This window comes from Amphiura filiformis, chromosome 6 (genome assembly GCF_039555335.1).
Source record: "Amphiura filiformis chromosome 6, Afil_fr2py, whole genome shotgun sequence".
NCBI lineage: Eukaryota > Metazoa > Echinodermata > Ophiuroidea > Amphilepidida > Amphiuridae > Amphiura > Amphiura filiformis.
The window spans coordinates 7,325,687-7,397,775 of NC_092633.1; the positions used below are offsets into that span (position 1 = coordinate 7,325,687).

At 39.0% G+C, this 72,089-nt stretch overlaps 5 protein-coding genes and 1 non-coding gene across 7 annotated transcripts in view; 2 read left to right on the top strand and 4 right to left on the bottom strand.

The window, feature by feature from the left end:
- Positions 1-8,254: 8,254 nt before the first annotated feature.
- Positions 8,255-17,126, top strand: LOC140154906 (ferroptosis suppressor protein 1-like). Its single transcript, XM_072177567.1, has 7 exons — positions 8,255-8,439; positions 9,445-9,653; positions 11,605-11,846; positions 12,716-12,923; positions 13,735-13,884; positions 14,508-14,711; positions 15,240-17,126. Exons 1-7 carry the CDS (start codon positions 8,408-8,410, stop codon positions 15,392-15,394), a joined length of 1,200 nt encoding a protein of 399 aa, XP_072033668.1. The 5' UTR covers positions 8,255-8,407; the 3' UTR covers positions 15,395-17,126.
- Positions 17,127-17,256: 130 nt separating this feature from the next.
- Positions 17,257-37,028, bottom strand: LOC140154903 (uncharacterized). Of its 2 annotated transcripts, none has more exons than XM_072177564.1 (5): positions 34,901-37,028; positions 33,834-33,945; positions 32,845-33,129; positions 19,209-19,487; positions 17,257-18,910 (listed from the first exon to the last, which is right to left on the bottom strand). In XM_072177564.1, the coding sequence occupies exons 1-5, from the start codon at positions 35,804-35,806 to the stop codon at positions 18,432-18,434; spliced, it is 2,061 nt and encodes a 686-aa protein (XP_072033665.1). In that variant the 5' UTR covers positions 35,807-37,028; the 3' UTR covers positions 17,257-18,431. The 2 variants fall into 2 exon arrangements, with proteins under 2 accessions (XP_072033665.1, XP_072033664.1); XM_072177563.1 differs by lacking the exons at positions 32,845-33,129; positions 33,834-33,945; positions 34,901-37,028 and adding exons at positions 19,970-20,245; positions 20,948-21,059; positions 21,518-24,420.
- Positions 37,029-43,772: 6,744 nt separating this feature from the next.
- Positions 43,773-43,846, top strand: Trnat-ggu (transfer RNA threonine (anticodon GGU)). Its single transcript has one exon. It is a non-coding gene; the product is annotated as a tRNA-Thr (tRNA).
- Positions 43,847-46,553: 2,707 nt separating this feature from the next.
- On the bottom strand, positions 46,554-50,971 carry LOC140154905 (uncharacterized). The gene is made up of 5 exons (XM_072177566.1): positions 50,294-50,971; positions 49,421-49,532; positions 48,381-48,665; positions 47,616-47,894; positions 46,554-47,322 (listed from the first exon to the last, which is right to left on the bottom strand). Exons 1-5 carry the CDS (start codon positions 50,897-50,899, stop codon positions 46,847-46,849), a joined length of 1,758 nt encoding a protein of 585 aa, XP_072033667.1. The 5' UTR covers positions 50,900-50,971; the 3' UTR covers positions 46,554-46,846.
- Positions 50,971-53,099, bottom strand: LOC140154904 (uncharacterized). The gene has a single exon (XM_072177565.1). The coding sequence runs from the start codon at positions 52,978-52,980 to the stop codon at positions 50,986-50,988; it is 1,995 nt and encodes a 664-aa protein (XP_072033666.1). The 5' UTR covers positions 52,981-53,099; the 3' UTR covers positions 50,971-50,985.
- A 10,494-nt stretch (positions 53,100-63,593) lies between these two features.
- LOC140154907 (uncharacterized) overlaps positions 63,594-72,089 on the bottom strand; it is an 8,980-nt gene continuing 484 nt past the window's right edge. The window contains 6 exon segments of the mRNA XM_072177568.1: positions 63,594-65,326; positions 67,300-67,578; positions 68,069-68,353; positions 69,638-69,749; positions 70,310-71,172; positions 71,175-72,089. The exon segment at positions 71,175-72,089 is cut by the window's right edge and continues 484 nt beyond it. Of these exon segments, the coding sequence (XP_072033669.1) occupies positions 64,851-65,326; positions 67,300-67,578; positions 68,069-68,353; positions 69,638-69,749; positions 70,310-71,172; positions 71,175-72,089 (2,930 nt within the window). The 3' untranslated portion in view covers positions 63,594-64,850.

Sequence of the window (72,089 nt, forward strand, 5' to 3'; positions counted from 1 at the left end):
AAAGTGCACATTACTGGATTTGTAATAGAAGTGCACTCAAGAAGTGGAAAGTGCACGTTGCTGGATTTGTAATAGAAGTGCGCCCAAGAAGTGGAAAGTGCACGTTGCTGGATTTGTAATAGAAGTGCACCCAAAAAGTGGAAAGTGCACGTTGCTGGATTTGTAATAGAAGTGCACCCAAGAAGTGGAAAGTGCACGTTGCTGGATTTGTAATAGACGTGCACCCAAGAAGTGGAAAGTGCACTAAATGTTTGCATTTAATATGTTATTGTTATGCAATGTTGGAACCTTTTTTTGTGATTAGGGTGAACTTACCCCACCATATGGGCGAACCTGCCCCAATATGGGGTAAGTTCGCCACTTTGCAAAACTGTTTTGTTTGCTCTATCCTGTTGCTATAGTTCTGGGATTGTGGCCGTATATAGCTAAGACATGGAGCTTTCACATGGGCTAATCAGGTCATCCCTAACCTTAAAATTGACATCGCTAGGTTGGTCAGAAAAATATAGGGCGAACACTCCCCGCTCTCCCCTACACGAGTGATAATATGAACTGGTACCTTAATTATTTTGCTGTCTGTATAAGAGATTTAAGTGTACCTCACAAGATGAAGCACGTATTTGTAATAGAAGAGCACCAACGGTGTAGAAAATGTACATTGCTAGTCTTGTAAGGGATGGAATCAAAATTCGACCCCTGGTTGACCGGCGGTTGAACAGCGTTCCATTGTTTAGAAAAATAGAAACCGACTCCAATCGGACGGTACGCCCGAAACCGGCGGTCGCGTCGACCGCCGGTTGAGTTTTGATTTCATCCCAAATATAAGAGCATCCAAGAAACGGGAACTGCACATTGACAGATTTATGCCTACAACAGAAGAGCACACAAGAAATAGAAATTGCACATTGCTAGATTTGTAGGCCTAATAGCAGAGCACACAAGAAGTGGACACTGCACGTTACTGGATATATAGAACTTCTATAGAAGTGCATCCAAGAAGTGGACACTGCACGTTTCAAGATTTTAATAGAAAGTGCACGTTGCTGAATTTGTAAAAGAAGTGCACCCAAGAAGTGGAAAGTGCGCGTTGCTGGATTTGTAATAGAAGTGCACCCAAGAAGTGGAAAGTGCACGTTGCTGGATTTGTAATAGAAGTGTACACAAGAAGTGGAAAGTGCGCGTTGCTGGATTTGTAATAGACGTGCACCCAAGGAGTGGAAACTGCACGTTGCTGAATTTGTAATAGAAGTGCACCCAAGAAGTGGAAAGTGCGCGTTGCTGGATTTGTAATAGAAGTGCACCCAAAGAAGTGGAAAGTGCACGTTGCTTGATTTGTAATAGAAGTGCACCCAAGAAGTGGAAAGTGCACGTTGCTTGATTTGTAATAGAAGTGCACCCAAGAAGTGGAAAGTGCACGTTGCTGGATTTGTAATAGAAGTGTACACAAGAAGTGGAAAGTGCGAGTTGCTTGATTAGTAATAGAAGTGCACCCAAGAAGTGGAAAGTGCACGTTGCTTGATTTGTAATAGAAGTGCACCCAAGGAGTGGAAAGTGCACGTTGCTGAATTTGTAATAGAAGTGCACCCAAGAAGTGGAAAGTGCGCGTTGCTGGATTTGTAATAGAAGTGCACCCAAGAAATGGAAAGTGCACGTTGCTTGATTTGTAATAGAAGTGCCTACAAGAAGTGGAAAGTGCGCATTGCTGGATTTGTAGGCCTAATAGCAGAGCACACAAGAAGTGGACACTGCACGTTACTGGATATATAGAACTTCTATAGAAGTGCATCCAAGAAGTGGACACTGCACGTTTCAAGATTTTAATAGAAAGTGCACGTTGCTGAATTTGTAAAAGAAGTGCACCCAAGAAGTGGAAAGTGCGCGTTGCTGGATTTGTAATAGAAGTGCACCCAAGAAGTGGAAAGTGCACGTTGCTGGATTTGTAATAGAAGTGTACACAAGAAGTGGAAAGTGCGCGTTGCTGGATTTGTAATAGACGTGCACCCAAGGAGTGGAAACTGCACGTTGCTGAATTTGTAATAGAAGTGCACCCAAGAAGTGGAAAGTGCGCGTTGCTGGATTTGTAATAGAAGTGCACCCAAGAAGTGGAAAGTGCACGTTGCTTGATTTGTAATAGAAGTGCACCCAAGAAGTGGAAAGTGCACGTTGCTTGATTTGTAATAGAAGTGCACCCAAGAAGTGGAAAGTGCACGTTGCTGGATTTGTAATAGAAGTGTACACAAGAAGTGGAAAGTGCGCGTTGCTGGATTTGTAACAGACGTGCACCCAAGAAGTGGAAAGTGCACGTTGCTTGATTTGTAATAGAAGTGCACCCAAGAAGTGGAAAGTGCACGTTGCTGGATTTGTAATAGAAGTGTACCCAAGAAGTGGAAAGTGCACGTTGCTGAATTTGTGAAGTGCACCCAAGAAGTGGAAACTGCACGTTGCTGAATTTGTAATAGAAGTGCACCCAAGAAGTGGAAAGTGCGCGTTGCTGGATTTGTAATAGAAGTGCACCCAAGAAGTGGAAAGTGCACGTTGCTTGATTTGTAACAGAAGTGCACCCAAGAAGTGGAAAGTGCACGTTGCTAAATTTGTAATAGAAGTGCACCCAAGAAGTGGAAAGTGCGCGTTGCTAGATTTGTAATAGAAGTGCACACAAGAAATGGAAAGTGCACGTTGCTTGATTTGTAATAGAAGTCCACCCAAGAAGTGGAAAGTGCACGTTGCTGGATTTGAAATAGAAGTGCACCCAAGAAGTGGAAAGTGCACGTTGCTTGATTTGTAATAGAAGTGTACCCAAGAAGTGGAAAGTGCACGTTGCTTGATTAGTAATAGAAGTGCACCCAAGAAGTGGAAAGTGCACGTTGCTTGATTTGTAATAGAAGTGCACCCAAGGAGTGGAAAGTGCACGTTGCTGAATTTGTAATAGAAGTGCACCCAAGAAGTGGAAAGTGCGCGTTGCTGGATTTGTAATAGAAGTGCACCCAAGAAATGGAAAGTGCACGTTGCTTGATTTGTAATAGAAGTGCCTACAAGAAGTGGAAAGTGCGCATTGCTGGATTTGTAATAGAAGTGCACCCAAAAAGTGGAAAGTGTGCGTTGCTGGATTTGTAATAGTAATTTTGTGCACCTAAGTAGTGGAAAGTGCACGTTGCTGGATTTGTAATAGAAGTGCACACAAGAAGTGGAAAGTGCACGTTGCTGGATTTGTAATAGAAGCGCACCCAAGAAATGGAAAGTCACGTTGCTTGATTTGTAATAGAAGTGCCCACAAGAAGTGGAAAGTGCGCATTGCTGGATTTGAAATAGAAGTGCACCCAAGAAGTGGAAAGTGCATGTTGCTTGATTTGTAATAGAAGTGTACCCAAGAAGTGGAAAGTGCACGATACTTGATTTGTAATAGAAGTGCACCCAAGAAGTGGAAAGTGCACGATACTGGATTTGTAATAGAAGTGCACTCAAGAAGTGGAAAGTGCACGTTGCTGGATTTGTAATAGAAGTGCACCCAAGGAGCGGAAAGTGCACGTTGCTGAATTTGTAATAGAAGTGCACCCAAGAAGTGGAAAGTGCGCGTTGCTGGATTTGTAATAGAAATTATGTGCACCCAAGAAGTGGAAAGTGCACGTTGCTGGATTTGTAATAGAAGTGCACACAAGAAGTGGAAAGTGCACGTTGCTGGATTTGTAATAGAAGTACATCCAAGAAGTGGAAAGTGCACGTTGCTGGATTTGTAATAGAAGTGCACCCAAGAAGTGGAAGGTGCACGTTGCTGGATTTGTAATAGAAGTGCACACAAGAAGTGGAAAGTGCACGTTGCTGGATTTGTAATAGAAGTACATCCAAGAAGTGGAAAGTGCACGTTGCTGGATTTGTAATAGACGTGCACCCAAGAAGTGGAAAGTGCACGTTGCTAGACTTGTATTAGACGTGCACCCAAGAAGTGGAAAGTGCACGTTGCTAGACTTGTATTAGACGTGCACCCAAGAAGTGGAAAGTGCACGTTACTAGACTTGTAATAGAAGAACACCCAAGAAATGGAAAGTGCACGTTGCTAGACTTGTTATTGTTATAATGATAACTCAAGGGAAAGGCAGAGAGATACCTGAGAAGTCCCACAAAGTAGAGGAATAATGAACAGATGAAACAGAATGAACCAGATGGAACAGAATTATGTTCATGAAATTTCTTGTGATTTTAGGTGGTGCGAACTTAAACATGCCGGATATATCTATCTTTGTTTAGGATATAGCCTACATGATATACAGGGGTAATAATAACTGGTTCCTTAATCTATTGCTGTCTGTATAAAAGACTTAAAGGCCCTTTCAGTGATTTGCTCATCTGGACGATCGTAAAAATCATCAAAATTCAGATGTTGGTACATTTGTACTTGTCATTGTCATAGATGTGCTAACATAGCCTGCGAGTGGTTCAGCCGAAAGCCGTGTATTTAATACAAAAATAAGACATTTTACACGAATCTGTAATTTAGATACTGACAGTATCTAAATTAGCTACATGTATTTGAGTGGGGCTTCAACTTCGTCAGTACTGCTGTTTTCTTCGTTTTTTTGCCAAATTTGTCATCTCAAAAATACCAAATGACAATTTGAATGACTTATTCTTCACTTTTAAACAGTTATAAACAATTTTAATTTTTTTTACACTTGCGCTGAGATCACTAAATGGGTCTTTAAGTGTACCGCAAACGATGAAGTACGTATTGTAATAGAAGAGCACCAAAGGTGTGGAAAGTGTGTACACATTGCTAGTCTTGTACGGGATGAAATCAAAACGTGACCGCTGGTTGTCCGCCGGTTACCGGTCGTTGAATCGCGTTCCATTGTTTAGAACAAAAGAAACCGGCTCCAATTGGACGGAACCGGCGGTCGATCGCCAGTCGAATCATTTGATTTCATCCCTAACAGAGAGCACCTAAGAAACGGGAAGTGCACATTGCTGGATCTGCAATAGAAGAGTACACAGGAAGTCTTTAAGTTTTACGATGAACTGCTTTTGTACATAATGCAATTACTTAATGTACGAGGGCGGTCAATAAGTTTCCAACGACGTGCCAAACAAATGCCTCTCGATAAGATTATTTTATGACATTTTCCAAGTAGAGGATGGGCCACTTGGCGATTATTCTGGATTTTTAGTCAGTGGGAGTGGTCTAGCTTGTAAGCGCTGAATTTCATTAGTTACTGCATGTCGTATAGGCTATCAAACGGTAGAGGATATGGTCTGCATCGTTACGCAACAAGCTTGTCGAGGTGCGCACTAGCTGCGAGTGAGTAGCGAGTTTTAAGCGTAATGCGTAATACTGCCGGTATCCACTAAACTGGACGTGCCTGTCGTCTATCACACGGTAGAGGATAGTAAAAACAGTTCGTTCCCGGTCTTAAAAACATGCACCTCATATTCAAGCAGTAGTTAGAAGGCAATTACATTTGATGTAATGTTAAATCAGAGAATTATTCGAGAATCAACTAGCCCTTGGAGTTTTCCCGTTTGCATGATACCTAAAGTAGGGACAAATACTTGGCAAATTTGTATCGATTTCATGAAATCAAACAGTTTAGAACCCCCGGGTTAGAACCGCGTCAAAAACGATCTACCGTGGAGAGTTGAGAACCATGAACGGTTGTTCGCAGATGACTGCGTATTATACACGTTTGGTAACACCGAAGATGAACTTCTCGCTCTTCAAGAAGATCTGAACCGACTTGAAGACTGGCAAGACCAATGGAAGATGAAGTTCAACTCAGTGAAATGTAAAGTCATGCAAATCACTTTCAAAAGAAATCCCCCGAAGCCAAAGTTCAACTTCTGTGGAGAGGAACTTGAAGAAGTAAATGACCATCCATACCTAGGAGTTCAACTAGACAGTAACATGAAATGGACTTCACACATAAATCAAATCACAGCCAAGGCAAACAGAACGCTTGGTTTTGTCAAGAGAAACCTCTGGTTCACCACTCAGGAAATCAAAGCCACAGCCTACACAACGCTCATAAGACCGACTTTGGAATCATTCATGTGCATGCACCCCCACACCCAAGTAGGTCGAAAGCATACAGAGAAGAGCAGCTAGATTCACCATGAACAACTACAAGAGAGATAGCAGCGTAACCAGTATGCTGAACACTTTGGAGTGGGACTCGCTGCAAGAAAGGCGTAGAAAAGCACGCCTAGCCATGATGTTCAAGATACAGAATTGACTTGTGGGCATCGACCGAGACACATACCTCACAGACTGTAACGACACCAGGACAATGACATACTCAAGAACCAAACTACAAAGGGGCAACGCAACCAAGGATGTTTATAAATACTCCTACTTCCCACGCACGACTACTGACTGGAACACCCTGACGGAAGACATCACGACAGCACCGACACTACCCAGTTTCAAGAGGCGGCTCGCAAAATAATTTTTTTTTCGCACACTCTCACATTATTCGCGCGCACATTCGACCTGACCTAAGTATTTCCACCAAAGTTGGCGATAGTACGACTTTTACTAGTTGAAGCTGCCGACTCAACAATATCCAGATCCAGATCCAGAACTGCCCTTAGCTCATATACATGATGCTTTAGACAGTTTGGGGTCTAACGAACCAAAATACTTTACAACCTTGGACTTAGCCTCTGGCTACTGGCAAATAGGCCTTGAGGAACAATCTAAGCCTAAAGCGCATTTATCACCGACGGTCTGTATGAATTCAATGTTCTTCCATTTGGTCTTCATAATGCTCCAGCAACTTTCCAGAGAGCAATGCACTAAAAGTATTGCGTGGGTTGAATTGGAAATTGTATTATGTTACTTAGACGATGTAATTATCTTTAGTAGGTAGAAGTTTTGAAGAGCATTTGTATCATTTTAAACAAGTATTTGATGGACTGACCGACTGAAGAGAAGCAGGATTAAAGTTACAACCAAAGAAGGAGGAGGAATAAGGAACGGGAAAGGATGGCTAACACGAAATGAACCAGATGAAACAGAATTACGATCATGAAATTTATTGTGATTTTACATCGTTAGATACACGGATCAAAACAATAAATGTTTATCATTATTATTGTCACATCAACTTAGTTTTTTCCCTGTTGATAATAATATATCCAGCTAGTCCAGTATTTTTTCCTGGCTTCATGTCAGCCTATCTCAGTATGTGTTCATGGTCTGAAAGTAGGTCACAATCGGTCCAAGTTCAAACTAACCGCGACAATGCGTAACTAATTACATAAAGAAAACGTAAATTAATAATAGGTCATGTACGTATTTTCGTGCAGACAGGTGAGCTTTGTATATGGTAATATGTGAAGCATTGAATGAAATGAGCAAAATTAAAATTGTATTTTTAATTCCAAATCGGGTTCCAAATACTAATGATAATAATAAATATTATATACTTCATTAATATATTCTTGTTCATTGATTGGTTAAAAGTGGATCACATGACCAAAAATAGTTCTACCATCAGTAATCCTATCCGTAAATAGTACCTCTAAGCCGTAAATAGTATTTTCAATGTCCCGGATGAGCCGTAAATAGTACCTCCAAGCCGTAAATAGTACTTTTGACCATGCCTTCCGCGTGCGCGCATTCGATGCGACGGAACAGTTCACGCACGCGAAACTGCCATGGCGTCATTTCGCGCTGCTGTAATTGGTTAGCCCGATTTTAGGCTATTCGATTTGTTGAAGGGTAGGTTGTGCTTAAATTAGCCGTGCTGTTCACTCAGGATAGAAGCGGGAGAGTCAAAACGTCAAATAATTTTCTTTTAACAAATCAATGAACAAAGAACATATTAATGAAGTATATAAAACAAATATATACTGCCTTTATTCGAAGTTCTGGTTAAAACTATGGTCCCTCGTTGAGATCAATTAATACTATTTTCCTTCGGGGCTGCGCCCCTCAGGAAAATAGTACTATTGATCTCACCTTGGGCCCATAGTTTTAACCAGAACCTCTCATGGCAGTATATATTTGTATAATAATAAAGCCATCAAAATTAGACAAAAATAGATTCCTGAATAACATTTAACTTATTTTAAATGTTACCGGAAAAAATGAAGCTAAAGTAATTGACCATGCACTTCATTTGTAAACTCGTACTTCCATGATTAATGTAAACAACAAATCAACCTTTGACAATTCTCTAATTTTCGCTGGTATTCACTATTCATTTTTGATTCTAACGGATAACGTCACGGTGAGCTGTGAAAATACAAATCGTGAAAATTGGATTGCTTCACTTTGAAGCAGACAAGACGCGGTTTAAACTGTCATTTTTGCAATAAAATTTGGACCAAACTATTGCGACAGACCGTCTAATATACACTGTATTGTCAGTTACAGACCTGGACTGGAGTTAATAGAGATATTTAAATAGCAAAAATGGCGCATCTCTTTCGAGCACTTATGTCAGGGTAAGATACATTGATATTTATATGTATTCAATAATTTTCTTTCATTCGTTATTTGTGTATATATACTAGTATGATATATCTATATATATTATATATATACACTAGTATATATATAGATATTGAACCGTGGTTATGTATAGGCCTATGTGAAATTGAAGGTCACGGACGGTGATCATACATTCATCATGCACGGCAATGTAATAAATGTAACATAGCGATATTTATTCAAGTTCAAGGGCAAAAAGAATGAGTAATTCCATGCATGTAGGCCTACATGCAATTATGTGTCGGTTCATTTAGTTTTCGGGTGGTATGTGCAATAAAGGCTGCGTGCAATAAGCTACAATTTAAATATATGTCTCGTGAGCCTGGGTAAAATATCCGAACCGTAGAAATTGCACTCGCATATTTTGGCATGCGTTAATATAAATTAGGCTATGCACCTATTCTTTTTGCAAATATACCACCCAATAACCCAGTCTTAGACCTTTTTGACCAAAAAAGCATAAAAAAACCTGATTTTTTTCCTCGCTACGCTCGCAAATTGTATTTTTTGGGACTTTTTGTATACTTTTGCCAATTTGGGGGGGGGGGGGGGCGTACGGGCCTGTCCATTTTAAACCCTCTTTTTGTTCAATACACTTTGCTGCTTTCAGCGGGTCTTTCTGTTCATTTATAGAATTATTTTATTCATGATATCCTCCAGCAAACATAAAAATGTTTTTATAATGTTACAAACACTTTTTGGTCAAAACGTTTTCATAACATTTAATTGTCTGTCGGCTTATAAAAAGTTCGTGACAACAAACATAATTTTTCACCAGGTTCGTCGTCGCAAAGAATAAAGGAGACACGCAGAAAAAAGCGATTTTCTTTTACAAGTTTGATCAACCATTTATTTTTCCTTAATTCGAACACTGATCATAACAGTTTCAAAGACCGGCTGAACATAAAAGTGGTTTATCTTACATCTCATTCTCATTTTCATTATCTGACTCATCCAAGAACCTTCAATACATTCAGTGTTGTAGCTTATTGCGCATCTCCTGAGGGTACCAAAACGTTTGCTACCAAGCACGTTGTCATAGTCGGAGGAGGGTATGCAGGAATTGCACTAGCAAATGGTCTCAAAGGCAAATGTCAGTTCACTCTGATTGATCCCAAGGAATGCTTCCATCATAATCTAGGTGCACTCAGAGCATGTGTAGAAAAAGGTTAGTTACATACTGGTCGGGGGTCACTCCCATTGTGGCCTGTACACCATCCGCGATAATCAACTTTTGAAAAGCACCCTAAACAAGGATTTAACCCTTGGCTAAAACAATACCCTAAACAAGGATTTTATTTCTTGCATCTAATTTCATACCCTAAATTTCATTTCCGCGTATTAGCAATTGCAATTTTGCTACCCTTTTTTCCAATATTTCACGTTTTTGACACCCTAAACACAGTACGCGCGTATCGTGCTTATCCACGAAAAACTACCCTTTTTACGCGTTTTCATTATCAGTTATAGTAGGAGGAGGTTATCTAGGAGTTTCACTATACAAGTTATTGGCCTCACAGGTAAATTGGCAAATGTCAGTTCACTTTGATTGGTCCTAAGGAATACTTTCATCATAGAGCAAGCAGAGCATTATGTAGACAAAAAGTATATAGTATGAGGAATGTACGCAGGAATTGTACTAGCTAAGGTTCTGTGCAATTTTATGAGCCATGGGGTGCTATTTTATTATAATGCAGAAGGATATTATCTACTCCCAAATCGTATGCAATATGAAGCTCATACGACATTCCGTTTTTGAGTTATGAGACAAAAACGAAATTTAGATGCAATATTTTGCATTTGGCTCAGACAATCCTGGCGAATAATATTGCCACACCAGAGCGTTAATTGGCCAAAGTCTTTCCCCGCTCCCCTATTGCAATGTTGATGTGGACAAAATCGTCATCATTTCTACATTACGGTCTCCCAACATTGAAAAATGGGGGATCATAGGGGAAGAGGAGAGTGTAAACTGAATGGGCATTTGCAACTATTATACAAAGATAATGCGGAATTATCATATTAGCTCCGATTGCGTGCTTTTAAGGATACGATACATGATTTACCGACAAGTGACTCATTTCGGAATGCGATCATGAATTTTGAAGAAAAAAAAGTTTCCACAGGCTTCGTTGGGATTCGAACCAGCGATTCGGAACTTCCTTTGATTACGCGTCTAGCGCTTTACCGCTCGTCCACGGTGGCAGTTGAGTGTCGGAGTGTAATGATAAATGATAAATCTCATAATGCCATCTTTAGCCTTTTGTTTACTAAAAAAAGACGCGTTTTGTAAAGATAGATTAGCCGTTTTATGTATAAAGAGCACGAACGTTTGGGAAAGGTTTCAAACAAATAATAAAGACACTGATGTGATGATGAAATTGCGTAAGTCGGGAAATATCTGCGTCGCAATGTTTTGTTTTGGTTTTAGGAATGTGACCTTAAAATTTACGACTTCATGACATTATCATTCGAAATCAACAAAAGATATTTAAACAGTATATGGCCTCATTCTTTCTCTAGAATGCTTTGTACATGTATGTGAAATAGCTTCAACAATGGTTCGCTGCATAATGGTAAAAACAGCCTTGACCTAAAAAAGGGCGAGAGGTACCATATTTACCGATTCAGGCTAAATTTAAAATTGATATAAAACGTTTGTTTTTGATCGATTACAAAATTAATTTTTGTCATATAAAGAAATTGTGTCTGGCGTGCATTACACTACAGTTTTTTTATTCTTAGGGCTCTTTAACTTCTTCAAATAATTTTTTAAATGATAGAGTGAATCCCCTGGCCCTCTATAATTACGCACAAAAGATCGAGTCCCCTTAACACCAGAACGTGCTGGTGTGGGTGGCAACAAATTTCCTCCAGGATTGTGGTTTCACAGTCAAATGTTTAAAGTATGCATAAAAAATTGTCATGTTGGGGGTCCGGGTTTAAGGAGAGTCAATTTTCAGTTTGTCCGAAAATATCTTTCATATTAGGCATGTCACGACGACTCACGACATACTAGAAAATCTGCATTATGTTTTTCACAATAATATATAAATAGTCACTTATTATTTCAGTTTCAACGACAGCATAATACCGTCGTGTTTTTTGTCATATACCAGGTTATGCAGCAAACACCTTCATTCCGTACAAACCAACATACGGAGACCATTTCAAACAGGGCACAGTGATAAAAACCGACGCAGCCTCCAAAAAAGTTGTTCTAGAAGGAGGAGAAGAAGTGCCTTACGACTATTTAGTCCTGGCTACGGGAACAACAGGCTACTTCCCAGGCAAACTCGATCTGGTTATCCACAAAGATGTCCCACGGACCATCAAGATGTATGACAACGTAGTAGATAAGGTAAGTTTTACTGTACTAAAGGATTGCACATGCCATCTGTCTGATTTAATATGCTTAATAACTCTTCCGAAATGATAGAGGTGAGTGGTGTCGTGGCAGTGAGTGATAACGAAACCTTTTAACTGTGTCCCACTTTATGTTCCATCCATTTGAATGCATTGATGTTAGACTACTGTAGTTGGGAAGTATTAGATTTATCCGAGCACTTGACATTATGTGCAAATATGGCAAGATTATATCGAACACACTTGGTGAGATACTTAGAAAGATCAGAAAAATAGGGTCCCGGATTGACCCTTGAGGAACACTATAGCGGTCACAAAGATTCGATTACAGTGGGTACTATATCCCTTTGCAGTCTTGTTATCATGGTAGTCCTTGAACGATACGTGAAGCTAAGGATAGAGCAGGGGCGTAGCCAGCTTTCATGGTTAGGGGAGGGGGGGCAAAATAAAATGTCGGGGGCACAGACGAAAAAATTGCAGTTGCATCATACAATGCATATACCGGCTTCGAGCCGGGTCTTCGAGCTTCCAAACAAGCCTTTATTAGAACGATGTGCGGCCCATGATCGGGGTGAATTTTGGTGGAAAAGGGGTTCCTTTACCCTTATCTTTCCTTTGCACTCCAGATGTTTGCACTCTTCCCCTTGCAACCCCCCACCCCACACCCGGTGGTTACGCTACTGGGTTATATGGAAATCAAACCATGTGAACTGCCAATCAGGGAATTGACAATAAAAATCTCCAATGGCCTATATACGAAAAATGCAGGTTATCAACGAGCATAATCACCCACGGTCGTGGTGTTATTACCTGACCAAGTTTGGTTACTATTATCTTTACTTTTTCTGCATGTTTTTGTTACAGATTCAAGCTGCCAGAGATATCGTTATCATTGGTGGCGGACCAGCCGGTATTGAACTTAGTGGTGAAATAGTAGCAGATATGAAAGGCAAAAAGGTTACATTGATTCACTCCCGAACAGGCCTGATCAATAACGCGCCGTCTCTTACTGACAAATTTCGCAAAAGTCTTCACGATAAATTGGTGCAGTACGGAGTGAACGTTCTTATGGGTTTGTACTGAGTAGTATAGCCTTTACTCGTTTTTTCATTCAGGCACTACGTTATACCATTGTGATTTCTGCATAATGATGAATACCGTATTACTATAAACCGCCCCGCATATAACTCGTGATGTGTCCTAAGCGATTCGCCCAGCGCGGAAAGCGATGATGGCAAAAAGTATGGGGATAAAATTGTTACGACCTCTGCGGCCAATGTCATACAAAGAGGTGATAGCTATTACACTCTCTAAATGTAAACCGAGTGGAATGAGTGGAAAAAAAGAGTGAGAGAGTGACAATGAGGACAACCCCTTTTTGAGTGGAAAAATTCACTCTAATATCCATTCAAAGTTCATCTGATTTCTGTCAAAATGAAAGTCAAATGCAAAGTTGATGTGACAACAGGCTCAGCATAAAAGGAATGAAAAAAGTAGTCTGTATACTCTCAAAAGAGTGGGTATTGCCTAAAGAAAACGTACTTTCTCTCATTTTAGAATGGGTTGTCCTTTGTACAACTCCTTGAAAGAGTGGAAATTCACTCTTTTACATTTAGAGAGTACGTGATGCGTCAGTAGATATTATGAAGATACCAGTCATACCGAGCTACACCACAACGATATAACATGTTCTCTTCTCCACAATCTTTTTTTTTTAACTTGCCAATCACTTGCGGTTTTAGCTCGACCATCCTTAATTTCTGTTGGAATATCTTGGTTTATTGGCACGATTCATATACCCTACCGTCATAATTGTTGTCTTTTATACTAATCTAATACCTACTATAATATTATATTCACTGATATGTGGCACTTATTTTCAGATCAAAGAGTGACCAATCTGAATGAAATAGAAAACGGTGAACTACGACAGTGCAGAGTTAAAACCGATAAGGGGAACACGGTAACCGCTGACTTGGTGTTCGTCTGCACGGGAATGAAGACCAACACGTCGGCGTATTCAAGCACATTTGGTAAGGAGCATGCAGTTTTGGCATTTTTTGTTGTTGAATGATATTTGCATACTTTCCTGCCGTTTGCCCTCTTTGTCGCTCTGACGACGATTTTGCTTCACTGCGCAGTCGCACCAGAAACGCTAGCGGTGACCAGCTATATCGATCACTCTACCGCTTTGCCCAAAGCGGCAGCATCGCTAGGGTTCAATTCAAGTCAACTAGAGGCGGTGCCGCTCTGACGTATGAGAACATGATACGATATTTTGGCGATGCTGAGCGGCAACATTGGCTTTCATAGGCATGCTCCGCTTGCAGAAAAGTGCATGCGGCATGATGAAGCGTTACACCGTTAATTACACCGCTTATTATGCCGCTTGTAGGCTTATTTTCTGCAAGCGAAGCGGCATGATTATGAAAGCCAATGTTGCCGCTCAACACCGCCAAAATCGTTTCTGGTTCTCGTACGTCAGAGCGGCGCCGCTCCTGAGTTGACTTGAATACATACTCCTAGCGATCTGTCGCTTTATATCGACTTGCCGCTGGTCACCGCTAGCGTTTCTGGTGCGACTAATGTTATTGGTGAGCAACATTTAAATACCATGCGCCAATTCCTTTCTATATATTTCTTAATATTTTCACAGCTGACAAAATGGATAATATAGGTTGTCTCAAAGTAGATAAGAACCTACGTGTATGCGGTACCACTGATGTGTATGCGATAGGGGACTGTAGTACGGCAGATGAACAGGCAAAAATGGCCTTCAAGGCAGGGATGCATGCTAAACTTGTTGCAGATAACATACAAGCTGACGTGGAAGGAAAGGCGCTTAAACCGTATAAACCGAGTACGTATATAGAAATAAATATAGTGAAAGACACACAGACAGACCCCATCCACCTATACATGTAGGCCTTCAGACACGCACTTTCCAAATTGTATCGCATTCTGCTCAAGTGCTCGTTGAGATTATAAGCTACATCAATGTTTTCTTAGGAGGACATTCTTCAAGAGGAACGTTTACTTTTTCAGGTATTAAACCACCTGCACTATAAATACACTATAGCGTTTGTAACTTTGATTACACGAAGAATAAGCGTACATCGGCATAACCGTTTTGGGAGCATTCGGTAATTGTTCCCCGTTTGTTCTTTTGATATTCGAACAGGAGAAATGTTGACAGTATTTTTTGTTTTTAGAATTCTGTAAAGGGAAAGTGCATTCATTTGCCACTATTTTAAGTTTGTTTTAAGAATGATCGAATGCTATAATTACAAGACTTTGTATATCATGATTATTTTCGGCCAGGTTTTATAAGACATTGCCAATTGCAAAGTTAAGGATGAATACCAATATTTTGTTTGTTTGATTTCAGTGGGTGTCATGATGTGTGTACCAATCGGTCGTAATGCCGGAGTAACTCAGATGAAGACATGGGTGGTAGGAGATTTCATTTCTAGAAAGTTGAAAGGACAAGGCTTATTTACACAAAGATATTGGGCCAGTATGAAGCAAACAATGCCTAAATAAGTGAGAGCGAAGGAAAAAGAAGTCACGGTAAAGTAGACAGACGCGCTATGATCATGTCTGAGATAATTGCGCCTTACAAAACTGTATACCAACTATATAGCATCACTCGAGGACGAAGCTCCATACAGGCGCCGTACCATCATCAGCCTTCTTTTAGATATGGACTGTTTGCAGTCAGTGGTCAGTTCTCTAAGCCGGGACAAATTGGCCAGGATAATTTCAAAACAGACTCGTATCGCTTTACTGATGGGGTAACTTAGTATACACAGTGTATAATCAGGCCGATAGTTAGACTGGCCCCAGTCTCGGTTCGGTTCCACCTCTGGATAATGTAACAATAAATAATTACGTAATGCCCTATGAAAAAAAATGCCAACTCCCCCCCCCCTTATTTTCTTCAATGCCAAAACCCATTCCTCTTCATCCACAAATCGACGCCACTAATTACACCCACCACAGTCAACCATGCAGCAATATAGAAATATACTCGTATTATAAGTGAACGCGAAAGTCCATTGAGCGCTGATTCCGAGACTGGTCCAATCTGTTAGAGATCTCACTTCCAAATATTCGTTCAACGAAGCACGGTGATTCCGATGTCAATTACGAAAGCCCCGCCCCAGTTTCAATTCAAATATGGTAGCACAAAGCTATGCCGCGGGATGTGACGCAAGATCGGATGGGACACTTGTCAACAACTGAAAGGTATTGAGCTCAAGTGGCACGCGTCTGATAGACCCATGGTACGCGCAATAATAAAAGGCAACCACTCGACTCGGACTTAGGCCTATTGTCCATATTGCGTACATTATCGCGTGCGGTTTGCAAATGTTTGCACATTATTTAGCTAGGGAAGCCTTTTCAAATATCCCCGCGCTGCCAAGCTGCGTTGATTGGTCGGATACTATATCGTTGTTTAGTCGCTTACACAAACGTTAATGTAGTGAAAACATGGACGTGGTATATAGAAAGATTGCGTGACTCCAAATCCGTAAAAGTGAACTTCCAGCAGTTTGTGGGAGCTGGAAGTCAAATTGCCTACAGACTGGGAGGGTCCGTGTATTGGGTTGATTTTTAATGCTATGTAATCTACATTACCAGTCGTTCTCCACGGACCCGAGGGAGGGTCTAGCCGATAGTCCGACGATTAGTCCACGCAAGTCCACGAACCGCACCACTTGAGTTCGGAGACTTAGTTGATGGTCTGTGACTAAGGTCCTCGTCGTATGTAGGGACTGTATCAGCTCCAAATATGAAATGGTCGGCTTGTGGCGCTGTCGGGTGAAATTTTGTCGGGTCGGGGGTCCGCTCTCGGTTTTCGTAATTTAGTGGATGCTAGCGACTAACGTGTTAAACGTGAAATAATTATGCCGAGTTTTTATACTCCATCAGGTAATTGACATTTTATTCAATCTTGATCATGTTGATATTATACATAATATGATTATAGTTCATCTTATCTCCTAATGTAAAAGAGTAAAATTCACTCTTTGTGGATTCACTCTTTCTGTACGTTCGTACAGAAACGACCGTACAGTGATAACTCCATGAGTACAATTTTACTCTTTTACTAGTGAAAGAAATGTCATTTAAAAAAGTGAAATTTCACTCTAAATTCACTTGTAAAAGATTGACATTTCACTCTTTGTTGGAGTGAGTGATAAGAATGAATTTCACCATTTTATACATTAATAGAGAGATGACATAATATAATAAACTATCAAATATTTAATTCAATTTTCATTTTATTATTGTTTAGTTGTCACCAATTGTTTCCCCCTATCCTGTCGTCATTTCCCCCCTCCTTGCTCGCAATAGTGACTGTGTTCTCTAAAAATCCTGTACTTGACGGTCCGATGCTATTAATAGCATAGCCCTATACATTAAAAACATCATGAAATCCCTTCAGACATTGGCATTGTCCATTTTGAATTGGTGTGTGATATAGCCTAGCATTGAAAAACATTGGCCAGTATTGAGCACGGGCACGGCAGAAAACCAGATTGTGTAGACCATAAGAAACAACGACCCTAAGTATGAGTGCAATTCGGTTTTCTACAAAAGCGATCGAGTCAGTATAAATTCAGCTCGGCGGCGAAGAAACAATCACTTGATTAGGCCACGAAAAAAACCCCTGTTTTACGGGCGGACGTAATGACCCTAAAACATCAACACAAACTTGAAAAATCTGGGAAAAATTTGATGATGTTTGCAAAAATAATTTGAAAAATGTTCTCAATTTATAATTTCAAAACATTTCAGTTGAAATCAATAAATTAAAAATAACAAAAAAAAAAAAATCTCACAAAACGCTAATCTGGGTCGGGCCCGTTAAACACTTTTTTGTCGCCTTAGGCCTATTGCGGATTATAAAATGTGAAACTTCAAATGAAAGAGAATTCAAGATTGGCCAATAACACTTGCGCACTGTGGATCCGAATCCGGGATCTGAGAGAAATAATTCTCATCATCATCAGCGGTGGAATTGCTGCGCCCGCTGACTGATGTGTTTTCAAAAAGGACATTTTCAACGCCCAGACGAAATGGTGAATCATCAGCCAGTCGACCTGCACAATGTCAAATCATGGTTTGTGTGAAATGATCGGCTGTCGATACTACCAACACGTATAAATCTCTTAAATGTATTCAATGTGACCCAGCCGGGTAAATGAAATCTTGAGTGAAAAACTTTGCATAAATAACACCAATGGCTTATTGCACAAAGATGAAATAAAAATGAAATGAAATGGCAAGAGGTGGAATTTCAAGATGTCATGCATTTGTTTTACCTGTTTTATGAATTACCTTATCTACTTCTAATTTTAAAAGTATGTTTTATGTGTATTAGAATTTTTGGTCTGGGCCTATGTGGTGTTTTTTAAAATAATTTTAATTCATGGCTACCATTGGCTACCGTTGCATTTTTCCATAAGCGCATTCAAATTAGACAACAACAGTTTCACAAATTGGACGAAGAAACTGAAAGCGAACCACCTTCTTCATAAACGGTGCCCTTTTCATAACATGATTTCTTCAGTTAATAGTTACCAAGAATCGGATTGATCTTACTTAACAGCAAATCTAAACACTCTCCTTGGGAACTTGTTTCTTTCTTTGAAAACGAAATACTTTCCGTATCAAACAAATCTGCAACATGCTGGGTAGAATTCAAATTGACAACTATTATTGGGACGTTACAACGCCTGGCTACCTCACGTTCAAACTTGAGTCTTCCCGTCTGATCCGCGATATAATGTCGGCTGTTCACAGCGATGAAAACTTTACACGAAGCGATTTGTTTCGAGTTCTGTTGTCTTCCGCGGATATGACGCCGGGGATCAGTAGTATAGGTTGTGACGTCGTATTGGTTCCGGCAAATCGTCAGGTAATGTGGTGTTTCTCTGAGGAAACGAACAAGAGTTTCCAAAACCCAGCCTTCGTCTTGTAGACTGAAAGATATATACACGTCGACACTTGCAAGCTCTGAGGATGTTTCTGATTGTGGTTTGTGGCTTCCTGTGGATAGAAAATACATACAGTGTGTTCTTAAAAAGGTACTACCGGTACTGCTAGTAACTTTATACCTTTGATCTTAGTCTACATCACGGACTACACCTATATCCCCAATACGAATGCACTGTTGTGGTTTTTCAGTATCACTCCGGGGATCACTACAAACTGTCCCTTTGTTAACTATAGAGGGCGACATAATGGACAGAATGGGTAGTATAGATTTATAGTAATCAATCTCATATTCGGCAGTATGCAAAACCGACGACGATTACGTAATAGGTTGCGTTGGATATTCCTTTACCTTTCTTGTTCCATAAATCCAGCAGTTCTTCTTCGGCTTCAGCGTTGTTACATCTTCTCAACCCATTTATTATGGCTTGCCGAGTCGCTTTCGGACCTTTTGTTTTCCTCCATCTCTGAAACACTTCCATTGCTCGTAGTTCGACTCCATTGCCAAGTATGTCTTTACTAAATTTCCGAATCTCGTGTTGGTCGACATGCAGTGCATTTAACAACTTGATTAAATCGTACGTTCGAAGCATTTCTACGACGTCGAAAAAATCCGATCCTGAGAGTGTATCTAAATGAAATTACAAAAATAGTGCAAATACTATTTTTACTTATAGACCTAATCAAAGAATGAGGACAAAGTTAATGTAGACTTGCCTAGTCATCGTGCAAAGCTGACAATAAAAAGTTAGTATAAGTACATTTATATTCTTATCTCTCTCTTTTACCCCACATCCACCCCATCCAAACCACAAACTCCTACTACACACCCCTCCCAGTGAACCCCAACATAATTATACACATACCAGGTACTACTAAAGACTTTCTGCGCGCCGGACTACCGTGCAAAATGCCACCTGCGAACTGACAATAAATAATTGATATACATCTACGGACTGTTTATTTATTCTCCCTCTCTAACTTCTTGTCTCTCTCCCGCTCTCCTAACATGAACGCACGTATAGACTAAAATTTGCAATTAAGTACAAATTTGGAGGGAAAAAATCGGTGTAAGAATTTTCGGAATGCAACTAATTTGTACTTCTCAATTACCTTGGAGTTTGTTACTCCATTTACAACTCAATTCCTCTTCAGCTTCAATATTTTCGCAATATCTCAGTGCATCAAGTACAGCTTGTCGTGTTGCCTTTGAACTATCTGCTTTCTGCCACTTCTGAAGGATATCTATCGCTAAAAGATCCTCACTGTTGCACTTATCAACCATTTCTATATCTCTTTGTTTCATGCCTAGTGCGTAAAACAACTTCTTCAACTCGTCATGTCCAAGGATCTGTATTGCAGCTAGGAAATCAGAGTCAGTAGCCTTCACTGTGTAATCAAACAAATATAAGCACAGAAACAAGGGAATGTTACGTCAACTGGTTAGTTGGGATGAGTCTTGTGACATTCTGTAACCAATCAAAACAGGACTTTCTTGTAATGAAAGAACTACACACCACTCTGAGGGCCATACCTTTGTGGAATTTCGAGACATGCCCGTTTTGGACAAAACGTTAGCCAGTAAGTATACACTTCTATATAGGCTGCACTCCATGCAACAAAAATAGTGCACTACGCCTTTTACGCCAAACCTTCGAGAACTGACAATCATATATATTATATATGTCACTGATCAGAGTGATGTAAGTTATTCAGTTTAAATAAATCATGCCTATGGATTTTATTAAATATCTTCATTACATAATCCATCATGAAAGCGAAGGTTATTCCAGCTGCAAAGTGGTACATTGAATTGTCGAAATTGGGACATCAATTCCTTCCAGTTGTAAAGTGAAAAGTTTTTACGTTTCCAGAGTTTTCGTGTCTGCTCTGCGATTGTCCACTCGAATAGTTAGCTTTATTCGGAGATTTGTTCTTCCTCCTTCGGAGATTTGTTCCTCCTCCAGCGTTTTATCGCTGCGGCACATTTTACCGCAAATGGAGAAACGTCGAACTATTATACTGACCATTATGCAAAATTTTACCCACCCATGTCTATTACATAAATTTGCCATCTTATGTTAATCGTACCTTTGTGTCGAGCGATATGAGAGCGATTTCCGGAAACCATCACGTTTCTGTGTTCATGAACGTCTCCTTGGAGATCCTCGTCGCTGCTTTCATCTGAACTAAATGGTGTATCCTGCATGATAAAATTGTTCAAATTAATATCAGTCAGATTTTCAAGCCATCACCACACGGATAAGCTAGTATATTAATTTTTGGCCCAGCTCACCTTGCTCTGTTTTTGCTCCCTTCTTACTGTCATCATGTCCTTCACTCTATATATATTCGTAATATATATTCGTAACTAGAGTTCTGCCTACATTTATACGAGAGATTGGGATGTTCTTAGGCCTTAAGCCGGATGCACGAACGTTCGATATATCGCCTTGGTCAAAGTCCCACCGTAAGGCGCACATGCGCAAGGAACATCGTAATCTTTCTTTTTAAAGTATCTGACGTAGGGCTACGTTATACCTGTATTCAAACAGCTTGATACACATGCACCACTACGTACCCCACATACCCACCACTCCACACGTGCAAGCTGCCAAACTTTCAATTATGATATTTTGCATGAACAATCAAAATACATACCACGTTTTCAAGGTCGATATGCACAGGCCTTCCATTACACTGTCTGAGCACAGAAGTTTTTGGTTCCTGGCTTTCCATCTCTGAGACTAAATCCAGAATGTGTAACATTTCCGACCCTTCACAATCTTGATGAGGTGCGTCGTAGCAACATATGGGTCCTGCCTCAAATCGAAGATTTCGGAAATCTCGACAACGCAATGTTTCTAAAATTCGGCACAAATACTTCAAGACTTCCAAACAACAGCCGGCGTGGACCGCTTTCACCGATACTTCAATAACGCATTGCTCCTTGCATGGGTACCTTTTTCGTAGCATGAATAGGAAATTTTGACCCAGAGTAAAGAGTCCACCTTCTTTGAAAATCATACACTGATCCGGCCCACAAGACACTATATCGGAATATGATACACATCGACAAATCAATCTGAAGAACACGGCATCGGGAAGAAGTGTGCCAAAACTGATGAAATAACATTTGTTCCACGTTATAGTAATTTGCGAAAGGTCCGGGCCTTTAGGCAGTTTTGATGGCACTATATACATATCTTGAGTTTGCTTTTGTTTACAGCCTTCTATCTTGCATATGAGATCCTTAGCTTGTAACATACCAATAGTAACTTCTAGATGTTCATCTTGGATTTCATTTGACGCTGGTAATCGAGATAAGATTATATGTTCCAGAAGAGAAGGCTCTAAAAACCCTGTGCGCTCAAAATGTTGCCAGGCAGAGCGAAATTTCATGTCAGGGTATTCAGGTACAACAACTAGGGCTTGCATGATATCAATCATAACCTGGGGATTTAAGATAACGAATTGTCGCAATACACAATCCACGGAGTCATATATTACATCCCCGTTATCGTGATAAAATGTTAGCATATTCAGCAACTCTTTCATTTCTTTGATATGGTATTTGTTGACGACTTGAAGAAGCTCTGATACCGTAATGAAGGGCATATGAGCTGCAAACGTAGAATCTTTGATGAATTCGCTAAATTCTCGCCATTTTATCGGATATTCTTCAGATAAATGTTTGACTTTCAACGCCTCTTCATGAATTTTCTCACGCAAGATGCCAACGTCATCATTCATTTCATCAGATGATTTCGTGTTATCAACTGCAAAGAAGCATGAGTGTTTATTGAATACTAAATTTGATGTTGGAAACAAATCTTTTAGGTGACACTCTACTGTTTGTAAAGCTTGACCATCAACGCAGTCTCTATGCGTGCCAACTAAGAATATAGATGAGTTTGAATGTTGTCTTACCGAATCCATCCAAAAATGAATTCTGTTGGTTTGTCTACAACGGTCTATTTGGAACTTGACAAGATCGAATACTATGATGTAAACCGCATGAGCCGACATGAATGTATGGTGAGTATTATAATAGAAGTCTTGTCCAGCAAAATCCCAGAGACTGAGATTAAGTGGCATGGTTCCTGTTGTGGTTTCTTCTGTTTTGCGGGCAACATTAAGAGCGGCTGATGTATACTCGTGCAAGTGGTTTCTATACCATTCCGCAAGAGCTAACGGCAACACGCCGAAGACAATGTTTACAACAACTTCACTGTTTTCTGGTGAAATTGAGTCATGGCAAAGTTTAACAAGTATCCAACCATATATAATTGCAGGCATTGACCATAGTTGACGATTTTCCATTGTCGAAATAATAAATGTGGATATCGTAACACGTTGTCCCAGAGTAATTCCCACTTCGTCACCCAAACCAGAGCCGAACGCCATAATGAATAATGTCAATTTGTCATTATTGCACATATATAAAATCAAAGTAAAGGAGAATACAAGAAGTGTGACAATTCCTAAATCTTCCCAAGCAAGTGAACGTCTCGTAAACACAGATGTGTCAACTTTAGCTATCCAAGTAGCAAGATACGGAAAAACACCCGAGCCAATTGAAAAACCTACGGCGAAACATACACAATGCTCGAAGTCGATCTCGGACAACCAGTTAGAGCTGTTATCGGAAGTATAACATAGCAGTGTCGTTCCTAAAACGACGCTCGCTCCCATTCTAATTTGACAAACACTTACCAATCCTCTTTGCATCGTCAAAATGAACGAGACAACTCCCAGCGCAAAGTTTGGCACTATGTGATTTTTGGTGAATAACATGCCGCCAATCAAATTCACGGTGAAAATGGCGTCCGCGACATTTTTAACAGTTAAATACATTTGTACGTTTTTAGTCCAAATGAGAGCGACGAAGGCGATAAAAACGGCAAGTTTCATGCAATTACTCCACCCTACAAGACGGATAAAATCTGGAAAACCAAGCAAAAGAACAAGAATACAGAATCCAAAAAGTAGATGTAGCATATAATCTGGTTTAATGGCCTCTTCTTTCTTTTGATTTTTATGTTCGCTCCTATGTTTATTTTTAAATCGCCAAATTATACAATCTGCGACTTCACTACCCTTTTCGTATTCACGTTCCTGCCAGCTTTTATCGACCTCTTTTACGCGGCACATTTGGGTGTCAATTCCGAATGTCGATGGCTCTTGCGGGTCGAACTTTTTGCCCATTAGTTTCTTCCATAGACTAGTTTTTCCAGCTCGTTCGTCTCCAAGAATCTGGACTTTGCAATAGTTTCCAGGCGCACAGCCCGTTGATCGTGCTTCGTGGTAGAGCTCGTTGACTTTGTTTGTTGGTGTTTGATTCACGAATTTGACGGACTCCATTTTGTTATGAGTTCGACAGTCCGTTCGTTGAGTACACCGTAGCTAGAAAGAATAACGGCTTTTTCGTGTCGGAAATAATCTGTGAGCCGTGTAAGTGAAACCCAAACCAGCCATTGACCAAAGAAAACATCATGCTAACACAACATATAATAATACATGAGCAAAAATGAGCAGCAACTGAAAAATTTAAATCATTCCTAAAAGCGGATATGAAAACCGAATCATGTATTTATTTAATGAGTCATACATGTTTATAATGGGACCCAATCGCGCAAAATAAGGACAATTTCCGGGGACAATTTCGCTATTTTTTTCACTATTCAAATGTTTGTCATTTCCGGGTGTCATATATTGAGTGTTATATGTTTAACTACAAATTGGCTTTCTTATGCCATATTTTGATGCAATTTAGGCCTACATCAAATTAATGAAAATCAAAATCGAATTCAAAAATCTGAAAACTGACTTTTCGCTACAACATTATCCTCATTTTGTTTGAATGGGTCACTGTAAATACATCGACGCAACGTGAACTGTCGGCAAGGCAAACAAAATTACGATGACGTATTACGACTAGTATACACAGTAAAACTGTTATTGTGATTCCCGTTGTGATTGAATTTCCGATTATGTGTTCTTTAAAATTCCGAAGTCCATTAGGGGCTGTTCAATAATTATGAGCGGGGGGTGGCCAGCCAGGGGGAAGCAAATATTTTGGTTTGTTAGTTTTAATAAACCGAAAAACATATCTCAATCGACTTACAACTTTTGAAGATATGCTCTTTTTGAGAAATGTACCCGGTTTTTACTCTGTGTACCGGAGTACACATACCATGCATGAATATCAAACATTCCCTAATGATAATTTTATAAGATAACAACTTTATTTAGGGAATGGGATTTACCGGTGGTGTTATGGGCGATGGATTTTGTTAAGGCTAAATAAATCTATGTCTCAAAGCCGCCGCGCGCGTTCGTTTTTCTTAGTGCGTTCATGTCAGCTGAAACGGCAACTTCATTTATTTTATTTTATTTTATTTTTTGCCGTAAATTCATGAAATTCTGAGAGATATTTTGAAGAAAGTTACTTTATTGATATTAGCATTGTTTAGGTATAAAACAATTGATATTTGTACTTCAAATGTGTAAATCAACCACAATTTTATGCTGTGTACTTTTGAACACTCGAAATGACATCTTAATTCAAAATAAATTAAGCTTTATTAAATCTGAAAAAAAAAACCCTTAAGAAAAACCAACCAAATTCCGCATTCGTTTTTGAAACGGCCATGGGCTTCTCATTTTTGGGTTAAAGGTAGCCCTGAAAAGGGCTGTTTGGTTTGTCTTTGGTTCGTCTGTAGTGTGTTTACTGTGCTGCTGCACTCTACCTGTTTGCCTCCTTGACGAATACAAGTTTCAGCCCTGGTCCTCGATTGCATCAATTGCGTTGCGTACCATACTTACGAATGCAGAAGATCTTGGAGCGTAGATGGTGGTCCTCGCTCATAGACGTCGCTTTGGATTTAGGAAGAAATCAAGTGGTGTGTGGTCTGGTGATCTTGCAGGTCACTCCACAGCATGGACCATCCCAACATAGTGAAAAACGGGTACATTTCTTAAAAAGGGTATATCTTCAAAAGTTGTGAGCCGATCGAAAATTGGTTTGCAAAAGAGTTGTGCATTGAGGATTCTGTTTTTGTTGGGAAACCCTGTATTTAAGTTAATGTAGCTGGGCGGAAAAGCCGATCATCATATGAGCATTTTGACCTTTTGTATTGAAGAAGTATATGAATTTTCCAAAAGACCTACAAATTCTAGGTCTTTTGAGAAACGGTGATCTAAACCCCAAGGAAGAAACGAAATCAAAAGTTGCACTTTTGTGTTCTAATCAATGAAAACACGGCGCTAGTTTTATTCAATGGAAAGCACGGCGCCAGTGTACAAATCAATAGGGCATACAGTGGAACAAACGGCAACTTTTGAATTTGCATCTTCTGTGGGTTTTTGGATCGTCGCGTCTTTATTTCTTAAACGATTTTAACGAATGATGTCTTAAATTCGAGCTAAAAGATTCAGCTATAATTGGCTGCATGTTCCAATTATGACATATCTGTCTTTGTGTAGGATATACAGGGTGTTAATTCTTTTCCGCACTGTAAATATATACGAACATATTTTCTCTCTCTCCTCCCCTACACCCGGGCCTACACCCACCCACCACAGACAAACCCTTACCACACCCTCACACACCCCTCACCAACAAATCCCTGCACACAATCCTAATAAAAATACTTGACAATCGATGAGAGGTAAATGGTTGTTCAATAAATATTTTAATGAACTTAAATGTTTGAATAAAATGTTGGAAAAAACAGAAATATGATAAGAGAACTAATATTTTGCATCTTCTCCCATATTTATGGCATAGAAAAACCATTGCAGGTTTTAGTTCGGCAGTCTGACAAATACGGATTGAAACCATTATTAATAAAAATTCCCTTTAAAAGGGAAAGCCAGCCTCAATGTAGAAGAGGTCTTGTAATTAGTTTTGGTCAACGTGAAAGGCATTTTTAGGATCACGGCTTACTACATCCATGTTACATGACAGTCCACCAAACCATCAACGGTGAGAAGATGTACACTGAAACTGCAGAAAACATTAACTCCTAATCTCCTGTCAACTCTCATTTCATTATTGTTCATTATTATTAATTCATTATTGTTCTCTAAATTGTTCTGTTCTGGTTTTATTTGTCTTTTCAGCTTTTTACCCACGATATTTCAATTTCCAATGTTTTAATACCATAACTTACGAACTCAATATCTTCGCTTATAGGAATGTCCGATTTTATTGGGGAAAACGGCGTTGTGGAGCAAAATAGCTCTTTATGTGAAAGCCTCCAAATTTATAAGCTGTCCAAAAGATGTCTGTTTTTGACATGATACGCCACATTTCTTAAAGACCCATTCAGTGATCCCAGCGCAAGAGTAAAAAAATTAAAATTGTTTATAAATTGCTTAAAAGAGAAGGATAGGCCTAAGTCATTCAAATTGTCATTTGGTATTTTTGAAATGCCAAATTTGGCAACAAATGAAGAAAACAGCAGTACTGACGAAGTTCAAGCCCCGCCATTCAAATACTTGTAGCTAATTTTAGATACTGTCAGTATCTAAAAATACAGATTCGTGTAAAATGTCTTATTTTGTCTTAAATAGGCCTACACGGCTTTCGGCTGAACCATTCGCAGACTTAGCACATCTATGTAATAACAAAGGTACGTTACCAAAATTTTGATGATTTTTACGATCGTCCGGATGAGCAAATCACTGAATGGGCCTTTAATATTAATAATAGATAAGCTACCTTTAAAAATATTATTGACAATGTTGAGAGTAGGAATTACCTTGAAAAATGTCTCAAAAATACAAGATGCCAGTTATATTCCGGTCTGAAACGATCAGACAATATTTTAAACATTAATAACATCATAAACCCAAATCGTGAAAAAATCACCCCGGGTAGATTTTTGGCTATTTCTCCATTTACGATCCTGCCCAAAAGTGTCTGCTTTCGATATACCACGTCACAAATACTACACTGCACTGACTGCAGGTTTAGTTAAAAGGGCATTTCGTGATCCACAGCATCATCCCCCGACTTTTCTCAAAAAAAGTTGAGATTTTTATATCACTGGAGACCTCTGACTACATAATGTTTATGTACAAAATATTTCTTGCAGATTAATTCGTTTAGCAAAGTAATCGTGAAATTTGAATTTCGTTCTGGTATACCAGAACAAAATTGCAACACATTGTCTACACATAACCATGCATAACTCGTAAAGGCAAAATCTGAATCAACTGAAATTTTTAGAATAAGCTTTTTTTGTGGATATCTACTGAAAAATGTCATAAAAAGAGGATGCTAGGATCACGAAATACTCCTTTAATTCGCCATATAACATAATATAAACTCACCTTACATGTACATTTTTTATTTTAAAATAATTTGATATTAATTCGCAATGTATAGTTTACTATATGATAGATCATGGAAGAAAGAGATGAGAAGGAACCACAACGACTTCGATCGGCCAAGTTTTAATCCGATTATCTATTGACGCATGAAAAGAAAAGCTATCAATGGTACCTCGTTTCATGTATGATCCATTTACCGCGATCGATGCTTGGCGAAATCATTACTGGAAAAAAACTATAACAAACTCATCCACGAACAAACAAACGCTACCCGGAAGTAAGATTCTGGAATTTCACTGATGCTCTGAACATGTATAGTAGCTTTGTTTTGGGATCTACAGTCAAACTGTTTTCTTGATCGTATTGTGTAGAAAATGTCCTTTAAAACATCGAAAAGGTCGTCAAAATCGGCCGTTTTTTTGCCGAGTTTCAGCTTTAGCAAATAAGGTAAGATTTTGGTGACTTTTTCGATGAAAAATGTATGTAAAATGTTCTTAAATAATGCACAATGTTCCGGTTGAGTCCGGCACACAAAATCTGTTTAATTTAATAGTTTATATGTGTATAATTGTAACTAGCTAACTCGTTTCAGTGCCAAAGACTGCCAACTCTGAGAAAAAGTCATCAAAGTTCGGGAAAATTGGGCAAAATGGAAGAAAAAGATGTAGGCCATCAATGACCGATGATCACGTCACCAGAGAAAATCCTATACGGTGCTTTCATGTAAGGTCATTAGTTCAAATCATCCTTCAGACACGCTCCAGAAGACATGCAAATGCATGGAGTACAATACCAATCACCTATTTAACGCAGAGTATTGATCAAAGTAAATCCTCATGAATAACAATGTCAATTAAATGTCGGTAAAGGGAGTGGATAGATGGTGGCAAGAACATTTATAAAGGACTGATTAGTGATTACTCACTGCAATCTTCACTCTTGTGTGTTTTGACTGTAAGTTTATGAATCAAATAAAAAAGATAGACAGTAGCTTCACTTACGTTATGTGTCATTTTATTTATAACATAGAAGTTATTAAATTAATAAAGTAAGACAATTTATTTATCTATAAGTGCATGTCAAATGGGTACATTGTTCAATACTATAGGCCTACATGCATAAATTATGCCCATATTATAGCTAGGCCCTAAAAACTTTATTTTGCATCGGATTTTTCCGTTGAAAAGGCAAAACTGATGTTTATGATAGCAACTATTTCATCAATAGCATTTTGAGTCATTTTTATCCATAAAACGACACAGGATAGGATAGATAATTACTTTGACATCAATATGGTCCATATGATGAAGATTTTGATTCTTAGATCTGTTATCAACATGATATCACGCTGTTCAGTGGTCAAGGACCCCGGGTCAAAGACACTGAAATGACATACTTTTCTTCTGCTGACCATATGATGCTGTATATTAACTATTATTGTTACATTTTAGGCCTATACCTAAAACTTTTAAAGTCATATTAATTCAAACATAACTTTGGTAATACTCACTCGTTTTCATTCGTTGAAACGGCAAAACATACTTACTTTTCCTGACAAATCGAATTACAATAATTTTTTTAAAATTCCACCGCAAAAATTTAAAAAATAAGTCATTCCAATACCAATAAAAGATAATCTCTTGAGCAAACAGACCCGATCCCAGAAATATATACCAGCCCGCGAATGGGCTGGCGAAAAGACACGGATCTTATCAAATGTGAAACTTCAAGTGAGAGAGAATTTAAGATTGTCAATAACACTTGTGTATTTTGGATCATATTTCGGGATCCGAGAGAATCAATTCTCCGTCCTCAACAGCGATGTAATTACTGTAGGTTATAGTTATATGGTACACTGATGGAAGCCCAAAAGTACCATTCAACTTGTCAAGATGATAATCTTGGTAGGCCGACTCACTGATTTAAAAAAGGACCTTGTTGAAGCACAGAAGAAATAGGGGCTCATTAGCCAGTCGACCTGCTATATAGATCGTTTCATGAATCCAACAATCACGTTTCAGTGTTCATGAACGACTTCACCGAGATTCCCGTCGCTACTTTCATTCGAATCAGACAAATTTGTCTGTCTATAACAACGCACACGTATTATACGTCATCAATTAAATGTGACCAGGGGTGTATTTCACTAAACTTTTAACCCTTCTTAACTCACGTAAGTAACCGTTGGTAAGTTACGAATACCCTTTTACTAGACATTTACGAAGGGTCCCTGTAGTAAATCCCTACTTACAAAGGCTATTTAAGATGACCAGTAATAAAAATGTATTTTAATTTAACAACATTATACCAGCGATCCAGAATCCAATTTTTACTGTTATGTCTGATGGTCTTTCAGAGCATGAGAATCTGTACGAAATAACTTTTTAGTTCTGCCTCGAGCTGAAAGTTAACAATAAAGACAGCGAACCACTTTTTGTCACTTGCTAAATTGTGACAATAGTTTTCTTTGTGTTTAGTTACCAAGTACCATTTTCATAGCAGGTTTAAAATGCTTCCAGACAGCTCTTTTTCTAAGACAGACAATATCTGCATAAATGTCTTTTTGGCATTTTAAAGAAAACAAATTAAAAACATATGGTTTATTGTACACTTGGGTGATCTTATGAACCAGTCGCGCAGCTACGCGATATGATGCCGCTATCCCGAAATGAGCACAAAATTATGAGATTAAAAAAAACCCAACAACAATTAGGTCAAATGCCAATAGTGGAATTGTTTATTATGCACGGTTTTATGACGATTGCATCTTTTGTTTCAGATTTGTTACAGAACTGTAAACCGAAGCATCTTCCTCAAGAAAAGGTGCCATTTCCATAAGATGCTAAATCGTCCAACTAGCGTCATCATGGTCCATGTTACTTTTATCTCACGATTACTTCAGTTAGTTACCAAGAATCCGATTGATCTTATTTAACAGCAAATCTAAACACTCTCCTTGGGAACTTGTTTCTTTCTTTGAAAACGAAATACTCTCCGTATCAAACAAATCTGCAACATGCTGGGTAGAATTCAAATTGACAACTATGATTGGGACGTTACAACGCCTGGCTACCTCACGTTCAAACTTGAGTCTTCCTGTCTGATCCGCGATATAATGTCGACTATTCACAGCGATGAAAACTTTACACGAAGCGATTTGTTTCGCGTTCTGTCGTCTTCGACGGATATGACGCCGGGGATCAGTAGTATACGTTGTGATGTCGTATTGGTTCCGGCAAACCGTCAGGTAATGTGGTGTTTCTCTGAGGAAGCGAACAAGATTTTCCAAAACCCAGCCTTCGTCTTGTAGACTGAAAGAGATATACACGTCTACGCTTGCAAGCTCAGGGGATCTTTCTGATTGTGTTTTGTGGCTTCCTGTGGATAGAGAATACAAACAGTGTGTTCTTGAATAAAGTGATATTATTGACATTCTTCTTTATTGAATCACATTAAAAACAAAAAACAAAAATAAAACAAAACAAAACAAAAAAAAAACGACCAGGTTTATATAGAGCGATTATATATTTACATAAAGTCGCTGACCACTTTGGCCTAAGTCACACGTTATAAACCATTTAAAAACAACATTCAGGTACGCAGCTCTATACAGGCGCAGAACTCTAATCATTCTATGCATATAATGACCATCACAGCCAGGATTAGCTTCCCAAATTTTGTATGGGTAGACTGGGACAATTAGCCTAATTTCATTGCCCATGGGAATTTTAAGCTTGCACAATTTCTCCTGGAGAACAGAAATATGACACTGCGGGGGCTCGAACTTGAACCGTCACGCACCGACAGAATCTAGCACCTTACCGATTGAACTGACTATATAGAATAAGCATAAATAAATGCATGCCTTCGCTTTAGCCAGAAAATTCATATGCGTCATTGCACTGGTTTACAAAACAGTAGTAGGCCTACTACTGCACTAACTATACCTTTGATCTTCGTCTACACGGACTACACCTGTATTCCCAATACGAATATACTATTGTGGTTTTCTCATTAGGACTATTCGCATAGATCACTATAATTTAACCACCCCTTTGTACTAACTATAGAGGGCGACATAATGGACAGAATGGGTAGTATAGATTGATAGGAATCAATCTGGTATTCGCCAGTATGCACACGACGATGACGTAATAGGTTGCGTTGGACATTTCTTTACCTTTCTTATTCCATAAATCGAGCAGTTCTTCTTCGGCTTCAGCGTTGATACATCTTCTCAACCCATTTATTATGGCTTGCCGAGTTGCTTTCGGACCTTTTGCTTTCCTCCATCTCTGAAACACTTCTATTGCTTGTAGTTCGACGCCATTGCCAAGTATGTCTTTACTAAATTTCCGAATTTCGTGTTGGTCGACATGCAGTGCATTTAACAACTTGATTAAATCATACGGTCGAAGTATTTCTACGACGTCGAAAAAAATCCGATCCTGAGAGCGTATCTAAAGGAAATTACAAAAATAGTGCAAATATTATTTTTACTTATAGACCTAATCAAAATAAGAGGACAAAGTTAATAACTGTGAAGTCCTAATGTGCAATTAAGTTCAAATTTGGAGGAAATTTTGCAATTAAGTTCAACGGGGTAAGATGGCTGAGAATGCAATTAATTTGTGCTTCTATATTACCTTGAAGTTTGTTATTCCATTTACAAGTCAATTCCTCTTCAGCTTCAATATTGTTACAATATCTCAGTGCATCAAGTACAGCTTGTCGTGTTGCTTTTGGACCATCTGCTTTCTGCCACTTCTGAAGGATATCTATCGCTAAAAGATCTTCACTGCGAGTTGCGTTGCACTTATCAACCATTTCTATATCTCTTTGTTTCATGCCTAGTGCGTAAAACAACTTCTTCAACTCGTCATGTCCAAGGATCTGTATTGCAGCTAGGAAATCAGAGTCAGTAGCCTTCACTGTGTAATCAAACAAATATAAGCACAGAAACAAGGGAATGTTACGTCAACTGGTTAGTTGGGATGAGTCTTGTGACATTCTGTAACCAATCAAAACAGGACTTTCTTGTAATGAAAGAACTACACACCACTCTGAGGGCCATACCTTTGTGGAATTTCGAGACATGCCCGTTTTGGACAAAACGTTAGCCAGTAAGTAAGATACACTTCTATAGGCTGCACTCCATGCAACAAAAAATAATGCACCACGCCTTTTACGCCAAACCTTCGAGAACTGACAATCATATATATTATATATGTCACTGATCAGAGTGATGTAAGTTATTCAGTTTAAATAAATCATGCCTATGGATTTTATTAAATATCTTCATTACATAATCCATCATGAAAGCGAAGGTTATTCCAGCTGCAAAGTGGTACAATGAATTGCCGAAATTGGGACATCAATTCCTTCCAGTTGTAAAGTCAAAAGTTTTTACGTTTCCAGAGTTTTCGGGTCTGCTCTGCGATTGTCCACTCGAATAGTTAGCTTTATTCGGAGATTTGTTCTTCCTCCTTCGGAGATTTGTTCCTCCTCCAGCGTTTTATCGCTGCGGCACATTTTACCGCAAATGGAGAAACGTCGAACTATTATACTGACCATTATGCACAATTTTACCCACCCATGTCTATTACATTAATTTGCCATCTTATGTTAATCGTACCTTTGTGTCGAGCGATATGAGAGCGATTTCCGGAAACCATCACGTTTCTGTGTTCATGAACGTCTCCGTGGAGATCCTCGTCGCTGCTTTCATCTGAACTAAATGGTGTATCCTGCATGATAAAATTGTTCAAATTAATATCAGTCAGATTTTCAAGCCATCACCACACGGATAAGCTAGTATATTAATTTTGGCCCAGCTCACCTTGCTCTGTTTTTGCTCCCTTCTTACTGTCATCATGTCCTTTACTCTATATATATTCGTAATTGGCAGACTGGAAGTTATTGGAAGTCTTAACTAGAGTTCTGCCTACATTTATACGAGAGATTGGGATGTTCTTAAGCTGAATTTATACTCAATCGCTTTTGCAGAAAAGCGATTTTCACGCATGCTCAATGTTTACTTACATTTCCAGTGCGTCAAGCCGATCAATCGATTCAAATCGCGGAGGCAAAAACGACGTCGCTTTTGCAAGTTGAAGAAATCTCAACTTCCCAGCGATATCGCTTGACACGTGAATGCGTCAACCAATCATATACAACCAACTGGATCTATTATTTTGCTAATTAATTTACCTTTCTCGATTTTTAACTTTTGGTGATAAATTAATTCAAAGCAATAATTATTGACAGCAACTCATGTTTTAAAAATGTATTTTGTGGTATTTAGAATATTTTAATTGTCGTCTGCAATCGCTATCGCCGTGATAAGTATAAATGCAAAAGCGACGGGCGATGCATCGCAAAATTCGGCGATTGCAAATCGCTTTTTCAAAAGCGATTAATCGCATCGCTCGGCGATCGAGTATAAATTCAGCTTTAGGCCTTAAGCCGGATGCACGAACGTTCGATATATCGCCTTGGTCAAAGTCCCACCGTAAGGCGCACATGCGCAAGGAACATCGTAACCTTTCTTTTTAAAGTATCTGACGTAGGGCTACGTTATACCTGTATTCAAACAGCTTGATACACATACACCACTACGTACCCCACATACCCACCACTCCACACGTGCAAGCTGCCAAACTTTCAATTATGATATTTTGCATGGACAATCAAAATACATACCACGGTTTCAAGGTCGATATGCACAGGCCTTCCATTACACTGTCTGAGCACAGAAGTTATTGGTTCCTGGCTTTCCATCTCTGAGACTAAATCCAGAATGTGTAACATTTCCGACCCTTCACAATCTTGATGAGGTGCGTCATAGCAACATATGGGTCCTGCCTCAAATCGAAGATTTCGGAAATCTCGACAACGCAATGTTTCTAAAATTCGGCACAAATACTTCAAGACTTCCAAACAACAGCCGGCGTGGACCGCTTTCACCGATACTTCAATAACACACTGCTCCTTGCATTGGTACCTTTTTCTTAGCATGAATAGAAAATTTTGACCCAGAGTAAAGAGTCCACCTTCTTTGAAAATCATGCACTGATCCGGCCCACAAGACACGATATCGGAATATGATACACATCGACAAATCAATCTGAAGAACACGGCATCGGGAAGAAGTGTGCCAAAACTGATGAAATAACATTTGTTCCACGTTATAGAAAGTTGCGAAAGGTTCGGGCCTTTAGGTAGTTTTGATGGCACCATATACATGTCTTGAGTTTGCTTTTGTTTACCATGTTTACAACCTTCTATCTTGCATATGAGATCTTTAGCTTGTAACATACCAATAGTAACTTCTAGATGTTCATCTTGGATTTCATTTGACGCTGGTAATCGAGATAAGATTATATGTTCCAGAAGAGAAGGTTCTAAAAACCCTGTGCGCTCAAAATGTTGCCAGGCAGAGCGAAATTTCATGTCAGGGTATTCAGGTACAACAACTAGGGCTTGCATGATATCAATCATAACCTGGGGATTCAATATCACGAATTGTCGCAATACACAATCTACTGAATCATATATTACATCCCCGTTATCGTGAAAAAATGTTAGCATATTCAGTAACTCTTTCATTTCTTTGATATGGTATTTGTTGGCGACTTAAAGAAGGTCTGATACCGTAATGAAAGGCATATGAGCTGCAGACGTAGAACGTGAATCTTTGATGAACTCGCTAAATTCTCGCCATTTTATCGGATATTCTTCAGCTAAATGTTTGACTTTCAACGCCTCTTCATGGATTTTCTCACGCAAGATACCAACGTCATCAATAACATCATGCGACGATTTCGTGTTGTCAACTGCGAAGAAGCATGAGTGTTTATTAAATACCAAATTGGATGACTGAAATAAATCTTTCAAGTGATACTGTGCTGTGTGTAACGTTTGATCATCAACGCAGTCTCTATGCGTGCCAACTAAGATTATAGAGGAGTTTGAATGTTGTCTTACCGAATCCATCCAAAAATTAATTCTGTTGGTTTGACTACAGCGGTCTATTTGGAACTTGACAAGATCGAATACTATGATGTAAACTGCATGAGCCGACATGAATGTATGGTGAGTATTATAATAGAAGTCTTGTCCAGCAAAATCCCAGAGACTGAGATTAAGTGGCATGGTTCCTGTTGTGGATTCTTCTGTTTTGCGGGCAACATTGAGAGCGGCTGATGTATACTCGTGCAAGTGGTTTCTATACCATTCCGCAAGAGCTAATGGTAACACACCAAAGACAATGTTTACAACAACTTGACTGTTTTCAGGTGGAATTGAGTCGTGGCAAAGTTTAACAAGTATCCAACCATATATAATTGCAGGCACAGACCAAATCGGACGATTTTTCATGATTGTAAAAATAAAATATTTGGATATTGTAACACGTTGCCCAAGAGTTATACCCACTTCGTCACCCAAACCAGCGCCGAACGCCACAATGAATAATATCAATCTGTCATCATTGCACATAGATAAAATCAAAGTGAAGCTAAATACAAGAAGCGTGACAATTGCTATATCTTCCCAAGCAAGCGAACGTCTCGTTAACACCGATGTGTCAACTTTGGTTATCCAAGTAGCAATATACGAAAACCCTCCCGCGCCTAATGCACAACCCAAAGCGGTACATACAAAATGTTCGAAGTCTATATCGGACAACCAATTGGTGTTGTTATCGGAAGTGTAACATAGCAGTGTCGTTCCTAAAACGACGAACTGGCCCATTCTTATTTGGCAAACACTTACTAGTCCTCTTTGCATTGTTAAAATGAACGACACGACTCCGAGCGCAAAGTTTGGAACTATGGGATGTTTGGCGAATACCATACCGCGAATCAAATTGACTGTGAAAATGGCGTCTGCAACGTTTTTAACAGTTAAATACAATTGAACGTTTTGAGTCCAAATGAGAGCGACGGAGGCGACACAAACGGCAAGTTTCATGCAATTGCTCCACCCTACAAGACGGATAAAATCGGGAAAACCAAGTAAAAGAACAAGAAGACTAAATCCAATTAGTATATGCAAAATATAATCAGGTGTAATTGCCTCTTGTTTGTTTTTAGTTTTATTTTTAAATCTCCAGATAACACAGTCTGCGACTTCACTACCCTTTTCGTATTCACGTTCCTGCCAGCTTTTATCGACCTCTTTTACGCGGCACATTTGGGTGTCGACTCCGAATGTTGATGGCTCTTGCGGGTCGAATTTTTTGCCCATTAGTTTCTTCCATAGACTAGTTTTTCCAGCTCGTTCGTCTCCAAGAATCTGAACTTTGCAATAGTTTCCAGGCGCATATCCCGCTGATCGTGCTTCGTGGTAGAGCTCGTTGACTTTGTTGATTGGTATTCCATTAACCAATTTGATTGACTCCATTTTGGTTTAGGCTACTTTACTCTGTCCGTTGAGTATAAGTAACCGTTTTGTGGTGCCGGAAACAATTTGACAATCATGCAATTACACAACACAGTACTCAACATGCTACAACAAACAAATCACTATGTAATATGAAAGCGGAACATTACATTAATAAGACCAGGTAAAAAGCGATATGCTATTGTCCCGGGACTGTGAACGTATTGCATTGTATTTTATTGTAGTTACCAATAAGTCATGCTTGTAACTTTGCATAAAACGATTAATTGTGTTTTCGTCAACATACAGTGCTCCAGGAGAACTATTCCTTAAGAGTGCCATGAGCACTGTGTGTTGACGAAGGGTTTGGGTTATTGTTAGTTGTTTTGTTTGGATTTGTTGGCGCTTTCAGCTACTGTGACTATTCGCGCCATTATTTATATATCGGTACATTGTACCTTCAATCATAATCGATACGGAAATGGGTCCGAAACAATTATGGAAGAAAGTCAAGTTTTAGAAGCAGGAGGAAACCGTAGGACCCGGAGAAAACCCGCGGTAGTAAGTATGGACTGGAAAGCAAATGCAATGCATATACAGTCGTCGGGAACGGCCGGGGCTTGAACCCGAGACCACAGTGGTGCAAAGTGAGGACAGAACCACTACGCTAACCTACACAGCGTCCACACCAAGTAAATAATTATTTTTGTAAAGGCGGTAAAAGAACCAATAGAAATACGCCCTGCAGCAAATCACGTGGATTTGCAATAGCTCCGTCAAGCTATAGATCTAGTATCAAGCGTTGCTAAGTTACAAAATAAGCTGCATTTATTGGCTAAAAACCAATCGCTATTGGTCAGTGATATAGTATAAATTGAACTAACGACCTTTCGTGCAATAGCCCTATTGTATGTAAGACTTGCAGTTGAATATAATCCCGGGAGGGGGGGGGGCACTCTAACCTTGGAGGTGACGCGTATGTAGGGCTGTTAAGACCCCCTTTTTCAGCATCGCTGTCACCCAATGACCCCATATTTTTTTACGAACACGTGCTCTGTCACCCAAAGACCCCCTATTTTTCCATTTGATCTGTCACCCAAAGACCCTTACAAGTTCAATATGAACAGCAACTTTCATTTATCACTGATTTTGTTACTTATTTTGAAAAATCAAAGAAATTTGAAGCTATTTAGAACTAGAAATCCGATTTTCGAGGTTTCAGTGGCGCTGATTCGGTTCTCACCCAAAGATAAAAAAAAAAAAAGGTCATGTTCTCACCCAATGACCCCATATTTTTTACACTTTGCTCTCACCGAATGCCAAAAATCATGCTCTCACCCAATGACCCCATATTTTTTACATTTTGCTCTCACTGAATGCCCCTTAGTGCGAAAGAGCCAACACCTATATCCATTTCAAATTGAAGTGCCCCCCGAGAATATAATGTGTCAAAAGAATATGGTAAGCTTCTGTCTGTCCTTTCAACTTGCAGTCTGTGCCGGACCAAAAGAAAATCGACTTTTATACTGCGTAATATTACTATGCGCAGAACAAACAAATGAGTCCTTTAAGCCGATGAGGGGCTACGGCGCATGCGTAGTGGGTAAGACACGTACCAATCTATCCAGGTGTCTATCGTATTTTGTTATATTTAACCTGAGTCCCTCGGAGCTCGGCCTCAGCGGAACAAACTCGCCATGTGTGGCTGTTAAAGAACAAGTGGATTCGGTCTCCTATGGCAATATGGCAATATGTAACGTTGTGGCCACTCCCTCGGGTCTAAAAGATACATTCATGGTATCAACTTTAGTGCTCTAGGAGTACTATTTGTTGACTGGTTTTTGCTCAATTGGAACGCGGTGATTGCATTGACTCCAGGTATAATTTTGTCCCGGGAATTTTGTACACGTCATCGTCAAAGTATGTTTGTAGTAATGAAGTGCGTTGACTTGTATTTTGGTTGACAGTGTTTTAATCTTGAAAATAAAAAGATCCAGTTAAGATCGGCCGTTAAAAAAGAAACAGGCTTCATCAGTTCTAATGTCGCCCTTTTCTACTATGAATAATTAACAAATTTCCAATAATAATTATAATAATAATAATAATAATAATAATAATAATAATAATAATAATAATAATAATAATAATAATAATAATAATATATAATAATAATAATAATAATAATAATAATAACTAGACATTCTGCTCACAGAGCACGGCCCTTAGCCAGTGAAGTTGATATCTTTATGACCTTTGACCTAGAGTTGTTCATGTAACATTTGTACCAGTAACCACCAGCCTTGTGCTTTGGTTCATGGTGATAACGACACTGTACTATGTAATTTGCGGGAGCAGCAGCATTTTGAAAGTAAGGTAGAAAGTGCATATATGGTTATGATGGCTCATTGGAGAAAGAAAGAAGAAATACCTGACAGAAAGAGGCCCTTAGCCAAATGCTATTTGGCTAAGGTAAATTACACAGATGACAGATTTGTCCTGGGAAGGCTTTGTGAAGATTGTTAATCTGATGCTACAAATAAGTAGGCCTATACATTAAAGTACAAATAATGTGGATCAGCCTATTAGTACATGTATTATGCATGGCTCAATGAGCTACAATTGGCCTGTATAGATAGTTATCTATGCCCGTGGTAACGGGGCATAGATATTCTGCTTATGTTCTTTAGTTTTCTCCTTTTTATCTATGCCCGTGCAACGGGGCATAGATATTGTATTTGTTGTGTTTAGTCTTCTCCTTCGTCTTCGCCTTCTTCTTAAGACCACTTCTTTGCACTCCTCTAGCTCAAGAACTAAAGTAGCCTCGGGGCCCATACTTAGTATAATGATGGCCCATGACCCCTAAATATTTCCTAGGGTACCCCGACCCCAGAGGTCAAAGGTCATGGGCTACAGGGGGCAATATGTGTAAAAATTTCAAACAGCTCTAGCTCAAGAACTATAGCGCCCTCAGGGTTCATACTTAGTATAATGATAACACATGACCCCTAAATGTAACCTATGGTAGCCACGACCCCAGAGGTCAAAGGTCATAGGCTACAGGGAGCAATATATGTAAACTTTTAAAACAGCTTTAGCTCAAGAACTATAGCGCCCTCAGGGTTCATACTTGGTACAACGATGGCCTATGACCCTTAGATATTTTCTGCAGTAACAAAAATTTCAAACAGCTCTAGCTCAAGAACTATAGCGCCCTCAGGGTTCATACTTAGTATAATGATAACACATGACCCCTAAATGTAACCTATGGTAGCCACGACCCCAAAGGTCAAAGGTCATGGGCTACAGGGGGCAATATGTGTAAAATTTCAAACAGCTCTAGCTCAGGAACTACAGCGCCCTCAGGGTTCATACTTGGTACAATGATGACCCATGACCCTAGATGTATTTTATGTTAGCCGCATCCCCAGAGGTCAAAGTCTAAAGGCTTTAAAATGCAAACTACTGTCTGTTCAATTAGCTTAGATTCTTGAATTTTTAAGATATTTGAAAAAATAAAAACTTGTGGCCAAATTCATCAAAGAAAAGTGTCAGCACAGCCTTAGACCTGACATGATTTATACTTTTCAAATTCCAAAGTTCAATTTAAAACCCCATTTCTTTTCAATTTTGCCTCATTTTAGGCAGTTACTTGCGACCTTTTTACAAATCGAGTGGGACGGTCCATTCTCAAATTAGGGCATAGACCCTATCCAATTTAGCAAAACAATCTGTCCACCAATCTGTCCTGCCATTTCAATTGTTATACCGTTCCGGTTATTGGATAGGTTCTATAGGTGATGATGGTCCACCGGTTTTTGTTACACGAAAATATATGGCGCGATTACGTTTTGTGCATAACATTATTCCATGGTATGATTATTCTGAGCATTATTTTTTCCTAAACAATGACATTAAAATTATGGATTCGTTCTTATTTCAACTGGTTTACAATGTAAATTGAGTTTTGTTTAATACCGCAGTGACTTTACAAGAATTGTTTTCTGTAATCTGATTGTTTTAAGTAATATTTTCTCGTACAAAAGTTCTTTTGTTTCACAGTTTCTTTTCAGTTTGTATTCAACAAACAAAACAAAACTTCCTGATGCGGATGGTCGAATAAATACTATCTGTGCGCATTGTGACATTCGTCCCCATTGCTCTAAATGGATTCATTCAAAAAAGTTTATGGTACCCGACGTTCTACGGCTTTTTATAAAAATATCGCGGGAAAAGACCAAAATTGAAAAGAAATGGGGTTTTGAATTGAACTTTAGAATTTGAAAAGTATAAATCACGTTAGGTCTAAGGCTGTGCTAAAACTTTTCTTTGATGACTTTGACCACAATTTTTTATTTTTTCAAATATCTTAAAAATTCAAGAATCTAAGCTAATTGAACAGACAGTAGGTACGACATATTAACACAGTGTAGCGCAATAGGTAGTATTTTGTTAGCTACCTGTGTTTGCAATGATAAAGGTCTGAATCGTACGTCAAGGAAACTCATCACTTGACAAAAACTCCCTGAAAAGGGAATGTGTAGGCATTTTGATTTTGGTTCCTTGGACCACCTCAAAAGGGTGTCATGATGGGACAAAGGGTGTGGTTGGTTAAGGGGTGGGGTATTTGAGAGAGTGTGGACCAGGCTGGTGGTGTTTTAGAGAGAGAGAGAGAGTCTGGTGGGGTATAAGAGAGAGTGAAGGCTTGATAGGGTATTAGGGAGAGTGTGTGCTAGTGTGGTGGTGTTTTAGAGAGATTGATGTTCTGATGGGGTATAATTTATAATTCAGTCTGGTGATGTTTTAGAGCGAATGAGTGTCTGATGGAGTATAAGAGAGTGAGGGTCTGGTGGGGTATTAGAGAGTGAGGGTCTGGTGGGGTATTAGAGAGTGTGGTCCAGTCTTGTGGTGTTTCAGAGAGAGTGATGGTCTGGTGGAGTATAAGAGAGAGTGAGGGTCTGATGGGGTATAAGAGAGAGAGTGTGGTCCAGTATGGTGGTGTTTTAGAGAGAGTGATGGTCTGATGGGGATATAAAAGAGGGTGAAAGCTTGGTAGGGTATTAGAGAGAGTGTGGGCCAGTCCAGTGTTATGAGCATTACATGTATATCAAATGAAAGCTGAAAACAAGTGCTTTCACATGGTGCTCAAGTTTTCGTTTGTGAATAGGGGAAGGGGGTTAGGTGTGGTCACGGGCATAGATATTCGTGTTTGGTAAAACACATTACTGTGGCATCTAGTCCTTCTCCTTCTCCTTCTCCTTCTTCTGGCGTTTCTTTATTACAGCATATCTTAGGAACTAAAAGAGCCTTAGGGCCCAAACTTAGTACAAGGATAGCCCATGACCCCTAGATTTTCCTGGGGTAGTGTTGACCCCAGAGGTCATAGGTCACGGGCCCCAGGGGCCCAAATGTAAAAATACAAAGCATGCAGTTTGTCATCAAATAAAGTAGCCACAGGGCCTTGAGTTAGTACACTGATAGCCCCAGGGGTATTCAATATTTTACAGGTATACATGAGGCCCATATGTCATATATTATGGGCCCCAGGGCCCCAAATGTTAAAACAAGGGGCAACATATTGATAAGGCTAGGTCTAAAACTACATGGGCACTAGGGTTCATATTTGGCACACGTATGGGCCTTAACATATAGATGTGCCTATTTTTCATTTCGGCTCCAGATGTTCAAGGCTAGGGGCCCCAGAGGCCCAAATGTTAAAACAAAGGGCCGGCCGTTTCTCAGCAAATAAAGTAGCTACAAGGCTCAGATTTGGTACACTAATAGGTCTGGGCCCAAGGCCCCCAAATGCTAAAACATAGGGCCGGACGTTACTCAGTAAATAAAGCAGCTATAACGCGCTGCTTGAGAATACTGATAGCACTTGAGAATTTTACCCAAAAATATGTACATGAGATCATCAGTCAAGTAATATGGGCCCAAGGGCCCAAAATGTTAAAACAAGGGAGGGTGGGGTTAACCGGTTAAAGGGACACTCCGGTTTGAGCTTAAAGGGGTAATCAGATATTTTCTTTTTAAAACTTTTTTTTGCATGGAACATGTTTATTGCATTATTTAAGGAGGAGCGTCCTCAAGCGTTTACACAGCAAATGTAATTAAAGGGGTATTCTTTGATTTTAATAGAATTTATTGAACTGAAGGCCTATAGATAATAACATCACTGCTCTTCTCCATCTGACTCATTAGCTCAGTTGGCAGAGCATCGGTCTGGTGATCCGAAGGTCCCAGGTTCAAATCCTGGATGGTCAGTGAAATTTTTTCACTGGCTGTCATTTATGTATGTGGAGACTTGTGTTAAAAAACCTTTCTCAGATAGAATTTATTTATTTTAATTCTTTTAGTCGGTATACTGATAGCCCTTTTAGAATTAAACATATTGCAATTACGGGGTGTCATGATGGATTAAGAGTGTCATGGTGGGTTAAGGGGGTGGGGGTGGAACACGGGCATAGATATTCGTGTTTGGTCAAACACAACTGTGCCATCTAGTAGCTATTGTGTGCAATCTATGGGGGGGGGGGGCATAGTCCATTTGAGTGAAAATCACGTTTTTGGCCCTTGATCGGAAGTGGATAACCTTTGACCGGAAATGATCATGTGACATTTGTGGCACCACCCAATGATCCTAGTGACCAACGACATGGCTGAAAGCATGTGGCTACGATGGCCGATTTAAGGTATTTGGTTACATACCGGAAATGACCCTTTAATGACCTTTGACCCCATTCAATTCTGTGTACAACTTTTAGACACTGGCTATAGACGATGCATGTGTTCAAGTGACATCACGCTGGTAGGTAATATGGGGAAGGAGAAGCATTTTGAGTGAAAAACACGTTTTTGGCCATAATGACCTTGATATGAGCTTTGCGCCAGATATTTTAACATGACATGTGGCACTCCCAAATGGTCATAGTGTGGTCAAAATTGACAAACGCATGTGGTTACGATGGCTCATTATACACATACAATCTATGCGTATAGATTTCTTTTTGACATTGGAGGGGATGGGGTTGAAAAGTGGCATAGTGAATCCAGCACAATGTTGGTATATGGTACAAATGCGCGCGAAGCGCTCTAAAATGTTGCCACATCGAAGCTAAAATGGTGAAATATATGGTGCAAAGTGGAACAATTTCGCGCGAAAATTGGCACTTTTTAGCCTAAAATGACCAATGACGAGATTGATTTGGTCAGAAACCCACATACAGGCGTCAACATGGGGAACGTTTTAAACATTGATTAATTGGCTAGGGCAAAGTACATTGATCAATATGCCTTTTGTTTAAATTAAAGCGAATCAGACATCGGTTTTCATAATACATACATTTTCATTTTCTTGTATCTTATTGTTTTTAACTTAATGTATTTAATGAGCTAATATGACTTGGAAATGCTCATGAATATGAATTTTTGCCAATAAATGGCAACAAAATCGATGCATTAAAATGCTCAGGGTATTTTTAATTGGCAGAATTTTGGCTTTGAAACGCGATCAAGGGGTTTCTTATATATAAAAATGTTGTCTACCCGCAAGATAATTTGCATATTTGCATAATTAATTAGCATTTATGCAAATTAGCCGGCGAATCCCACGCTGCTTTGAATTTGGCTGAGACCGACAACCATGGACATAATGTCCCCATTTAGGCGGTAACAAGTCAGATCAAGGTTCTCGTTTGCAGGTCTTTAAAAAACGCACCCCATACACATTCTCAATTAAACTATCCTTTGTACAACTAATATAATAGACTTTCCAAATACCAGACTACCGTGGAAAATGTCATTTGCGAACTGATAGAAATCACATTCTCTCGCATACACCTCTCACTCACTGCAAAAGCTACTATCTTTTGTAAAACTATAATGCAGACTTTCTTAGCGTTGGACTACCGTGAAAATGCCACTTGCGAACTGTAACATTTGATATATGCACAGTGCGCAAAAGAATTAAGGTACCAGTTATCCCGCCAGTTATGTTCACCGCTATATATCCTACAGACAAATGTGTCAAAATTAAAACAGCCAATACCTGTACTCGCATTACAACTCGCATGATTCGGTCCATTGATCACGCGGTCTTCTGCGATGATATTAAAATGTGACCAAGGTGGATTTCACTAAACTTTTAACCCTTCTTGACTCAAGTAACCGTTCGTAAGTTACGAATACACTTCGTGCCTGTAAATCTGTATACATCCCTTGTTACAGGGTACCGATCGTAAGGGACGCACCATTAGATATTATCGGGGGGGGGGGCTAGGGAGTTTGGGTCAGGCGAAACTGTATTTTTTCAATTTTAATGTATACCTTTATACCGAGCTGGGTAGGGGAATTTTTTTTTTGCTCATCAATGAGGCAAATTTTTTTTTTTTTACTCATCAGTGAGGCAAAATTTTTTTTTTTACTCATCAGTGAGGCAAAACTTTTTTTTTCAAAAAACTCCCTAGCCCCCCCGATAATATCTAATGGTGCGTCCCTAAGTAATTTTTACTGAAATGGATTTTACGATGAGTCGTAAAGTTACGAACGATTTTGAGATTTTTTCTTACTTAATCAAAGCCAAGGCAGATTCTATCCTCCTCTAATACTTAAGGCAAACAAAATGTTTTAATACGCAATTTCAAGGGTTATAATAATTGGTCTTCAATGATCTATATCCTCGACTAAAGATGACCAGTAATAAAAATGCATTTTAACTTAAGAACATTATACCAGCAACCCAGCATCCAATTTTTACTGTTAAGTCTGATGGTCTTTCAGAGCATGAAAATCTGTACGAAATGACTTTTAAGTTCTGCCTCGAACTGAAAGTTAACAATAAAGACATCTAACGACTTTTTATCACTTGCTAAATTGTCACATTAGTTTTCTTGGTGTTTAGTTACCAAGTGCCATTTTCACAGCAGGTTTAAAATTCAGACAGACAATATTTTGCATAAATGTCTTTTGGGCATTAAAACAAATTAAACACCGATGGTTTATTGCACATATGGGTGATAACAACAATTAGGTCAAATGCCAATAGTGTATTGTTTATTTTGTTTCCATATATGAATTAATATCTTTACATAACTTAATTATGCAAGGTTTTATGCCGATTGCATCTTGTTTTGCTTCAAATTTTATTTTTCAGAACTCTAAATCGAAGCAACTACCTGAATAAAAGGTGCCCCTTTCCATAAGTTGCTAAATCGTCCAACTAGCGTCATCATAGTCCATGTTACTTTTATCTCACAATTTCTTCGGTTAGTTACTAAGAATCCAATTGATCTTATTTAATAACAAATCTAAACACTCTCCTTGGGAACTTGTTTCTTTCTTTGAAAACGAAATACTTTCCGTATCAAACAAATCTGCAACATGCTGGGTAGAATTCAAATTGACAACTATGATTGGGACGTTACAACGCCTGGCTACCTCACGTTCAAACTTGAGTCTTCCCGTCTGATCCGCGATATAATGTCGGCTGTTCACAGCGATTAAAACTTTACACGAAGCGATTTGTTTTGAGTTCTGTTGTCTTCGACGGATATGACGTCGGGGATCAGTAGTATACGTTGTGACGTCGTATTGGTTCCGGCAAACCGTCAGGTAATGTGGTGTTTCTTTGAGGAAACGAACAAGATTTTCCAAAACCCAGCCTTCGTCTTGTAGACTGAAAGATATATACACGTCGACACTTGCAAGCTCTGAGGATGTTTCTGATTGTGTTTTGTGGCTTCCTGTGGATAGAGAATACATACAGTGTGTTCTTAAAAAAATACTACTGCTAGTAACTTTATACCTTTGATCTTCGTCTACACGGACTACACCTGTATTCCCAATGCGAATATACTATTGTGGTTTTCTCATTATGACTATTCGCACAGATCACTATAAACCGCCACTTTGTACTAACTATAGAGGGCGACATAATGGACAGATCACTATAGATTTATAGTAATCAATCTGGTATTGGCCAGTATGCAAAAACCCACGACGATTACGTAATAGGTTGCGTTGGATATTCCTTTACCTTTCTTGTTCCATAAATCGAGCAGTTCTTCTTCGGCTTCAGCGTTGTTACATCTTCTTAATCCATTTATTATGGATTGCCGAGTCGCTTTCGGACCTTTTGTTTTCCTCCATCTCTGAAACACTTCTATTGCTCGAAGTTCGACGCCATTGCCAAGTATGTCTTTACTAAATTTCCGAATTTCGTGTTGGTCAACATGCAGTGCATTTAACAACTTGATTAAATCGTACGGTCGAAGCATTTCTACGACGTCGAAAAAATCCGATCCTGAGAGCGTATCTAAATGAAATTACAAACATGGTGCAAATACTTGTTATAGACCTAATCAAAATATGAGGACAAAGTTAATGTAGACTTACCTAGTCATCGTGCAAAGCTGACAATAAACAGTTGGTATAAGTATATTTATATTCTGATATTCTCTCTCTTTTACCCTACATCCACCCCATCCAAACCACAAACTCCTACCACACACCCCTCCTAACCCCAACATACATCTACACATACCAGGTACTACTAGCTGCTACTACTGAAGACTTTCTGTGCGCCGGACTGCTGTGCAAAATGCCACTTGCGAATTGACAATAAATATCTACGGACTGTTTATTTATTCTCCCTCTCTTCCTCCTTGTATCTCTCCCGCTCTCCCAAAGTCCTAACATGAACACACGTATAGACTGAAATGTGCAATTAAGTTCAAATTTGGAGGGAAAATAATCGGGGTAAGATTTTTCAGAATGTAACTAATTTGTGCTTCTTTATTACCTTCAAGTTTGTTACTCCATTTACAAGTCAAATCCTCTTCAGCTTCAATATTGTTGCAATATCTCAATGCATCAAGTACAGATTGTCGTGATGCTTTTGGACTATCTGCTTTCTGCCACTTCTGAAGGATATCTATCGCTAAAAGATCTTCACTGCGAGTTGCGTTGCACTTATCAACCATTTCTATATCTCTTTGTTTCATGCCTAGTGCGTAAAACAACTTCTTCAACTCGTCATGTCCAAGGATCTGTATTGCATCTACGAAATCAGAGTCAGTAGCCTTTACTGTGTAATAAGCACAGAAATAAGAGACTGTTATGTCAACTGCTTAGTTGAGATGAATCTGTTGTGACATTCTGTAACCAATCAACTTACACGAGTTTCTTCTAATGAAAGAACTAGAACGAAAATCGCACTATAATAGCTGCACCGTCCATGGCCTGGGACCATGGCGCTTCGGCAGTATCCAAGTATGTATGCGCTTATGAGGGGTTTTAATGTAATTTAAATGAATTAATTTCAAATAATAAATGTAATTCTATAATTTAGAACATAATGGGTCTTTTAAACAGTGTCACCCGGGTTGGTTAACATTGTTTTCTTTTTCTATCATTTGACACCACCGGAGGGTCATACCTTGTTTAGTTTGTGAGATATTTAATTTGAAGGAATCCCAAATATACAAATATTGACCCGGGTCTTCTGAGAAATGTCACCCCCGGGTGGGGGAAAATATTCTCTTTCATTTTGAAACAACTCGGTGGTCACCTTTTGGCATTTCAAGATATGTCCATTTACGACCAAAAGACGAGTGACAGAGTAAATCAATATTGACCCGAGTCTTCTGAGGAGTGTTACCCTCGGGTGAGGAACTAGTTTTTATTATATTCTTTACTTTTTTTCTCATTTTAATATTTGACACCACTCTGAGGGCCATACCGAATTTTGAGATATGCCCATTTTAGACAAAACGTAAGACCCTTATGCAATTTTACCCACCCATGTCTATTACATTAATTTGTCATCTTCTGTAATCGTACCTTTGTGTCGAGCGATATGAGAGCGGTTTCCGGAAACCATCACGTTTCTGTGTTCAAGAACGTCTCCTTGGAGATCCTCGTCGCTGCTTTCATCTGAACTGAATGGCGTATCCTGCATGATAAAAGATAAAATAAAAATCAGTCAGCTTTTCAAACCATTACAACACGGACGACCTAGTATAATTTTTGGCCCAGCTCACCTTGCTCTATTTTTGCTCCCTTCTCACTGTCATCATGTCCTGGCACTCTATTCGTAATTGGCAGATCTTAACTAGAGACCTACCTAAATTTATTTGAGAGATTGCAATTGCAACGTCCTTAGGGACCGTTCACAAACACTTGGGGCGGGGGCTGATGCAAAAAAATGATCGCGAAACTTTTTCAGACCTCAAAAATTTCAGGGCCCCCTTTTTGAAATGAAAATTATGGGTCAACCCCATAGAAAAGCATATAAACTCAATTTTCCAGGAAAATTTGTGGTCATTTTTTTCAGGCCCCCCTTAGGAAGGTTAAAACTTTTAAGGGCCTCCTTTTTGCATCAGGCCCCCTAACAAGTGTTTGTGAACGGTCCCTTAGGCCTTACGCCTCAAGACCAAACCAGATGCATGAACGTTCGCCTTGGTCAGAGTCCCGATGTATAGGGAACATTGCAACCTTTCTATTCAAAGTATGTGACGTAGGGCTACGTAATACCTGCATTCTTCAGCATTCAAACAGCTTGACACACATACGCCACCACGTCCCCAACACACCCCATACCGTACACGCGCACCCCCACACACCCACACAACCACCCGTCCACCTATACAAATCTATAGGGCTTACTCCAAGAAGCCGCCAGATTATTTTTATATGGGTAATCAAAATACATACCACGGTTTCAAGGTCGATATGCACAGGCCTTCCATTACATTGTCTGAGCACAGAAGTTATTGGTTCTTGGCTTTCCATCTCTGAGACTAAATCCAGAATGTGTAACATTTCCGACCCTTCACAATCTTGATGAGGTGCGTCATAGCAACATATGAGTCCTGCCTCAAATCGAAGATTTCGGAAATCTCGACAACGCAATGTTTCTAAAATTCGGCACAAATACTTCAAGACTTCCAAACAGCAGCCGGCGTGAACCGCTTTCACCGATACTTCAATAACGCATTGCTCCTTGCATGGGTACATTTTTCGTAGCATGAATAGGAAATTTTGACCCAGAGTAAAGAGCCCACCTTCTTTGAAAATCATGCACTGATCCGGCCCACAAGACACTATATCGGAATATGATACACATCGACAAATCAATCTGAAGAACACGGCATCGGGAAGAAGTGTGCCAAAACTGATAAAATAACATTTGTTCCACGTTATAGTAATTTGCAAAAGGTCCGGGCCTTTAGGTAGTTTTGATGGCACTATATACATGTCTTGAGTTTGCTTTTGTTTACAACCTTCTATCTTGCATATGAGATCCTTAGCTTGTAACATACCAATAGTAACTTCTAGATGTTCATCTTGGATTTCATTTGACGCTGGTAATCGAGATAAGATTAAATGTTCCAGCAGAGGAAGTTCTAAAACCCTGTGCGCTCAAAATATTGCCAGGCACTGCGAAATTTCATTTCAGGGAATTCAGGTACAACAACTAGGGCTTGCATGATATCAATCATAACCTGGGGATTCAATATCACGAATTGTCGCAATACACAATCTACTGAATCATATATTACATCCCCGTTATCGTGAAAAAATGTTAGCATATTCAGTAACTCTTTCATGTCTTTGATATGGTATTTGTTGACGACTTGAAGAAGCTCTGATACCGTAATGAAGGGCATATGAGCTGCAGACGTTGAACGTGAATCATTGATGAATTCGTTAAATTCTCGCCATTTTATCGGATATTCTTCAGATAAGTGTTTGACTTTTAACGCTTCTTCGTGGATTTTCGCACGCAATATATCTACGTCATCATTCATTTGATCCGATGATTTTGTGTTGTCAACTGCAAAGAAACACAACTGTTTGTTATATACTAAATTGGTTGTCCGAAATAGATCTTTCAGGTGATGTTGTGCTGCAGACAACGTTCGATCGTCAACACAGTCTCTATGCGTACCAACTAAGAATATAGAGGAATTTGAATGTTGTCTTACCGAATCCATCCAAAAATTAATTCTGTTGGTTTGTCTACAACGGTCTATTTGGAACTTGACAAGATCGAATACTATGATGTAAACTGCATGAGCCGACATGAATGTATGGTGAGTATTATAATAGAGGTCTTGCCCAGCAAAATCCCAGAGACTGAGATTAAGTGGCATGGTTCCTGTTGTGGATTCTTCTGTTCTGCGGGCAACATTAAGAGCGGCCGATGTATATTCGTTTAATTGGTTTCTATACCATTCCGCAAGAGCTAACGGCAACACGCCGAAGACAATGTTTATAACAACTTGACTGTTTTCAGGTGGAATTGAGTCATGGCAAAGTTTAACAAGAATCCAACCATATATAATTGCAGGCACAGACCAAATCATGCGATTCTTCATGATCGTAAAAATAAAATATTTGGATATTGTAAAACGTTGCCCAAGAGTTCTACCAACTTCGTCACCCAAACCAGAGCCGAACGCAATAATGAATAATATCAATTTGTCATTATTGCACATAGATAGTACCAAAGTAAAGGAGAATACAAGAAGTGTGACAATTCCTAAATCTTCCAAAGCAAGCGAACGTCTCGTGAACATCGATGTGTCAACTTTAGCTATCCGAGTTGCAAGATACGGAAACACTCCCGCGCCTAATGCACAGCCCAAAGCGAAATATACACAATGTTCGAAGTCTATTTCGGACAACCTATTGGTGTTGTTATCGGAGGTATAACATAACAGTGTCGTTCCAAAAACGACGCTCTGTCCCATTCTTATTTGGCAAACACTTACCAATCCTCTTTGTATCGTCAAAATGAACGAGACGACTCCGAGCGCAAAGTTTGGAACTATGGGATGATGGTCGAATACCATACCGCCAATCAAATTGACTGTGAAAATGGCGTCTGCAACATTTTTAATAGTTAAATACATTTGAACGTTTTTAGTCCAAATGAGAGCGACGAAGGCGACACAAACGGCAATTTTCATACAATTGCTCCAGCCTACAAAACAGATAAAATCTGGAAAACCAATCAAAAGAACAAGAAGACTAAATCCAAAAAGTAGATGCAAAATATAATCAGGTGCCTCTTGTTTGTTTTTATTTTTATTTTTAAATCTCCAAATTACACAATCTTCGACTTCACTACCCTTTTCGTATTCACGTTCCTGCCAGCTTTTATCGACATCTTTTACGCGGCACATTTGGGTGTCAATTCCCAATGTTGATGGTTCTTGCGGGTCGAACTTTTTGCCCATTAGTTTCTTCCATAGACTAGTTTTTCCAGCTCGTTCATCTCCAAGAATCTGGACTTTACAATAGTTTCCAGGCGCACATCCCGCTGATCGTGCTTCGTGGTAAAGCTCGTTGACTTTGTTTGTTGGTGCTTTATTAACAAATTTGACGCCTTCCATTTTTTTACTCCGTCCTTTGAGTTTAAGAAACGAATTTTGTGGAGAGGGTCCGAAACAATCTGGAACATCAGTCTCTGGTGAATCCCGTCATTGACCAGGCTAACACAACACATTATTGAACATGCTGAAACAAATAAACAAAAAAATTTGAAAAAAAGTGGTGTCAAAATTGAGTTGAATCCTGTTACATCACTATTTCTACGGCAATAATCGATTAATCTACAACTGACTTCGATCATAATTTGTAGAGGACCAGCGCCAATGTTCCATGACCAAATCATTGTAAGAGTTTGAAAGTGTGTTAGACTTGCCTGAAGGGTACTGAACAAGTTTGGCCTATGCTGCCCTCTTCAAAGTTCTGGCAATTTTTGGTAGGGATCAATTAAGGTCAAAAAGGGGGTCATGAAAAATATCCCAAACCCGTTGACAAGTATGTCATTATTTGTCTGGACATGTCATTTACAAATGTAGAGTTTGCTGTATCTGCGAAGTTCAGTTACGAGGCTAAGGACAGAAATGGGTCAAAGGTCACCGCACTTGACGGTTAAAATTGCCCAATTTCAATGCTTTTGGTGTGTTATTATAAGTTAAATTGATCTAAACAATTTTTAGCAATCAACAAGGTACTGTGTTGTTGTTCAAGCCGGGCGTCCAAGATTGCATCTTGAAATCCAAGGTGCATCTTAGACGTCCACGATTTTATCTTGGGCGTCCAATGTTAGGCGTATAATCTTAGGTGTCATTTAATGCTGCCAGCAATCCATATTTTGTTTACCATTTATGTGTTCGAAACGATGCGGAACGATTCTGAAAGTGAAAAGGGGGATGTCTGAGTGGGATATCTCCCCCTTCAGAATTGAGAAACCTTTGCAAACTGAAAGCCCAATTGAAGCCATAGTTGGCGGACCATTTTGGCACTATTATTATGCACAATTTAGTTTGAAAAATTCGCAAATGGGTTAAAAGAAGGCCCAAGTTGAAGCCATTCATAGACAGGTTTTCACTAAATAATTGTATGTTCACCCCGACATGTGACACACAGCACATTATCATGGGTTTGATTAAAGTGGGAGGGCCCCTCTGCCCCCTGGTACCGCCGCCGTTGATCGCGAATTGCGTTTCGTCAATAGAAATCAGCCAATATTTCCGACGAGCATAAGGACCCGCGAATACACAAAGTGCGGGGATCTGGAAATTATTCCTGCACATCTGCTTACTTACGGCATCTTCACTGCACTAGATAGCATACTATACGTATACTGAACTGCTACAAATTGATTCCACATTCACCTTTGGTAAAACAGCATAGTCCAGCATCAGTGTGTTTTCTTAGACTCTACTGTCAGCAAGCGGGTTTTCCGTTATTTCTCTTCGCATTTGAATTGCACTTAAAATGCAAGATGGAAATAATGTGCCCGGATAATGTGTCTATATTATGGGATATTCTACCACGTAAACGAGGTAGACCTACTTACTACCTACTGGTAAATAGTATGAATAATTTACACATAAAAGAAGGTCACATGCATGTATGACTATATAGTTTCTTTATTTGTATGATTCACCCGAATGATCCAAAACAAAATGAATCCTACACAAAATGCACATGACCTTCTCAAAATCCCGACTCAGAGTGGGCTTTTATTCCTGTCTGTGGCATGGGAAAATTATCTGGTGATCGAGATATGGTTGCTGATTGGTGGCATATGCCCTCACGCTTCAAACCCCTTCACCGAAGCCCATTGATTTATATATCACAATAATTATTAAAGATTGAAATTCTCATTTGATGCCTACTATCAACCAACGATGTAACCCTGCTATCTTCAAGGAGTGGTGCAATAATTATGTGTACCCCGGGTTGTAAATTATAGGGTGGGGGGGGGGCAAATATTTTGGCAGGTCAAAGAGGAAGGGCAAGTATTTTTGGGCAGGTCGAATGGGGGGGGGGCACGCGAATTTTGGCTCAGATGTTTTGGGTACCGTTTCTATATTATGCCCCAATGTTTAGGACAATTTTAGGAACACGTTCAAATATGCAAAATATCCTGCTCGCTGCGCTCACATTATATAATAAGATAATAAAACAAAATCTTGCATGTGTAAGGGGGGGGGGGGCAAATGTTTTTAGCATGTCAAAAGAGAGGCGGAGGCAAATGATTTTTTGGCACGTCGAAAGGGGCAGACCATTTTGACAATTCACAAACTCGGAGGTACTCATAATTATTGCACCACCCCATGACCCCTAAGTAATAGCACAGATGGTTTATTGCACATCTATAGCCTTTTTCAAGCTCTACTAAAATATAAACGAAATCACAAGGTTTGCAAAATCGGAGATAAACTTGCAAGAGGTGGAATTTAAAGATTAAATTTTTCTTTTATATAATTATTACCCTTGCAAATTTTGGTTTCAGAATTTTATTTAGTTTTTTTAGATATTTAGTATCACCAAAGGACAAAGAGTATTTTGGACTCACTTTTTGAAGAAAAAAAATCGGTCGGTCGAATATTTTATTTTAAGAAAACCAAAAGTGCGAAGTAAATAACAGTATTATACCATAGACGTATACGTACACACACAACTTACGTTTTAATAACATCTTTATTGTAAAGACAAATCCACCAAAAAAACGTTGACAACGTAAAGAAAACAGCAAGTTTAAAAGCCCCCACCTCGGCTCACTTTTTGAAACTTGGTCCCATTTGTAAAAGATACTGATTTAATCTTTGTCATAATTATCAACTTAAAACATTTCCAGAAGTATTATGTATCTTTAATGTGCCGATGCGATATTAAGTTGTTAGCATTCTGGAACGATCAGAAAGGTTATTATGTTGTTCTTGGCCAATATCTTATATATGTTTTGTTTTATAATAATTATTAAGTTCATGACCAATGATTGAATTAAACGAATAACAAGTAGGCGTGTTAATGGCAATGATGCTATTGTTTAAACGTTAAAAACACCGATTTGCTGTTGATATTCAAAATGGGACCAAGTTTCAAAAAGTGAGCCGAGGTGGGGGTTTTTAAACTTGCTGCTTTCTTTACGTTGTCAACGTTTTTTTGGTGGATTTTCTTTCTTTTTATGAATGTAGCCAAGCAGCTCTAAGCTTGGAAAGTCATCGGGTTACGAAGTACTCCATAAAACGAATGAAACGAAAAATAGATGTTTGAAATTATGTTATCCTTGGTTTATGACAGTAAATAATTTAATACAACTTTATCAGCCGTTTATTTTGAAAACTGCTACCGTGTGACTGTAATGTTAATAGGGATACATATACATTTTAATATACTTTAATTATTCAAGGCACCTAAGAAAATGTAAATATGAACAACACATACCCAATGTTGACGATGCCAGCGAGACACAGAGTCAGTCCGATTTACTTCAAATTGAAACTTTGTAGCAAGGCTTATACTACGGAAGCGTCTAAGTGCCACGACGTAGCAAGATAATTATGTTTTAATGATTGTGGTTTTTGTAGCCCTGCGGGGCAATCTAGTTGGATATCCAAATTTCGCGGTTGAGAGTTCTTTAGATTTATAGATTTAGTTGGATTTCCCTATTAAGCGGCGGTTGTTGGCGGTCTTTCGCGGTTTGTGGTTTTGATTTCCCTCATTCTTTATGCCCTACCCTCTATCTAGTTGGATTTCCCTATTAAGCGGCGGTTGTTGGCGGTCTTTCGCGGTTTGTAGTTTTCATTTCCCTCATTCTTCATGCCCTACCCTCAATCGGGGTTAATTTATAGTTTAAGAAGCTTGTTGGATAACTATACTTCGCGGTGTGTGGTTCTTTGTAGCCCTGCGGGGCAATCTATTTGGATATCCAAATTTCGCGGTTGATAGTTATTTAGATTTATAGATTTAGTTGGATTTCCCTATTAAGCGGCGGTTGTTGGCGGTCTTTCGCGGTTTGTGGTTTTGATTTCCCTCATTCTTTATGCCCTACCCTCTATCGGGGGTTAATTTATAGTTTAAGCTTGTTGGATAACTATACTTCTCAATGTGTGGTTTTTGAAGCCCTGCGGAGCAATATAGCTGGATGTCTCTATTGAGCGGCGGTTGTTGGTTGACTTTCGCAGTTTGTGGTTTTAATTTGTTGGATATCCAAATTTCGCGATTTGTGGTTCTTTGTAGCCCTGCGGGCCAATCTAGTTGGATATCCCTAGTGAGCGGCGGTTTTTGGCGTTCTTTCGCGGTTTGTGGTTTTAATTTCTCTACTTGTTCAGGCCCTGGCCTCTATCGGTGGCTAATTTGTCTTTTAAACTGGTTGGATATCCATATTTCGCGGTTTGTGGTTCTTTGTAGCCTTGCGGGGCAATATAGTTTGACATCCCTATTGAGCCGCGGTTGTTGGCGGTCTTTCGCGATTTGTGATTTTAATTTCCCTCATTCTTCAAGTCCTGCAGTCTCTAGGGGGTGGGGGGTAATTTATAGCTTAAGCTTGTTGGATAACCATACTTCTTTGTAGCCCCGTGGGGCAATTTAGGTGGATATCCAAAATTCGCGGTTTGTGGTTCTTTGTAACCATGTTTTTAAAGTTTTTAAAAAAAAAAGACTGATAAAGAAGACTAATAACAGATGCTCCCGCGAGACTATATTTACAGCTAACATTAAAACACTTGACTTCTATTGTTCGATGTTATTTTTCGCAGGGTACAAAATGTATCTAAAACCATGCTAAATGTTATTTACAGTCCCAGGTGTAATATCTTGACAATTCATTAATTCAAAAAGGGCCACCAATCCTACAGTCAATCATTGTTCGTAATAAACAAATATTTTTGCTTCCATTTCACGCGGTATTTTATAGCGAAAATTAGTTGCAAATCATACTGATCCAGAATTTTTGGACACTGCTACAGGTCTACCTGGTTATCACCTTCACACTACTTTTTCAGATTCACTTCCAATTATACCCTAGCAATTTCTGAAATACCGTACATACAAATTCCGAATCCCATTCGCCAAAAAATCAAGTTTTTCACAATTCTTTTGTTCTTTTCGGACGACACTTCAATTCATATAATAAATATTGTACATCGACACGCTATTTCGCAGCCGAGTCTCGTGGTGTAATGGTTAAGGCATTGAACTCCTAATCCGGGGACTCGAGTTCGAAATCCGATGACCAACTTATTTTTTCAATATTTTATTAAACAATTATTTTATTGTCATTAATCAAGGATAACACAATTTTAATCATCCAGTGCTATTATGATATTATTTTTTTTTATCAAAGCAAGATGTTACCAATATGTTTCTCATTTTTAGTTCTGTCCTACCACGGGGCGATTCGCATGATAATAGGACAATAAAACATGTGATATGTATGAATGGTTGTTGAATCGATCTAGAGACCTGTCCCTTTGTCATCTTCAGCTATCGTAGAACTGTATTCCAACATGACTGTCATTTCAATTGTTATACCGTTCCGGTTGGTTTATTGCATACACTCTTTAGGTGTGAAAAATTATTATAGTATGGAAGGCCAGCAGGGACAAAAACGTATCCAAAAAGATACAACCAAATATGGAAGGCCACTAAAGTCATAGTTACGTAAAGGCAAATTAGCAAAGCGGCAAAAATACCCAAATGCATATTAAAAGGAGGGACTGTCCTCACCACAGACACACGGAACCCCGATAGAGAGCAGGGCTTGAAGAATGAGGGAAATTAAAACTACAAACCGCGAAAGACCGCCAACAACCGCCGCTTAATAGGGAAATCCAACTAGATTGCCCCGCAGGGCTACAAAGAACTATCAACCGCGAAATTTGGATATCCAACTAGATTGCCCCGCAGGGCTAAAAACCACAATCATGGTTGACATGAAGAATGAGGGAAATTAAAACTACAAACCGCGAAAGACCGCCAACAACCGCCGCTTAATAGGGAAATCCAACTAGATTGCCCCGCAGGGCTACAAAGAACTATCAACCGCGAATTTTGGATATCCAACTAGATTGCCCCGCAGGGCTACAAAAACTACAATCAGTAAAACATAATTATCTTGCTAAGTCGTGGCACTTAGACGCTTCCGTAGTATAAGCCTTGCTACATATACACGCATTTCTCAGCTTCAATTTGAAGTAAATCGCACTGACTCTGTGTCTCGCTGGCATCGTCAACATTGGGTATGTGTTGTTCATATTTACATTTTCTTAGTTGCCTTGAATAAAGTTTATTAAAATGTATATGTTTCCCTATTAACATTACAGTCACGCGGTAGCTGTGACCAGCAAGTTTGAAAAATAAACGGCTGATAAAGTTTTATTAAATTATTTACTGTCATAAATCAAGGATAACATGATTTCAAACATCTATTTTTCATTTTATTCGTTTTATGGAGTACTTCGTAACCCGATGACTTTCCAAGCTTAGAGCTGCTTGGCTACATTCATAAAAAGAAATAAAATCTACCAAAAAACGTTGACAACGTAAAGAAAGCAGCAAGTTTAAAAAGCCCCACCTCGGCTCACTTTTTGAAACTTGGTCCCATTTTGAATATCAACAGCAAATCGGTGTTTTTAACGTTTAAACAATAGCATCATTGCCATTAACATGCCTACTTATTATAAAACAAAACATATATAGGATATTGGCCATGAACAACATAATAACCTTTCTGATCGTTCCAGAATGCTAACAACTTAATATCGCATCGGCACATTAAAGATACATAACTCTTCTGGAAATGTTTTAAGTTGATAATTATGACAAAGTTTAAATCAGTATCTTTTACAAATGGGACCAAGTTTCAAAAAGTGAGCCGAGGTGGGGGCTTTTTAAACTTGCTGCTTTCTTTACGTTGTCAACGTTTTTTTGGTAGATTTGTCTTTACGTATGACTTTAATGGCCTTCCATATTTGGTTGTCTCTTTTTGGATACGTTTTTGTCCCTGCTGGCCTTCCATATTAGTGGAACAATTTTTCACACCTATAGAGTGTATGCAACAAACCAACCGGAACGGTATAACAATTGAAATGACAGTCATGTAGGAATACAGTTCTACGATAGCTGAAGATGACAGGTCTCTAGATCGATTCAACAACCATTCATACATATTACATGTTTTATTGTCATGCGAATTGCCCCGTGGTAGGGCAGAACTTTATTTAAATGAGAAAATATTGGTAACCTGATCTAGTTTCTTGTGTTATTCAGATTGTTGTGTTATTCAGATTTAAATAAACAAAGAAAGTAATAAAGAGATTTCTTTTATTATTATATTTTGTTCTGCTAGCGGCTGCACTATAGGTTTTTTTCTTTAAATAGGCCCTTAATATAATAAATAATAAACCTGATAATCAAACATCTTGCTTTGATAAAAAAAAACAATATCACAATAGCACTGGATGATTAAAATTGTGTTATCCTTGATTAATGACAATAAAATTATTGTTTAATACAATATTGAAAAAAAAAAGTTGGTCATCGGGTTTCGAACTCGGATCCCCGGATCCGGAGTCGAACGCCGAAACCATTGAGCTACGGGACTCTGATATAAATTGCTGTGTCGAAGTACATTATTTATTATATGAATGGGTGCATCGTCCGGAAAGAACAAAAGAATTGTGAAAAACTTGATTTTTTGGCGAATGGGGCTCAGAATTTTTATGTAGGGTATCTCAGAAAATGCTAGGGTATAATTGGAAGTAAATCTGAAAAAGTAGTGTGTAGGTGATTGCCCGCTAGTGCTGTAGCCTTGTCCAAAAATTCTGGATCAGCATTATTTTCCACTAATTTTCGCTATGAAATACCGGGTGAAATGAAGCAAAAGTGTTTGTTTATTATTAAACAATGGTTGACTGTAGGATTGGTGTCCCTTTTGAATTAATGAGTTGTCAAGATATTACATTTGGGACTCTAAATAACATTAAACATGGTTTTAGATACACTTTGTACCCAGCGAAAAATATCATAGAACAATAGAAGTCAAGTGTTTTAATGTTAGGTGTAAATATAGTCTCGCGGGAGCATCTTATTAGTCTTCTTTAACAGTCTTTTTTTTTAAAACTTGCTGGTCACGGCTACCGCGTGACTCTAATTTTATAGTTTGAAACCTTGCACATAGTATTAAACCAGTCAAAGTTTGTCATCCAAATTGTCCCAGACAATGTCAGACATGCTCTAGACTTAAGTTTTCATGGGATACCACTATTTTGAAATGTGAAATCTTCACCTGAGAGTATATTGATTTATTTTACATAAATTTGTTGATTTAAGGTTGAAATAATACACAAATACTCCATTTTCATTATGAAAATGAGAAAAATTAGTTCAAGAGCATTATTGTCTGAAATCATCCAAATTAAACAACAAAAAACAACAACAACAACAACAAAATATTCGGCCTCTCTTGTTTCTGAAAACAATGGAGGAGAAACTGAATTGAACAATTTGCCTCATAAAATGTACCCTTTTCATAACATGATAAATCGGGAAAATCTCACGATTTCTTTAGTTAGTAACTAACAATTCTATTGATATTACTTAACAGCAAATCTAAACACTCTCCTTGGGAACTTGTTTCTTTCTTTGAAAACGAAATACTCTCCGTATCAAACAAATCTGCAACATGCTGGGTAGAATTCAAATTGACAACTATGATTGGGACGTTACAACGCCTGGCTACCTCACGTTCAAACTTGAGTCTTCCCGTCTGATCCGCGATATAATGTCGGCTAATCACAGCGATAAAAACTATGTAATGTTAATAGGGATACATATACATTTTAATATACTTTAATTATTCAAGGCACCTAAGAAAATGTAAATATGAACAACACATACCCAATGTTGACGATGCCAGCGAGACACAGAGTCAGTCCGATTTACTTCAAATTGAAACTTTGTAGCAAGGCTTATACTACGGAAGCGTCTAAGTGCCACGACTTAGCAAGATAATTATGTTTTAATGATTGTGGTTTTTGTAGCCCTGCGGGGCAATCTAGTTGGATATCCAAATTTCGCGGTTGAGAGTTCTTTGTAGCCCTGCGGGGCAATCTAGTTGGATTTCCCTATTAAGCGGCGGTTGTTGGCGGTCTTTCGCGGTTTGTAGTTTTAATTTCCCTCATTCTTCATGCCCTACCCTCAATCGGGGGTTAATTTATAGTTTAAGAAGCTTGTTGGATAACTATACTTCGCGGTGTGTGGTTCTTTGTAGCCCTGCAGGGCAATCTATTTGGATATCCAAATTTCGCAGTTGATAGTTATTTAGATTTATAGATTTAGTTGGATATCTCTATTAAGCGGCGGTTGTTGGCGGTCTTTCGCGGTTTGTGGTTTTGATTTCCCTCATTCTTTATGCCCTACCCTCTATCGGGGTTAATTTATAGTTTAAGCTTGTTGGATAACTATACTTCTCAATGTGTGGTTTTTGAAGCCCTGCGGAGCAATATAGCTGGATGTCTCTATTGAGCGGCGGTTGTTGGTTGTCTTTCGCAGTTTGTGGTTTTAATTTGTTGGATATCCAAATTTCGCGATTTGTGGTTCTTTGTAGCCCTGCGGGCCAATCTAGTTGGATATCCCTAGTGAGCGGCGGTTTTTGGCGTTCTTTCGCGGTTTGTGGTTTTAATTTCTCTACTTGTTCAGGCCCTGGCCTCTATCGGTGGCTAATTTGTCTTTTAAACTGGTTGGATATCCATATTTCGCGGTTTGTGGTTCTTTGTAGCCCTGCGGGGCAATATAGTTTGACATCCCTATTGAGCCGCGGTTGTTGGCGGTCTTTCGCGATTTGTGATTTTAATTTCCCTCATTCTTCAAGTCCTGCAGTCTCTAGGGGGTGGGGGGTACTTTATAGCTTAAGCTTGTTGGATAACCATACTTCTTTGTAGCCCCGTGGGGCAATTTAGGTGGATATCCAAAATTCGCGGTTTGTGGTTCTTTGTAACCATGTGGGGCAATCTAGTTTGACATCCCTATTGAGCGGCGGTTGTTGGCGGTCTTTCGCGGTTTGTGATTTTAATTTCCTTCATTCTTCAAGCCCTGCTCTCTATCGAGGGTTAATTAAATAGCTTAAGCTTGTTGGCTATCAAAATTTCGCGGCTTGTGGTTCTTTGCAGCCCTGTGGAAAATCTTGTTGCACATTCCTATAGGCTGTGCCAAGTTGTTCTGTGTGTCTGTGGTGGGGACAGTCCCTCCTTTCAATAGGCCTTTGTGTATTTTTGCCGCTTTGCTAATTATTTGTCTTTACGTATGACTTTAATGGCCTTCCATATTTGGTTGTCTCTTTTTGGATACGTTTTTGTCCCTGCTGGCCTTCCATATTAGTGGAACAATTTTTCACACCTGTATGCAACAAACCAACCGGAACGGTATAACAATTGAAATGACAGTCATGTAGGAATACAGTTCTACGATAGCTGAAGATGACAGAGGGACAGGTCTCTAGATCGATTCAACAACCATTCATACATATTACATGTTTTATTGTCATGCGAATTGCCCCGTGGTAGGACAGAACTTTATTTAAATGAGAAAATATTGGTAACCTGATCTAGTTTCTTGTGTTATTCAGATTGTTGTGTTGTTCAGATTTAAATAAACAAAGAAAGTAATAAAGAGATTTCTTTTATTATTATATTTTGTTCTGCTAGCGGCTGCACTATAGGTTTTTTTTTAAATAGGCCCTTAATATAATAGGTTTTTTTTTTAAATAGGCCCTTAATATAATAAATAATAAACCTGATAATCAAACATCTTGCTTTGATAAAAAAAAATAATATCACAATAGCACTGGATGATTAAAATTGTGTTATCCTTGATTAATGACAATAAAATTATTGTTTAATACAATATTGAAAAAAAACCAGTTGGTCATCGCGTTTCGAACTCGGATCCCCGGATCCGGAGTCGAACGCCGAAACCATTGAGCTACGGGACTCTGATATAAATTGCTGTGTCGAAGTACATTATTTATTATATGAATGGGTGCATCGTCCGGAAAGAACAAAAGAATTGTGAAAAACTTGATTTTTTTGGCGAATGGGGCTCAGAATTTTTATGTAGGGTATCTCAGAAAATGCTAGGGTATAATTGGAAGTAAATCTGAAAAAGTAGTGTGTAGGTGATTGCCCGCTAGTGCTGTAGCCTTGTCCAAAAATTCTGGATCAGCATTATTTTCCACTAATTTTCGCTATGAAATACCGGGTGAAATGAAGCAAAAGTGTTTGTTTATTATTAAACAATGGTTGACTGTAGGATTGGTGTCCCTTTTTGAATTAATGAGTTGTCAAGATATTACATTTGGGACTCTAAATAACATTAAACATGGTTTTAGATACACTTTGTACCCAGCGAAAAATATCATAGAACAATAGAAGTCAAGTGTTTTAATGTTAGGTGTAAATATAGTCTCGCGGGAGCATCTTATTAGTCTTCTTTAACAGTCTTTTTTTAAAAAACTTGCTGGTCACGGCTACCGCGTGACTCTAATTTTATAGTTTGAAACCTTGCACATAGTATTAAACCAGTCAAAGTTTGTCATCCAAATTGTCCCAGACAATGTCAGACATGCTCTAGACTTAAGTTTTCATGGGATACCACTATTTTGAAATGTGAAATCTTCACCTGAGAGTATATTGATTTATTTTACATAAATTTGTTGATTTAAGGTTGAAATAATACACAAATACTCCATTTTCATTATGAAAATGAGAAAAATTAGTTCAAGAGCATTATTGTCTGAAATCATCCAAATTAAACAACAAAAACAACAACAACAACAACAACAAAATATTCGGCCTCTCTTGTTTCTGAAAACAATGGAGGGAGAAACTGGAATTGAACAATTTGCCTCATAAAATGTACCCTTTTCATAACATGATAAATCGGGAAAATCTCACGATTTCTTTAGTTAGTAACTAACAATTCTATTGATATTACTTAACAGCAAATCTAAACACTCTCCTTGGGAACTTGTTTCTTTCTTTGAAAACGAAATACTCTCCGTATCAAACAAATCTGCAACAGGCTGGGTAGAATTCAAATTGACAACTATGATTGGGACGTTACAACGCCTGGCTACCTCACGTTCAAACTTGAGTCTTCCCGTCTGATCCGCGATATAATGTCGGCTATTCACAGCGATAAAAACTTTACACGAAGCGATTCGTTGTGAGTTCTGTTGTCTTCGACGGATATGACACCGGGGATCAGTAGTATACGTTGTGACGTCGTATTGGTTCCGGCAAACCGTCAGGTAATGTGGTGTTTCTCTGAGGAAGCGAACAAGATTTTCCAAAACCCAGCCTTCGTCTTGTAGACTAAAAGAGATATACACGTCTACGCTTGCAAGCTCAGGGGATCTTTCTGATTGTGTTTTGTGGCTTCCTGTGGATAGAGAATACAAACAGTGTGTTCTTGAATAAAGTGATATTATTGACATTCTTCTTTATTGAATCACATTAAAAACTAAAAACAAAACAAAACAAAAAACACGACCAGGTTTATATAGAGCGATTATATATTTACATAAAGTCACACGTTATAAACCATTTAAATACAACATTCAGGTACGCAGCTCTATAAGCTTCTATACAGGCGCAGAACTCTAATCATTCTATGCATATAATTTCATAGTAGCTTCCCGAGTTTCGTACGGGTAGACTGGGACAATTAGCCTAATTTCATTGCCCATGGGAATTTTAAGCTTGCACAATTTCTCCTGGAAAACAGAAATATGACACTGCGGGGGCTCGAACTTGTACCGTCACGCACCGACAGAATCTAGCACCTTACCGATTGAACTGACTAGAATAAGCATAAATAAATGCATGCCTTCGCTTTGGCCAGAAATAACCCCTTTGTAATAACTATAGAGGGCGACAAAATGGACAGATCACTATAGACGAATCCAACGAGCCAAGTCATGGTCAGGATTTGGTCGGACATCTTTGGGTAGCCGCTAGCACCAACCTGGTGTTTTGGGCGTCCAATTGTGCAAATTAAAGCCGCCTAACACCTAGAGAAGATGCAAGGACGAGGAGAGTTAATAGAATAATAGCTAATAATATTTATAATGGAGATAATTCCGCAGGTAATCCCGTCGCATCTATTCATACATAGTCCTTTTGTTCGCAAGTACATCAATGCATAGATACCGCGTGTAGTTAATCCGATTATTATGTCACTTCAACAGCGAATAGACCAAGGAGTTTATATAGGAAGGAGAGGAAATAGATTATGTAACGCTTATTGTTCCTTTGTGCCAATTGGAGTTCCCGACACGCTATTCATCGAGAGGTACCTTTTGTTCGAGACAAAGGGCTTCCGCCATTAAATCGGTAACTGACCTGACCAGCGTATTAACGCTATAATAGGCAGGCTACTGTCAAAAGTGATGAAACGAAAGTCACGTAAAAACGCCTATACGAACGAGAGGTACCTTTTGTACTAGTCCATCCCAAGGGTGGTTTGGGCGCTCATTTGATTATACTCAGTGAACACGCTTTGCTCTACCATTTCGCTACGGACAGTTCAGCAGCATAGGCAAAGTGTGCGCTCTATGTGGCGGATATAAGAATCTACACAAGTAAGTTGTCTACATTGTTTGCCAATAGGTCTACATATAAGGATTTGAAGTAATTATGATATAACTCCTACTGTAGTATTTTTAAGGCCATTAGCCGCGGTCCACATCGTGTTTTATTATGTATAGGCCTACCATAGTATTTTACATGAGCATCGCGTATATAGGAGTCTACCCTGGACCTCAAATGTGATATATTTGCTGATAACTCGAGAAGCATATAGCCATACTATTTCTGAATCAATCAATAAAGCAAAGCAAATCATACTTGTAGGCCTATAATACTATATTAAATATAATTGCGGACCAACCGATACAGCTCGATACGCCCAATGTATGAATAAAAGCACCTAACAATAAAGTGGCCCAATTGAACAGTTGTAGGTGTCGATCGCACGACTTCATTAATATTGATTGGCAACATTTTCCAATATGTCAGCGCTCAAATCGGACACAATAGAACAATAGACTCTTCAGTGCGTTGGAATAGACCATGTAGAAGCTTGTAAACTTTAATCAGTCTTTTGTCTACCTGTGTTTTCGCGGAAGGTGTAAAACGGGTGATGGAATGCAGTTTAAAATTTCCGCCAAGGCCGAATCATTTCACATTTTGGGTGCATTGTAGCCGACGGCTACCCAACTAAAGGCTGCTAGTCAGGTGTAGGAATGTGTGGATTTGGATTCGTCTATAGATTTATAGAAATCAATCTGGTATTCGCCAGTATGCAAAACCCCACGACGATTACGTAATAGGTTGCGATGGATATTCCTTTACCTTTCTTATTCCATAAATCCAACAGTTCTTCTTCGGCTTCAGCGTTGTTACATCTTCTCAACCCAGTTAGTATGGCTTGCCGAGTCGCTTTCGGACCTTTTGTTTTCCTCCATCTCTGAAACACTTCTATTGCTCGTAGTTCGACTCCATTGCCAAGTATGTCTTTACTAAATTTCCGAATCTCGTTTTGGTCGACATGCAGTGCATTTAACAACTTGATTAAATCGTACGGTCGAAGCATTTCTACGACGTCGAAAAAATCCGATCCTGAGAGTGTATCTAAAAAATAAATTACAAAAATAGTGCAAATACTATTTTTACTTATAGACCTAATCCAAGTATGAGGACAAAGTTAATGTAGACTTACCTAGTCATCGTACAAAGCTGACAATAAACAGTTAGTATAAGTATATTTATATTCTGATATCCTCTCTCTTTTACTCTACACCCACCCCTTCCAAACCACAAACTCCTAACACACGCCCCTCCCAACCCCAACCTACATCTACACGTACCAGGTACTACTAAAGACTTTCTGCGCACCGGACTACCGTGCAAAATGCCACTTGCGAACTAACAATAAATATTTGATATAAATATCCACTGACTGTTTATTTATTCTCCCTCTCTCCCTCCTTTTCTCTCTCCCGCTCTCCTAAAGTCCTAACATGAACGCACGTATAAACTAAAATTTGCAAATAAGTTTTTGGAGGGAAAATAATCGGAGTAAGATTGCTCAGAATGCAACTAATTTGTTCTTCTATATTACCTTGTAGTTTGTTACTCCATTTACAAGTCAATATCTCTTCAGATTCAATATTTTCGCAATATCTCAGTGCATCAAGTACAGCTTGTCGTGTTGCCTTTGAACTATCTGCTTTCTGCCACTTCTGAAGGATATCTATCGCTAAAAGATCTTCATTGCGAGTTGCGTTGCACTTATCAACCATTTCTATATCTCTTTGTTTCATGCCTAGTGCGTAAAACAACTTCTTCAACTCGTCATGTCCAAGGATCTGTATTGCATCTAGGAAATCAGAGTCAGTAGCCTTCACTGTGTAATCGAACAGAAATAAGAGACTGTTATGTCAACTGCTAATAGTTGGGATGAATCTGTCGTGACATTCTGTAACCAATCAATACAAGAGTTTCTTGTAATGAACGATAATCGCACTATAGCTGCGCCGTGCATGGCCTGGGACCATGGCGCTTCGGCAGTATCCCAATGTACGGGCTCTTATGAGGGGCTTTAATGCAATTTAAATGAATTAACTTAAAATTAATGTAATTTTATTCTCTATAGTTTAGAACATAATGGATCTTTTTTAAGGAGTGTCACCTCCGGGTAGGATAAACATTGTTTATTCCTTTTTTATCATTTAACACCACCGGAGGGTCATACCTTGTTTAGTTTGTACTGTGAGATATTTAATTTGAAGGAAGCCCACATATACGAATATTGACCCGGGTCTTGTGGTCACCTTATTGGCATTTCAAGATATGTCCATTTAAGACCAAAAGACGAGTGACAGAGTAAATCAATATTGACCCGAGTCTTCTGAAGAGTGTTAACTAGTTTTATTATATTCTGTACTTATTTCTCATTTTAATATTTGACAACACGCTGAGGGCCATTCCTTCGTGGAATTTCGAGCCAGTAAGTATAAGATACTCCTTAGTGCAGCAAAATAGTGCACTACGTCTTGTGCACCAAACCCACGAAAACTGACAATCATAATCGCTGATCAGGATGACGCAAGTTATTCAGTCTAAATAAATCATACCTATGGATTCATAATCCATCATGAAAGCAAAGATCTATTCCAGCAGCAAAGTGGTACATTGAATTGCCGAAATTGGGACATCAATCTCTTCCAGTTGTAAAGTCAAAAATGTTTTACGTTGTGCTAAATAGTGTTTTCGGGTCCCGGTTTCGGGTCTCCTCTGCGATAGTCTACCCAAATCGGAGCTTTGCTCATCCTCCTGACGTTTTATCGTTGCGGTCGGAATATTTTTACCATAACGGAGAAAAAAATATTGACTGATTCTTATACAATAGAGGTTATCCACTTCAATCATGTGTGAGTTCTAACAAAAGGCACTGGTTCCCGTAGTATTCCTCATTCAAACTAATTCAATGCACGACCTCGGAGTTACCTGCATGACTTTGGCGGGCTATTTTGAAACAGTCATGGTTGCACATGCAGGTACTTCTTTAGAATGTCCTAAACAAGGTATAGCAGTCGCTGATAGGATATGCAGCTTATAGAACATGGATAACCTCTATTGTACCCGTCCATGTCTATTACATTAATTTTCAATCTTAGGTTAATCGTACCTTTGTGTCGAGCGATATGAGAGCGATTTCCGGAAACCATCACGTTTCTGTGTTCATGAACGTCTCCATGGAGATCCTCGTCGCTACTTTCATCTAAGCTAAATGGTGTATCCTGCATGATAAGATGGTCAAAATAAAAAAAATCAGTCAGCTTTTCGAACCATTATAGACCAGCTAGTATAATCTTTGGCCCAGCTCACCTTGCTCTGTTTTTGCTCCCATCTCACTTTCATTATATCCTTGCACTATATTCGTAATTGGCAGATCTTAATCTACCTAAACTTATTTGAGAGATGGCGATATCCTTGGGCCTTACGCCCTATGGCGGGACTCAAGACCATACCGGATGAACGAACGTTCGATATATCGCCTTGGTCACAGAGTCCCGCCGTGCGCACATGCACAAGGAACATCGTAACTTTTCTTTTTAAAGTATCTGACGTAGGGCTACGTTATACCTGTATTCTTCAGCATTCAAACAGCTTGATACACATACACCACTACGTACCCCACATACCCACCACCCCACACGTGCACACCCTCCACACACACCCCCACCCTCCACCCCCACACACATCCCGGCCCACCAACAACAATCCTATGAAGAGCTTACTCCAAGAAGTTGCCAAACTTTCAATTATGATATTTTGCATGGGCAATCAAAATACATACCACGGTTTCAAGGTCGATATGCACAGGCCTTCCATTACACTGTCTGAGTACAGAAGTTATTGGTTCTTGGCTTTCCATTTCTGAGACTAAGTCCAGAATGTGTAACATTTCCGACCCTTCACAATCTTGATGAGGTGCGTCATAGCAACATATGGGTCCTGCCTCAAATCGAAGATTTCGGAAATCTCGACAACGCAATGTTTCTAAAATTCGGCACAAATACTTCAGGACTTCCAAACAACAGCCGGCGTGGACCGCTTTCACAGATACTTCAATAACACACTGCTCCTTGCATGGGTACCGTTTTCTTAGCATGAATAGGAAATTTTGACCCAGAGTAAAGAGTCCACCTTCTTTGAAAATCATACACTGATCCGGCCCACAAGACACTATATCGGAATATGATACACATCGACAAATCAATCTGAAGAACACGGCATCGGGAAGAAGTGTACCAAAACTGATAAAATAACATTTGTTCCACGTTATAGTAATTTGCGAAAGGTCCGGGCCTTTAGGTAATTTTGATGGCACTATATACATGTCTTGAGTTTGCTTTTGTTTACAGTCTTCTATCTTACATATGAGATCCTTAGCTTGTAACATTCCAATAGTAACTTCTAGATGTTCATCTTGGATTTCATTTGACGCTGGTAATCGAGATAAGATTATATGTTCCAGAAGAGAAGGCTCTAAAAACCCTGTGCGATCAAAATGTTGCCAGGCAGAGCGAAATTTCATTTCTGGAAATTCAGGTACAACAACCAGGGCTTGCATGATATCAATCATAACCTGGGGATTCAAAATCACGAATTGTCGCAATACACAATCTACTGAATCATATATTACATCCCCGTTATCGTGAAAAATGTTAGCATATTCAGTAACTCTTTCATTTCTTTGATATGGTATTTGTTGACGACTTGAAGAAGCTCTGATACCGTAATGAAGGGCATATGAGCTGCAGACGTTGAACGTGAATCATTGATGAATTCGTTAAATTCTCGCCATTTTATCGGATATTCTTCAGATAAGTGTTTGACTTTTAACGCTTCTTCGTGGATTTTCTCACGCAAGATATTTACGTCATCATTCATTTGATCCGATGATTTGGTGTTGTCAACTGCAAAGAAGCACAACTGTTTATTATATACTAAATTGGATGTCCGAAATAGATCTTTCAGGTGATATTGTGCTGCGGACAACGTTCGATCGTCAACACAGTCTCTATGCGTACCAACTAAGAACATAGAGGAATTTGAATGTTGTCTTACCGAATCCATCCAAAAATTAATTCTGTTGGTTTGTCTACAACGGTCTATTTGGAACTTGACAAGATCGAATACTATGATGTAAACTGCATGAGCCGACATGAATGTATGGTGAGTATTATAATAGAGGTCTTGCCCAGCAAAATCCCAGAGACTGAGATTAAGTGGCATGGTTCCTGATGTGGATTCCTCTGTTTTGCGGGCAGCATTTAGAGCGGCCGATGTATATTCGTTTAATTGGTTTCTATACCATTCTGCAAGAGCTAACGGCAACACACCAAAGACAATATTTACAATAACTTGACTGTTTGCAGGTGGAATTGAGTCATGGCAAAGTTGGACAAGAATCCAACCATATATAATTGCAGGCACAGACCAAATCGTGCGATTCTTCATGATCGTAAAAATAAAATATTTGGATATTGTAAAACGTTGCCCAAGAGTTCTACCAACTTCGTCACCCAAACCAGAGCCGAACGCAATGATGAATAATATCAATTTGTCATTAT

What these genes read in the sequence shown, in the direction of transcription:
- LOC140154906 (XM_072177567.1), top strand. Translation starts at nt 8,408, where the DNA reads ATGGCGCATCTCTTTCGAGCACTTATGTCAGG. An exon ending in CAGAGCATGTGTAGAAAAAG is followed by an intron (nt 9,654 to 11,604) that starts GTTAGTTACATA and finishes GTCATATACCAG; the next exon opens with GTTATGCAGCAAACACCTTC. An exon ending in ATGACAACGTAGTAGATAAG is followed by an intron (nt 11,847 to 12,715) that starts GTAAGTTTTACT and finishes TTTTTGTTACAG; the next exon opens with ATTCAAGCTGCCAGAGATAT.
- LOC140154903 (XM_072177563.1), bottom strand. Translation starts at nt 24,220, where the DNA reads ATGGAGTCCGTCAAATTCGTGAATCAAACACCAACAAACAAAGTCAAC. An exon ending in ATATCGACCTTGAAAACGTG is followed by an intron (nt 21,060 to 21,517) that starts GTATGTATTTTG and finishes TTTATCATGCAG; the next exon opens with GATACACCATTTAGTTCAGA. An exon ending in ATGGAGTAACAAACTCCAAG is followed by an intron (nt 19,488 to 19,969) that starts GTAATTGAGAAG and finishes AATTTCATTTAG; the next exon opens with ATACACTCTCAGGATCGGAT.
- LOC140154905 (XM_072177566.1), bottom strand. Translation starts at nt 50,899, where the DNA reads ATGTTACAAGCTAAGGATCTCATATGCAAGATAGAAGGTTGTAAACAA. An exon ending in ATATCGACCTTGAAACCGTG is followed by an intron (nt 49,533 to 50,293) that starts GTATGTATTTTG and finishes TTTATCATGCAG; the next exon opens with GATACGCCATTCAGTTCAGA. An exon ending in TCATATCGCTCGACACAAAG is followed by an intron (nt 48,666 to 49,420) that starts GTACGATTACAG and finishes CTTATTACACAG; the next exon opens with TAAAGGCTACTGACTCTGAT.
- LOC140154904 (XM_072177565.1), bottom strand. Translation starts at nt 52,980, where the DNA reads ATGGAAGGCGTCAAATTTGTTAATAAAGCACCAACAAACAAAGTCAAC.